General features: G+C 46.6%; 2 protein-coding genes across 8 annotated transcripts; both read right to left on the bottom strand.

Moving 5' to 3' along the window:
* Nucleotides 1-12,874: 12,874 nt before the first annotated feature.
* INTS15 (integrator complex subunit 15) lies at nucleotides 12,875-26,490 on the bottom strand. Of its 2 annotated transcripts, none has more exons than XM_079945202.1 (6): nucleotides 25,975-26,490; nucleotides 25,314-25,535; nucleotides 23,123-23,288; nucleotides 18,449-18,973; nucleotides 17,615-17,654; nucleotides 12,875-13,904 (listed from the first exon to the last, which is right to left on the bottom strand). In XM_079945202.1, exons 1-6 carry the CDS (start codon nucleotides 26,164-26,166, stop codon nucleotides 13,703-13,705), a joined length of 1,347 nt encoding a protein of 448 aa, XP_079801328.1. In that variant the 5' UTR covers nucleotides 26,167-26,490; the 3' UTR covers nucleotides 12,875-13,702. The 2 variants fall into 2 exon arrangements, with proteins under 2 accessions (XP_079801328.1, XP_079801327.1); XM_079945201.1 differs by having other exon boundaries at nucleotides 12,875-13,715; nucleotides 25,975-26,309.
* Nucleotides 26,491-27,897: 1,407 nt separating this feature from the next.
* ZDHHC4 (zDHHC palmitoyltransferase 4) lies at nucleotides 27,898-41,664 on the bottom strand. 6 transcript variants are annotated; one of them, XM_079946583.1, is made up of 8 exons: nucleotides 41,593-41,664; nucleotides 40,898-41,130; nucleotides 40,176-40,299; nucleotides 38,923-38,996; nucleotides 38,244-38,422; nucleotides 35,868-35,993; nucleotides 33,908-34,152; nucleotides 27,898-28,238 (listed from the first exon to the last, which is right to left on the bottom strand). In XM_079946583.1, exons 2-8 carry the CDS (start codon nucleotides 41,041-41,043, stop codon nucleotides 27,948-27,950), a joined length of 1,185 nt encoding a protein of 394 aa, XP_079802709.1. In that variant the 5' UTR covers nucleotides 41,044-41,130; nucleotides 41,593-41,664; the 3' UTR covers nucleotides 27,898-27,947. The 6 variants fall into 6 exon arrangements, with proteins under 6 accessions (XP_079802709.1, XP_079802712.1, XP_079802710.1 ...); XM_079946586.1 differs by having other exon boundaries at nucleotides 40,963-41,130; XM_079946584.1 differs by having other exon boundaries at nucleotides 41,622-41,644.
* Between the last annotated feature and the right edge of the window lie 22,022 nt (nucleotides 41,665-63,686).

Raw genomic sequence — 63,686 nt, 5'->3', positions numbered from 1 at the left:
CACATCCCCATTAGCCTGTCCCTCCTTCCCTCTCTGCAGCCTCGCCTCTGCCCCATCACTCCACCCAGATAGCTCCCTCATGTCACCAGGGACCTCCATGTCACTGGATCTCTCATCTCATTCCACCTCTAGGCAGCTGTGGACATCTCTCTGGTGGCTGCTGGGAGAACACCCTTGGTTCCCCCTTCCTCCCGATCTGCTGCCTTTTCAGGCTCTGCTTCCTACCACAGGCTCCTTGCTCACCTTTACATCCTGCAAACCTGCAGTAAGGTGTCTTCCCAGGTCAGCAGTTCTCTCCCTAAGAGCATCATTTCTCTGGTCCATACCTGAGCACTGGCTCAACCACAGCCACCCTTTCCCTTTCTTCCTCATTTTCCCTTTAATTTTTTTTTTTTTTTGGCCGCGCCTTAGGGCATGCAGGATCCCCAATCAGGGATCGAACCTGTGCCCCCTGCAGTGGAAGCATGGAGTCCTAATGGACTGCCAGGGAATTCCCTCCCTTTGATTTTTTTTTTTTATCAAGGTAACACACGTACCGAGCTGTGTAAGTCAAATAGTTCTACAAAATCTGTAGCAACAAGGAAAGTATCTCCTCACTTCTGAGTCCACTCCCATTGCTTCTAATATCTCTTGCCATATTTCTAAATAACATGCTTCTAATGCTATTACTTGATTTTTCCAGTTTAGATGGTATCTATTGACATCCCACTTTGGAAGGTGCAGATTTAACTCTTTAAACCACACAGACACATGCATACTTTCCCTCTCATCCTCCTGTTGTCCAATCATTTGTCTGGTGTTTATCCCGTTTTCCGGAAAACAGCTTCAAACCCTAGGCATTTCCTCCGGTGATAGGAATGCCTTTGTTATTCCTGCTGGACCCCCGGAGAGCTTCAGGGTGGGTGCTAGTCATACCCTGAAGACCAACTATGTGATTCTGTAATTGGGGCTTTGAGCCAGTGATATCAACCCAACCTCTGGGGAGAAGGTGGGGAGCTGGAGATTGAAGTCAGTCTCGTGGCCAATGATTCAGTCAATCATGCCTAAGTAATGAAACCCCAATAAAATCTCTGGACACCAAGCTCAGCTGAGCTTCCTGGTTGGTGATAATCAGAGGAGTGGGATGCATTCTGATTCCACAGAGAGAGGATACAGAGCGCTCCATATTCAAGACTCTCCCAGACCTTGGGTCCCTTCATGGCCCATGTCTGGTCCTGATTTGTATCCTTTATAATAAAACTGTAATCATAAGTATAGTGCTTTCCTGAATTCTGTGAGTTGACCTAGTGCATTATTGAACCCGAGTGGGTCATAGGAACCCCTGAATTTGCAGCCAGTTGGTCAGAAGTGTAGGTGGCCTGGGAAACTGCAAACTTGCAGTGGATATCTGAAGTCAGGGCAGTCTTGTTGGGGATCATGTCCTTAACTTGTGGAGTCTGTGCCAACTCTGGTGGTCAGTATCAGAATTGCAGTGCAGTACCACACCTCTCAACACAATTTTATCAGTTTTGGTAAATCCATGTTTACTGTTTCCATAATTATATCTATGCAAATGTTGTTCACTGCTCAGCCTAGTGAATTATTTTTCTTAGTTTCCTTCTTATACAACTCTTGGTTCTTCCTGGAATTAATCACTCCTTCTCTCTTTCTCTCTTAAATTTCTTTGATTCATTCTTAGAATCAACAGTTAGGTCTCCTCACATCTTCCTTCAGCTCTATACATGCCTCTCAACCCAACTTTCCACCAGGTGAAACTGGTCAGAAAATCTATTTGTTTCATTTTGTTTCCAGAGACATCCCTTCTGGAGCCTCCTTCCTTGGGATCCAAATTGGGCAGGTTGCCCTCAGGGCTGCTGCCATCAGCCTGGGACTCTCCACTGCCATCAATCTGGGACTTTCCTTTGCCTCTCTCTCTCTCTCTCTCTCTCTCTCTCTTGCATCATTCTGTTTCCTCATACCACGTCTTTCTCTTTCTCATTGTAGTAGAGACATTTTGTGCTCGACAAATATTCCAAGAGCTCCCCTATATTTCCAAGCATTCCATGCAGTTAAATTGGGGTTAAATGAATAACTTGGCCAAGGGACTATGAAAGGAAGTGACATATGCTACTTCTAAGACAAAGCTCTTATGAGCTGGTGTGCTTCCTCCAGCTCACTCCTCTGCTGCCGTGTGGCCTTGGTGGAGATGTGTTCCAGATGGTACAACTACAAGAGTGGAATCTCAGTCAGCCCAAGGCCTGGAAAATCCATTCAGGAAAACAGCAGAATTCTCAAGTAATTAAACATAACATTTAATACAGGAAAATGGTACAAACATGTTAAAAGGGCTTCAGTATTACAAAGAGGGAAGATGAGACCACCCAGAAATTAGTGCCCTCGGGGCTGGAGGAGCAAAGGGGAAAAACAATATTTCAGGGAGCAGTGTCATCAAGCCTGTTGTACCCACTGTTGGAACTGTGAGTCCAAAGCAATTTCATGAGCCCAGACCCACCAGCCACTGGTGAAGGCACCACCAGAAACAGGAAATGTCTTCTCTTCCATCTCTCATTAGTGCATCTCACTAGTATAATAGAATCTAGCCTGAGGTCAAGACAAGGGAGTCTGGGAAATGTAGTTTGAAGTCTTGCAGCAGAAAAAGTATATGGCAAGTAAATTTTGGGGAACCCTCATGTGCAAAAACCTTCATTCTCATGTGACTGAGTATGGATTACAGATTGGCAATTGTTTCTCAAAATTTGAAAGACACTGCTTCATTGCCTTTTGGCTTCCAGTATTGCTACTGGGGATGTCCAGGGCCATTTTGATACCTGATCCTTTGCATGTGACTGGTATTTTCTCTTTGGAACCTTGTAAATCTTTTTTTTTTTTATAACCTGTATCCTGAAATTCCATAATGGACACTCAAGCAGCTATTTCAATCTGGAAACTCATGTTTTTCTGTTCTGAGAAATGAATTTGAGTTATTTATTTGATAATGTCCCCCTTCTGCTTTCTTTTCTCCTTTTCCAGAATTTTGATTATTCAGATATTGGACCTTCTGGACTTCCCTGGTGGCGCAGTGGTTAAGAATCCGCCTACCAATGCAGGGGACATAGGTTCAAGCCCTGGTTGGGGAAGATCCCACATGCCGCGGAGCAACTAAGCTTGTGTGCCACAGCTACTGAGCCTGCGCTTTAGAGCCCGTGAGCCACAACTACTGAGCCCATGTGCCACAACTACTGAAGCCCACGCGCCTCGAGCCCGTGCTCCACAACCAGAGAAGCCACCGCAATGAGAAGCCCATGCACCGTAATGAAGAGTAGCCCCCGCTGGCCGCAACTAGAGAAAGCCTGGATGCAGCAACAAAGACCCAACACAGCCAAATAAATAAATAAAATAAATAAATTTATATATTAAAAAAGATATTGGACCTTCTGTTCTAATCCTCTCAAGTCATTTTAACTCCTCTTCCATTTTTCATCACTTAAACTCAGTGCACTTTCTAGAGCCCAGATCTAGAGGATGTTCTCTTCATTTTCTTCTAAGCTTTTTGTTGAATGTTTTTATTTCTGCTATCCTGTCTTCAATTTCCCAGCACTTTCTTATTCTCAAGCTGTTGCTTTTCTCATACTTGCTGTTCTTGTTTCATGATTACAATACTTGCTCTCATCTCTCTGAACAGTTAACTTTGTTCCTGCTCCCTCTGTCATCTTTGTTTGCTGCAGTTCCTTTTGTTGTTTGTTTTTTAATGTGTTTGTTTTGTCTCTCCTGTTGGAGGGTTTCCTAGCATGCCAGGTGACCCTGGGTTGTTCAGTCATATGCGTGGAGTGAGTCACTCTGCATACAAGAGAGGGAATTGAACAACTGGAGAACTTCACCGGGGGAGGGGTGTCCTCAAACACCTGTTAGTACTTTCTCTTAGGCCACTCAGTTTTTCTAGAAAGGACTCATTTAAGCTCTAGCCTGGAAAAGTAACTCGATCATGAGCATTCTAGGAGCCTAACAGGGAAAAGAGGATTCTCATATTACGCAAAGCAGATTTCATCAAATCCCCCTGCTTTCAAGATGAACTCTCCCTGCCTTGGCTCTGCCCGGTGTTCCCCAGATCAGAGCCTATTTGGTCTCAGGCTTCTGCCAGGGTGGAGGAGGAGGGGTCTCTTAGCTGGATACAAAGTGGGAGGTGAGGTCTGGGGGCCCACTGGCTCCTTTTAATACTTTGTACCCATCTTCCTGTTTCTAGGAAGCCTTGGATTCTGCAGGCTTTCTGGGGGTCTGCGGAGCTCAGGTGGCTGCTTCTCGGCTTCTGCCTCTGACAGCTTAGCTTTCAGCTTTCTCCACTCTGCTAAGTCAGGTCCACTAGGTCATCTGTGTTCCAGTTTCTAAAATCTGGTGGATGGGTGCTTTTGATTTTCTCTTTCCTGAGAGAGGCAGAGACTGTGTGCAAAAGAATCAGAGAGAAGGAAAGACAGAAAGGAAATTACACAGGCCTGGAGGGGGAGTGGAATGTGACAGACTTGCACCCAGATGGCAACTCTGGGGCTGCAGGAAGTTGCAGCTCCAGCTGGGGACGATGGAGAAGGTCCAGAATATGCTCTGGGGAAGAGTGACCGATGAGGGGGCAGCACCGACTGCCCAGGGCGTGTGTAAAGCGTGCATGGTGGTGACCAGCGGGCAAATGTCAGGCATCGCTTCCCCAGGTCCAACCCCCCACCCTCCCATCCCCCGATGTTCACTCTCAGAGAACTGGAACTGAGGTGCTTGCCTGGTTCTGAGTTTAAAATCGGATTGGGGCTGTAAGTCAGCTCTGCTCCCAGAGCAGGAGACCTGGGAGGCACATGTTCTTGGCCGCCACATCTAAACTCCTAGGAAAGACTCTGAATGGCTCAGCTCAGTTTGGCTATCCAGTCTACATTGCCCGAGGCACAGGGATCACGTGCCAGGGAGGCAGGGGGGAAAAGGGATCTAGTGGTGTGTTCAGCTACCACCTAATTTCGGCGGAAGGAGAAAATGGATTTGGCGGACAGCCAGCAATCTCAGCTCCACAAAGTTAGGAGGGAAACTGCACCTTAGGGCTTGGTGGTGGTAGCTCAAGCCCAGGGAACAAAGGGGCAGAAGTTCTCCTTTCAAACGCCTTAGTCAAGCTACACCTATGGAGGAAAGCGCGTTTCGCCCCATTTGGTGGCTGAAAACACCAGGGCTCAGAGGATTAAATGAACTCCTCCAAGGCCACAAAGGGCGAGCTGGGGTCAGATCCTGGTCTGTGGACTTCTAAAGCCCACGCTCTTGATCATTCCACCAACTAATTCCTAGTCCAGCAGGTGACGTAAAATCCCAGGGGCTGAGGTGCAACTGGGGTCACCACGCAAATATTAGCAACTGCGTTAAACATTTCTCAACTTTATTTTCTTGATCTGATCACACAGTTAATACTGCATGTTGCAAACACTTTAAACGTGATATCCATTCAGCAAAGGTTTACAGGTTGGCTTTCACGTGCTCTCTCTACCAGCCCTAATAGAAGCGCGATGCCAAATGCAAGCCGTAAAAGTCATTGGAAAAACATTTGTAGCCACGTTGAGAGGGGTAGAAAGAAACAGGTGAAATTAATGTTAGTAATAGTTAACCCAATCTATCCAAAATAGTATCATTTCAACGTGTAATTGATTTTTTAAATTATGAATGAGAACTTTTACGTTCTTTTTATATACGTCTTCTGCACGCACAGCGCATCTCCATTTGGGCACATTTCAAGGGCTCCTCAGCTGCCACATTGGCTACAGGTTTCCATGTGGGACAGCAAAGCCATCATGTAGAAAGTTTAGGGAATTCCCTGGCAGTCCAGTGGTTAGGACTCGGTGCTCTCACTATCAGGGCCTGGGTTGGATACCTGGTCCGGGAACTAGGATCCCACATGCCGCGTGGCGTGGCCAAAAAAAAAGTTTAACTCTCCTAAAATCCCAACCTCCAGAGACAACCCCTCTTAACAGCTAGGAACACAGTTTTCCAGATGTTTCTTATAAAAATCCACAGGTATATGTATTTGTGAATTCATCAGGAATCTCTCGGCTGCTGGTAAAAGAAAATCACCCCGAACTGGTTTGAGGAAAAAAGTTGGGAAGCATCTATTGACTCATAATTTAGAAGCCCAGGGTATAGATACCATGTTTAGGCATGTCAAGATCCAGGGCACAAGTGTCATCATAAGGACTTCGGGTCTCTTCATTTCTCAGCTCTGTGTTCCTCTGTGTGGTCACCCTCCATCCACGTGATTGCCCCCCCGCCTCTCCCACCCCAGCTGTGGACTTACACCCTCCTAGCTTCAAGTGAAAAGACAGATTCTCTTTCCAGTAGTTCTGGCTCAAGTCTTTTTTTAAAAAAATATATTTATTTATTTATTTTTGGCTGTGTTGGGTCTTCGTTGCTGCGTGTGGACTTTCTCTAGTTGCGGTGAGTGGGGGCTACTCTTCGTTGCGCTGCGCGGGCTTCTCATTGTGGTGGCTTCTCTGGTTGCGGAACACGGGATCTAGGCCCACGGGCTTCAGTAGTTGTGACACGTGGGCTCAGTAGTTGTGGCTCACAGGCTTAGTTGCTCTGTGGCATGTGGGATCTTCCCAAACCAGGGCTCGAACCTGCGTCCCCTGCATTGGCAGGCGATTCTTAACCACTGCGCCACCAGGGAAATCCCTGGCTCAAGTCTTAGAATTGGGTTTCATTAGGGTTCATTGGGTTCATGCGTTCATTTTCAGGCAATCACCACGGGGGCTGCAGAGCTCAGCTAGGCCAGGCCTGGGCCAGGGATGGAGCCAGGGACTCAGGGGTGAAGTGAGGATGCTATCAGTAGCAGGAAAAAAGGGGCAGAGTTTTGAATGGGCAGAAACAACAGAGATACATCATAACTAGAATATATTGTTATTTATTTATAGTGTGTTTACACAGCGGGGATCATAATATACATATTGACTTGCAACAACTTCTTTATTTTTGTGGCTTGCAGGATGTTAGTTCCCCGACCAGGTATTGAACCCCGGGCCACGACAGTGAAAGCGCCAAGTCCTAACCACTGGACCACCAGGGAACTCCCAACTTGCTCTTTAAACTAAATATATTTTGGACATCTTTCCATGTAGAACAAATACCTACCGAATTAGAAAAAATCCCTCTTAGAATCCAATTGCAAGGATATACCTTAATTTACTTAACCAGGCCCATACGGATGACTATCTAAGCTGTTTCTCATCTTTTGATACTGCAAACATGCTTGTACATGGAACTTAATTTAACTGTGAGAGTTCTTCTGTGAGATACAGCCCTACTTGTGGAATTGCTGGCCAAAGATATTTTATTTACTTTATTTTTTTTGGTCACACTGCACAGCACGAGGGATCTTAGTTCCCCGACCAGGGATCGAACCTGCACCTCCTGCAGTTGGAAGGATGGAGTCTTAACCACCGACGGCCAGGGAATTCCCGGAAACAGATATTTTAAATTTTGATAGATATTGCCCTGACAAAGTTGTACCAATTTAAACCATTACCAGCCAAGAATAAAAGTGCCTGTTTCCCAACCACTCTGCCACATCAAGGATACTTTCAGTTCCAAATTTCAGAAACAGTTAAAACTGGCTTAGAGAGGAAGACGCTATTATCTCATGTAACAAGAAGTGCAGTGGCGGGGGTTCTAGGGTTGGTCAATTTAGTGGCCCAAGGACACCTCAATGACCAAGAGGAGTCCCAAGAGGACTGCAAGATGCCTATGTCCTAAGAATAGAGGTGCCATATCCTCGACGACAGTGTCCAACCAACACCAAAACGGCTGTGTCCCCATTTCTGGTCCCTTTGGGCTAGAGAACTTTCCAGAAAGCCATTCTCTCAGACCTGCCCCCACCCCGGCCAGAAACACATCCCCTGCCCATGACAAAACCAAATTCCGAGCAGAGGTGTGGAAGGACATGCCGGTTTAGACCAACCACAATTCATTCCAAGGGGGGGGCCCAGCTTCCACGGAGCAGGTGCCTGTCAAGTATTTGCCCCAACTGAGGTCCTTTAGGAGACAGATGGCTGGTAGATGGCTAATAATTCTGCCACATACACTTGCTAACCACACATTTTTTTTTAACAGCTGGCGATGTGATGGGTAAAAATGACCTCGCTTTAATTTGCATTTTAAAAAATTCTCAGTGATGTTGAACAGGATTTCGTAAGTTGAAGAAGGCATAGGTATCATTAAAATACTGTATTTTAAAGAAACTGGAAATTTTCTTTTCTGTGTGGTTATGCTACCGATTCGGATACCAAGTTAATTTCACCTGCTTCAGTTTGCTTTGTGTTTCTGTCTGATTTAATGAAGTTAAACATTTACATGGTCCCAAAGTCAAAACTACAAAACAAGGTACATTCAGCAGCCTCGTTTCCATTCCTATCACTTCACTCTGCTGCTCCCCCTTCCCCTAAGCTACTATTTTATTAGTTTTTCCTTTATCCTTCCTTCATTTCAATTTATATTTCCCCACCTCCTTCCTTTTGCAAAAGGTAGCACACTAGACACACTTTTCTGGGCCTTGCTTTTTTCTTTTAACTTAATAAATCCTAGCAGTCACTCCCTGGCAGAATACCTTAAAAACAAAATCCAAAAAACAGTAGCATAATACTCTTCCATGTGGATAAAAAAACATGTTGATAGACTCACAGGAAGTTTTTGATCTTTTGCTATTACACGTAATGCTGCAATGAAACGACCTGTGTGTGTATTATTGCCTATTTTTGCCATTGGAACTAAAAGGAGGTTCCTGGGTCAAAGGGCAAACACATATATAATTCTGCTAAATATTGCCAGGTTTCTTTCCAAAGGGGTTACACCATTTTGCAGCCCCACCAGCTCCACTGAATTCAGTAGGTGATCCTACTTTTCATTTCTTGAAGTTCTAGCCAGCTTTTTTTTTTTAATCTGCTAGGTAATTCACAATTTCTTTTTCCCTGGAGATAGTGTCACATTCATCTTTTATTCCTTTAAACATGACTGTTTTAGTCCGACTCTGACAACTGTGACACTGGAAGACTTTCTGCTGCTTCCCACTCTTGGCACCGGGTTCACTTCTCATTGTTTATCAGCCGTTCTCCTTGGACAGTCATTTGTGGGCTGAGCCTAGGATGAATGACTTTCCTCCAGAGGATGTGTGTTTGCTCCTGCCAGGTACCCGGGAGGACTACAAGTCTAGGACCCCCACGGACTGAGGTCACAGTGGGATGTGCCCTGGGGTAACCAGTGCTGTCAACCAGGGTGAGGACCCACCCCTGTCCCTCACTTCTCAGGAACCAGACTTTCCTTTGGTTTTTCTCAGGCTCTGCTCAGCACCAGGGAAACCTTCCATGCTGTCTTCTGTTCTTACTGAAGGTACAGCCCTGGGGGTTCCAGCAAAATGGAGAGAGGGTCTCCTAGTAGACCGCCACTTTGAGCCCTTAACCCTTGAGGCCCTCAGGGCAAAAGTGTCTTAGCGCACCTTACCTGCTTTCCCTTGGCACCTGACCTGCACGTTCTTTGCAACCTGAGGGCTCATCAATAGACTTCTGTATTTTATCCAGCATTTTAATTTAAAGTAAAAGGGTTGGTCTGAAAAATCTAGCCCATCACTACCAGAAATCGAAGTCCTAAAATTCCTTTAAAAAATTATCTTTTAATTAGACAAGTAACATGTGAATACATCATCCTTATAAAAATATTAAACATGTGCAGTACTGGCTAGGACATATACCAGACGCTGGCTTCTCTTACTTATAGTAGTCAGGGGCTGATTCAAGTCTTGTCTTTCATTATGACTCAGAATATTTTGTTTGTTTGTTTATGGCTACGTTGGGTCTCCGTTGCTGCACGCGGGCTTTCTCTAGTTGCGGTGAGCGGGGGCTACTCTTCCTTGTGGTGCGCAGGCTTCTCATTGCGGTGACTTCTCTTGTTGTGGAGCATAGGCTGTAGGCGTGTGAGCTTCAGTAGTTTTGGCACGTGGCCTCAGTAGTTGTGGCTCGTGGGCTCTAGAGCGCAGGCTCAGTAGTTGTGGCGCACGGGCTTAGTTGCTCCGCGGCATGTGGGATCTTCCCAGACCAGGGCTGGAACCCGTGTCCCCTGCACTGGCAGGCAGATTCTTAACTACTGCGCCACCATGGAAGTCCCCAGACTATTTTTTTTAATTAAGAATTAAAAAATAAAATGAAACTTTAAAACTGTACAGAGAAGGAAAGGTCTCCTTTGGCCGTCACCCCATTTCTAGTACCCCCCCGAGGTTTCCGCTGTTGGTGTATACCATTTTTAAACACATGTACACACACATCCACGTATACCTGTGGGAAAGCTGCAGTGTCACCTTGTCTTTTAATTTGTCACATACATGGCTTTAGGCATTACACTCTTCATAATGCTATCCAAGCTTTCACTTGGCAAATATTTCTCGAGGAACTTTCCGTATCAGGAGCCCAAGGGGCAGAAACAGGAAACCTCTGGGTCCAATCTGGCTTAAGACTTTGTCATGGTCAGCCCACATGGTATTTGGGGTTTTGGGGGGAGGCACTTGTTATCAAAGGATAACGACATATGGAGAAGTGCACAAACCTGTGGAACCAGCCTCTACTAGTCACGACCCAGCCTCCCCCACCATCTTGACTTCTAACAGCAGAGACTGGTTTCCAAATGTGGTTTTTAAATTAAGAAAACGCAACATGAAAAGTCGTATTTCCATCTTCCGTGAAAACTCAGAAGTCCTGGCAACATTCCCTTGGCCCAAGCGACCAGGTCTGGCAACGACCAGCTCTAGGTGTTCTCTAGTTTAGCGCGGAACCCGGTCCCCGCTGGGGTCTAATTCTGGAAGCTTCATCCCTTGACATCACCTGCCTGGTCCCTAGAGACGCCCAAGTTTACAGCACCTAGTCGCACAGTCCTCTATTGATGCCTATTTGAGGTGTGTCTGGATCTTCCTTACTAAAGAAATACTGCACCCAGCATTTCCATATACATGTGTATGTGTATATATACGTATACCTTTCTCTCCAAAGGAATCAAAAACATGTTCACAGGAAACCTTGTACACAAATGTTCATAGCAGCAATATTCATAAGAGCCAAAGGGTTCAAATGTCCATCAACTAATAAATGGATAAACAAAATGTGGTCCATCCATACAATGGAATATTATTTGGCCACAGAAAGTAATCAAGAACTGACACTTTACAGTACGGATGAACTTTGAACACATTATGTTAACTGAAATATGCCAGTCACAAAAGAACGTATACCGTAGGATTCCATTTATATGAAACGTCCAGAAAAGGCAAATCTATGAAGACAGAAAGTAGACTAGTTGTTGCCAAGTGCTGGGACGAGGGGGTCAGTGACTGGTAATCGTTGCAGGGCTTCTTTTTCGGATGGTGAAATGTCCTAAGACAGATAGTGGTGACGGTTGCACAGCTCTGTAAATAAACTGAAAACCACTGAATTGTACCCTTTAAATTAGTGAACTGGGTATTATCTACCCATAAAACCGTTACTTAGAAAACAGACAATACAGCCCTGAACACCCTTGTACATCTCTTTCTAGTATTGCTGGACCACAGAATCATCTTATCTTCTAATTTCTCCAGAGCAGCTCAACTGATTCACTCTACCACAAACCGCAATCCTTCTCTCCCCACATCTTTAGCGACACTTTCTATGGCATTTCACTTTAATTTATATTTCCCTGGTTACCACTTTTAGAATCCTTTCTTATTTATTGGCCATTTGTATTTTCTCTTCTATGAATTTTCTGTTTATGTCCTTCACTCAGTTTTAAAATTGGAATGTCCTTGGATTAATGTGTAGTTTCTTTATACACTCTGGGTAGATACACTTTATTTCATATGTTGCCTAGTATTTTCTCACATGTCAGTTTTTAATGGATGTAAAACACTTAGCAAGCGCCCGCACATAACAGCCTAACAGGAGGGCCATCGTTTTTAATATGCTGACTTAACTGACCACATTCTGCTAAAAATACCACAAAGGAAGTCTGTGGCTCTAGTGGCTTTATTTCCTACATTTTACCCTTCTTTTTATTTTTATTTTGGCAAAAACCACCTCGGGTCTGAGAGGAGCTAAGACTATCTAGCCCTGGACACGGATGGTGACAACCACCTTCCGAGACAGAGCCAGGTTTAGAGACCCTCTCCAGCCAGGAAGCAGTGTGAGAGCTCCTTTTCCACCCTTTGCAGAAACACTTGGTACCAGAGTTGAACATGAAGAACCAGCAAGTGCTACTCTCCTTAGTTCCGTGGATGAGTCCCACCAAGAGAGATGGAAGCAGAGACTTGACTTTGGCTCCTGCCCTGACATCAGCAGATTTATACAGGCAACAGGAAACACAGGGACAATGAAATCAAACTCAAAGAAAAGGTAATTTCCTCTCTAGTTCACGGCTCTCAAAAGCAACCTAAAAGCAGGGTCCTGATAGGCGTCACTTGCAGGCTGGTTCCTACACACCGGCTGGGGCAGCGGTGAGCACTCCCGGGGCCCACGGAAGACCACGAGCTCGTGTCCCTGAGAAAGCACCCTGGTCACGGACCCTGGAGGCCAAGTATGGCGCTCTCTCTCTCTCTCTCTCTCTCTCTCTCTCTCTCTCTCTCTCTCTCTCGTCTGGTCTTCCAGGGCACGGACTTCAGCAGCAGCAGGGTAAACAACGGCAAGGTTACATTTTACCCCGAGTTAATCTTGGTCCTCCACGCTCACTGTTTGCTGTAGCCGCCTCTCGTTCCTCACGCTCAGCCTAGGGGAGCCCAGCCATGGGGTTACTGGTTATCTTTCCTTCCTCCCCAAACCAATAAGTGAGAACTCCGAGCAGATACCTTCCAACCGCGTGCTGGAGAAAACTCCTGAGGCCTGAGTTTTGTTCCTGAAGGAAGAAAGGAACCGTAACTGAAGCAGACAGACCCTGGGTGCCCTGCACAGGGTGCGGGGAGCGCCTGCAGCGTTTCTGCCAAAAGGAGCGCCTACAATTGTATCCAATCTTCTCACCAGGATCGCGGCGGACTGGGGAGGACATCTCCGAGGCTCACAGCTACTAAGTTTTTAAAATACAGGCCATAAAGTCTATAAAACTGTTTAGAAAAAATTTATTTGAACATATGGAAGGAAAACTTAGAGACCCCAATAAAACAGAGATGTTCCTTTCCCTACTGATGGGGGCCACGCTCACAGGTTCCCCCGACCCGTGGGGACCAAGTGCTGGGTGAGAGCTTGCCATGCCGGCGGTTCAGCCTTGCGCTCCCGGAGCCATGGGAGTGCCTTGTGCTCCTGGCGGGACACAGCCCGTCCACAAGGAGGGAGGCCAGACACGTGGACTCGCACACGCTGCTCCTCCACCAGTGCTCCGACGGCACAGGCTCAGGGCATGTGTCCGCAGTGACACCCCAGACCACAGGTTCACAGCCCTGGCAGCTTTTAAAGATGCCCGCATCGCTCCGCAGAGGGCTGGACGTTTCCTTACATCGATCCCATCTGGACTTTTACGAATGAGACGGGTAGGAGGTGCCTGGACGGCGACGTCGCAGAACTTCCGCACCGACCCGGTTCTGTGGTTCTGCAGCGAGGAGGGGCCGCCCGGCTGCCCCCCGAGCCCTCTCCTATGGATCGGTCGTCCTTTCCTGGGAAGGCTTCCTCCAACCAGGCATGGAAGGCACGGTGCCACTCAGCGGTTCGCGGGGGCCAGCCTAGCGGATGGGCCTGAACGGGAAGGTCATGCCTGAGATGAAGGTGTGCCCGGGGTGCGTGGGCAGGGCAGGGTGGGCGGCAGGGTGGGCCGGCACAGCCCCGTAGCCCAGCGGGGGTGTGTGGATGTGAGGGTAGAACCCGGGAGGGAGCGCCGCGTGCGGCGACTGCGGCACGGGGCCCGAGATCACCAGCTGGAGAAGGCTGCAAACACAAGGAGAAGGGTTAGGATGCCAACGGTGCCAATGGTGGCATCCGCCCAACCCGTGGCGCTATGGGTGGGGGGCAGGCTAGGCTGCCGTGGTGGTCCTTGCTCCTGTGCCGGAACAGACACCAAGTTTCCAGGGAGGCTGGAGGGTGGCTCACGGCTGGGTAGCAGGATGGGGGTGACCTGGAGGCAGCGGGATGTATTGACAGACTGGGGCCTGGAGAGGCGAGGGGCCGTGGTGGGCAAAGCCGGGATCCTGCCGGCAGCGATGGGGAGGGAGGGAGGGGGCCTGTAGTCCACAGAAGCTCCGACACAGCCTTGGCCTCTGTGGCTTGGGGACCATGCAGGTGTGCACTGGTGTCAGCCTCACCTGTCCACACCTTCGGGGGCTGTGACTGAGGCGCCACAGCAAACAGGACAGAGGACCACGCTTCTGCAAGTCACTCCTAGTGACCGAGTCCTAACTGAACTCCAAGCAAAGCCACACAGAAGGTGGCTTTTCACATGACCCTGACGTCCGGAGTCCTCAGGAATGGCCCCGGCCTGGACCAGCCCTCACCCACTCAGGGCCCCCTCCTGCCCCACTCCCCTCCCCAAGCCCCTCCCACCCTGGCCTGCGCTCCACTCTCTGTGGTTCAGCACTTCAACAGCCTCTGCCTCCAGGAAGTCCTCCCTGCTCCTGAATTCAATGTCGCCTCCTATGCTGGTCCCTTCTGAGACCCCCTGAAGAGCTTCCTCTCATTAGTCTCATCCTATCTAATGCCACCCTCCCCTCTCAGCACGATCAGCAGAGCGTCCTAACTTTCTCTCCACCTCCAGCTTGTCCGGACTCAGCCTGAAATAACCAACTCCCCCGGTTACGCCCCTTCAGGACAGAGGGCCCCTCCCCAGCCCTGCCCTCCCCCGGGATCCCCTGGCCTCTGTGCTTTGCTCTCCCAGCCTCACCCAGGGCCGTGGCTCCGGCTGGGTCCTGTCTCTCGAGTGTGTACACTGTCCCTCCACATCACCAAACCCCGCCTGCCAGGTCCCGTTCTTGCCCACCACTTGCCCCTCAGCTTCCCGGTCCCACGAGGCCACACCTTCCCTGCATGCTGTCCTGCTTGGCCCAGCGAAAGCCCACCCCGACGGGCCACTTCACCCTTGGGTGACTGACTACGGTTGGCTGCTTCCTGGAGCTCTGAGATGAAGCGGGGGGCGGGCCTAGGTCTTTGGCAGAGTGACCCTCACTCTCTCCCACCCACCAAGTACAAAGTCTGGTACCCTGGGCCCCCAGGAGGGGCTCAGGCAGTAAACCCAGGTGTGAAGAAATCTGGTGCCTTTTAGTGGCTTGAAGCTCTTCTGACTCTCTTCACTACGTTTTAATAACTACTACGGTTTAATAACTCTGGGTAAGAAATTCAAGGAAACTAAGCAAACAAATCAGTAAGTCTAAGGAGGGAATACACTGCGGAGGCAAAAGGTAGGTCACATGCTCGTTTGAACCTGCACACCCTGCCACAGAGAGAAGGGGTTTCAGGAAGTTTCTGGTCTAGTCCAGAAGACAATTAACACAAAAGGAACAATCAGAAATCAAAGAGGTAGTCCAAGCGACTGTGGGCCACTCTTTCCCCATGTCAGTGTCAGGCTGCCCCCGGGGGACTGGGGCCCAGGGCTGTATGTCGGAGCGACTGTGGGCCACTCTTTCCCCATGTCAGTGTCAGGCTGCCCCCGGGGGACTGGGGCCCAGGGCTGTATGTCGGAGCAGCAGCTACAGGCCCCTGGGGGGGGGGGGGGTCCCTCGGGGCTGTTAGAAGTTCCAGAGGATTCCCACGGGGACCCCTAGTTGTAACACTGAGATGATAAACGATTCATTCCCTATCACATTTTAATGCCCTGAAAACATTAAACATTACATAAAAGCTGTGCACAAAGAAGGAAAAGGTTGCAAAGGGATTAGTGCGAGGAGGTGAAGGGGTGCCGCGTGCACTGGCGATGTCCTCAGACGCAGGAGACTTTCTTGGAGGGAAGAAAGGAAAGAAGAAAGGGACGGAGGGAGGGAGACAAAGGAACAGTGTGGGCTCCCGAGGGCGAGGTGGCCTCTGGACAAGCTGTCCACCCTGCCGATGTCACTTCTCAAGGTGGACCGTTTTGTTGCTCCAGAAACCCCCGTTTAACCACCCAGATGCCTGCCTGGAGCTACCTGCCCCTTAGGGCCCAACGCCAAGCTCCCGGCCCTCTGGCCGCAGCTCCTCTCCTGTCAGCCCGGGAAGTAGCATCTGGCCCATCTTCTGGCCTCAAATTAAGCCTTTGCTCAGCCTGCCACACCTGCCCCACTGCCGGGCCCCGGCAGGGCTGGTGGGTCAGGCCCTGGGCGGCTGGGAGCACACACGGTGCCGAGGGGCCCAGTGCGCTTGCTCACCCTCTGTCCGCACTGCCTGCCAACGTCAGCCCTGGAGCCCCACTATCCACCTTAAAAACCAGTGCGACCCTCTGAAGAAAGAACTTGGCTGTTTTCATTCCTGTAAACCGTGCCCAGGTGCACACAGCAGGCAGCAGGGCAGTTCTGCCTTCAAGGATAAACATCTCCTCACACGGGTGGCCACAATTACTGTTTTTAGTGGACACATAATGTTCCATCCTTCTGATGTATCACTACCAACTTACTAAGTATCCCCAAGCTATGGGATGGTTAGCTTGTTTCTGACTTTTTGCTACTAGGACTGCCTTTGCATGAAACATTTTTGTGCACATAGCTTTTTGCTTCTTAGCTTCAGTGAAATTAATTCGATTAAGAGAAACTCCTGTTACACAAATAACAGTAAAAGTTACAGTAGCTAACACTTCTTAGGTTATTTACATGTCAAGTACCATTCTAAGTGCTTTCTATGTTTTTACTCAATTAATCCTCACAAAACTCCTATGAGGGGAGCAGGGCGGGGGAGGCAGGGGGACCTGAGGCAGGTACTATTGTTTTCTTGATTTTATAGAGAAAACAGGGGTAGTGGGAACTTGCCCAAGGTCTTACAGATAGGAAGTAGTAAGGGTGGAATTCTCACCAGAAGCTGTTAGGACCACACAGTTCCTGCTTTTCACCACTATTACCACTGCTTCCCCCCACATTAGGACAATAACGACCACTTACGGAGAGACTCCCGTGTGCCGTGGACAAACAACTTTGCAAACACCACCTCATTTACACCTCACTACAACCCTGGGAGGCAGGTGAATTACGGTCCCCATTTTACAAGGGGGGAAACCAAGGCAAAAGAGTCAGCCCCGGCGTCACAGCAAACCACAGACAGAACCACGCTCAGAACCCGGTCTGTGCCACCCGAGACCAAGGCGCTGGCCTAACCGACACAGTACTTCCGTGAGGGCTGTGCGATCAATGTCGCCACAGCACATGCCATCACCACGACCCACACGCACGCTTAGTGAGCAGTAAAGGCCCCCGAGCTCGCTCCGGCTTCTCCCTTGACGCCCAGAACGACGGCCACTTTTCTTACCTCGCTGATGGACTCCCTGCTTGGGCCTCCTCTCCTGTGTCATGCTATCACAACCATTCCCCCACTTACTGTCAGGTTCTGGGGGGCCCCTTATTCTAGACGCTCTAGACCCTGCAAACCAGCTCTCCCCAAGAAGCCAGGACAAGGGGTCCGCCCTGCCTTGCACCCCACCACTCCCTCACCCACCCCCGCCCAGCTAGAAGTCTTGGGAGGATACTTACTTATTATGGGGCAGCCGGGAGCACAAGGTTCTCAGGTCATCTGAAATGAAGGAGACACAGAATTAAGGAACGGCCTGGAGATGACGAGGTGAGAGGTTTGCTGATGTTCAAGGATGCGAGCGAGACAGTAACAGTGCCTCATGCCCACCTTCCTAGCACCATTTAGAAGCGGGGCTCTCTTTTTCTTCCATTTTTGCTTTAACACACGCCCTCAACAGAAGACATCACTTAGGAAAGGGGGCAGCTCTACTGGTAATTTGTCAGATGGCTGGGAAAAGGCCCAGAGACAACAGATCAGACGCCCAAGGCTAAGAGCGAGATAAGAGGGAAACCCATCTCCAGGGACGACTGCATGGGCCTCAGGCAACGTCTATGAGCCAGCAGTCAAAGAGCAAACAGAAGTGTGTCATTAGCATCAGATCATTCTTCTGGGCGAGTTCAAGCACTGAAATGCAGAATTAAGGAGCCCTCTGAACAGGTGATGGGAATGGTTCCTGCACTTAAACAGGTGCATTTCATTGTACGTAAATTATGCTGCAATGCAAAAGAACTGCAGAAAAAGAAAAGATTCCCTAAGAGGAAGGAGATTAAGCCATTATTATCTGTGCTCTGGAGGCATCCCCAGGCCTGGGCAAAACAGCCAGGAGACACCCAGATGCCAGGGCCACAGGATTCTACCTGGGCACGTCCTGCAACTTCCGCCCACCCACCCTGCGTTCACTGAGAGGAAAGAAGTCCTAAAAGCGGAAAACAGCCCTTGTCCAGGAGCCCCGATTTTCCTTCCGGCGGGTGGTGGTGACCCACCCCCGGGAGGCCTGGGCAGGCGTCACCCACCTCTCGTGCACAGCAGGGCTCCAGAGGCCATGGCCACCTGCAGAGCCTGTGCCAGCCGGTCCAGGGAGAGCTCGATCTCCTGGGAGGCGTTGAGGGGGTTCAGTTCATCCGCCAATCTGTTGATCTCCTCCACCAGCGGGACCATGTGGTCAAACAGGATGAGCCCCAGGCGGCCGTACAGGTTCTTCTCAGTCAAGTGCACCTGGAGCATCATGAGGACCTGCAGGACGCTGAGGTGGAGCTTTGAGTACAAGAGGTGGGAATCTCTGTCCGTCCCCCCCGAGTCCTTGGTGACTTTGGCAGTGACGGGGCCATTGGCTAAGGGGGGCTTCTTCTTCCTTTTATAAGCCAGAGGGGCCTTCACACACCAGCGGATCAATCCAGTGAGCGGGGTGAGCTCTAAAAATCCTATTGGGAGATTGGCTGCGATTGGAGTATTTAAAAAAGTGATGAGAATCAACCTCGGGTCCTCAAAAATCCAGTTGACAATCATCTCAAGCAAGTCCAACGGTGGGATGAGATCGTCTGCAAAACAAAGTCAGAAGGGTCTTCAGCCCCACGGACAGGAGACAGGGACAGACAGACCTTCAAGCTCACAGTACTCATCACCCGACATCCGGACGACGTACCTCTGTCCTCACCTACCCTCTGTCTCCTTTCCTGGAACGTCCCCTCCGAGAGGGCTGGGCTCTCATCCGACTTAGGAAGGCCTGGCCATGGTTGGGCTCAACACATTAAACCAACAATTCCCTAGAACTCCATGATGCCTTGTGATCCTGTGATCAATTTAAATAGAAGTCCACTATCTATGTCCAGAACTACCGCCACCACACTTCATCCCTTCCCTTGTGAGTAGGTTTCATCCCTGTGTTTGGTGTCCCCTCAGTGGTACGATGACAGCTACGGGGGCCGTCAGGGAGCAGCTCAAAGTCCAGACAACGATCTGTCCGCTGCCAGGAGCCATCCCAGCCCCAAACCTGGAACCTCTAAGCAAGGCCTGGCCTCCTGTGAGTCCTGAGATCTAGTACATTCTATGGCAAGACAGAGAACAGTAACTTTAAAGACAAAAGTTGATATTTATTCTGAGTTTATGACGTGCCAGGCACCGGGCTAAGTCCTACCACAGATGAACTCACTTAATCCTCAAACAAACCATCTATTATATAGAGGATGAGGAAACTGAGGCACAGAGATGTTAAATCATTTTCTCCAGACTCATTAAAACTACGTGGTGGGCCCAGACCCGACCCCAGGTGGCCCAGCTCTTACCACTAGGCTACACCGCCCATCCTGGGGTCAGCGGACACTGCCGTTAGGCTGTGTGTGCGTGGGAGCGGGTCCCCAGCCTCCTGCCTCTGGGGCTGTGCACACCTCAGCTCATGAAGCTGGGGATGACGGAGCCCCTTCCGGGCTGCTGAGGTCCAGAGCCAAGCATGAGAAGAGAGACTGAGGGGCAGAGCGAGCCCCGTGTTGGTGTGAAGTCTCCAACTGCTCTTCCTCAGGAGACACCGGCCTTTCCCCTGGGACTATCTACTGCTTGGGGGCTGACCCACGCCCTTCCCTTCTGCTACAAAATGACGGTGACAAGAGGGAGTTGTCGTCTATGACCTTTACTTGGCAAAATAAACAGTGGTGACCCTGTGTCCGGCCCCTTGACTCCCCGAAACGTTTCTGTCTGGGACACGCCAGTCTCAGGCCCGCTCCTCCAGCAACCCAGCCCCTCCCCCGTCCCACACACGTCTAGCTGGGGCATCTCCGGAGCCTGAAGGTGGCATATGCACACATGCTGTGTACACGTGTGCTCGGTGAGTACACGTGAGCGTGTGTACTTGCGTGAATAATCTCCACAACCTTCGTATGCAGAGACCCAGGTTCCCTGTGACAATGGGGCAAGAGGGTGTTCTGTTCGGTTAGGTAAGCCCCTTCCGTTTCACAGCTTCGGAGGCACAGACGCCCGTCAGCCACAGTACCAAGAGCAGCGGCAAGCACCTGCTGCCAGCGGACTCAGGCCCACCCTCTGGGCCACCACCATGGAGCCAGGGATGTCCGTATCTCCAACCTCATCCAATTGTACATATAAATACATGGCTCTCTCTCTGTCAATCCTACCTCGACAGAGTGGTTTAAAAAAAAGACTTGACATGTCAGACTGGCAAACTGGCTTAAGAGAAAAATACCACGTCTCATGTCCATCCGAGAACGTTAGTGGTATTTTCTGAACATTATTTCCTTCTCCATATGTTAATGAATCCATTCCCAATGTTAAGGCCAATTTCTGTCCTTGTCGCCCTGGAATAACCGATGACTTGAAAGAGCAACTACGATGCTGCAAATCCTTCCTATGGGAACACAAAAGGCCTAAGCACCGTGCCTAGCTATCAAGAGCTCTCGAGAAGCCTCTTAGGAGAGCGCCAGGGAAGACTCCACCCCAGCAGCGGGGCGCCCACAAGCCCTGCCACCCATCCCAGCGAGCGGCACGCAGCGACGAAAGCCAAGTATGCAATTACACGCGGGTGTGATACGCACTTAAACGTTCACGGTAGGTCCGTGCGAACTTTCTCAAGAGAACTCAAAAGTCTAACGGCAAGGAAGAGAGTTACAAATAAAAGGAGAATCAAATACAATCAGGGTGCTGGCAGGAGACCAATGCTGGACTGAACAAAAGTGGAGAATACTGCTAAGGCTTTCCAGCAGCTGGGTTAGCTATTAGACCAGGAGAAGAAAGAGGCTACCTGCCAGCCCTCTGAGCGGCCAGAGCTGAGGGCAGAGGAGGAACCTGAACTAGAACAGCGGGCTTCGGGTCTGCCTCTGCAGAGAAAGTTGTTCACGAGGGCGAGGCCTGTACCTTCCCCAGATGCAAAGCGAGGGCAGCAGCCCTAGCCAGGGGCCGCGAGGGCTGTGGGGGTCATTCAAGGACACAGATGTAGAAGGACTCAGTGTTTGTCAATCCATGTTCCTTGGAACCCACTCCTGGGGGAGGAAGGTGGGCAGCAGGGCCCAGTGGGTGGGGTCTGAGACCCCTGCCACAATTCAACCAGAGCTGGTCAACTTCTCTTGGTTTTCTTTATGGGGGGGTCCAGAGGGCTCTGCTGCTGGACAGGGACAACGGCCGTGGGCTTCTCCCAGCTGAAGTCAAATGCCATCTAATGGCCTCCCTGAGGCCCTCTCCTGGTACCTTGCTAAGGAAGTCTCAGAACATCACCCACAGGCCAACAGACACGCTTGCCTCCCGGCGCAAGAAGGACACATCACGGCCTGGGTAATATTGTTGCCACAAATGTTTAACTTGAACCTTTCATAAGGAAACAGACAAAACTAAATTGAGGGACATTTTGCAAAACAACAGGCCTGAGCTCTCAAAAAATGTCAATATCATAGAGATTTTTTTAAAGGCTGGGAACTGTTTTATTTTTGTTTTTAACATCTTTATTGGAGTATAATTGCTTTACAATGGTGTGTTAGTTTCTGCTGTATAACAAAGTGAATCAGCTGTATGTATACACATATCCCCATATCTCCTCCCTCTTGCATCTCCCTCCCACCCTCCCTGTCCCACCCCTCTAGGTGGTCACAAAGCACGGAGCTGATATCCCTGTGCTATGCGGCTGCTTCCCACTGGCTATCTGTTTTACATTTGGTAGTGCATATACGTCCATGCCACTCTCTCACTTCGTCCCAGCTTCCCCTTCCCCCTCCCCGTGTCCTCAATTCCATTCTCTATGTCTGTGTGGGAACTATTTTAAAAGGACCAAAGTGACGTAACAACCATGTATGAGCCTTGACTGGATCCCGAATTCTCCTGGTCCCTCAAAAGGGGGGAAAAAGGCTATAAAAGACATTATTGAGACGATCAAGGAAATCTGAACAACGGCTAAATATATGCGATAAAAGTATTCTGTCAGTATTTAATTTCTTACATGTGATAATGGTATCATGTTTGTGTAAGGGAATGTTCTTGTTCTTAGATACACATTTAAGTACTTGGTACCTGACACTGGCAACAAGCTCAAGGGTTCAGGAAAAAAATACTTGTGAGTGTGTATGTGGAGAGAAGGGGAAAGAAAGAGAGAGCAAAAGGAAAAGAGAAAAAAAAGAATATATGGCAAATGTTAATAACTGGTGAACCTCGGTAAGAGATACACAAACCTTTGTTGTAACATTCTTGCAGCTTTCCTGAAGTTTTGCAATTTTTCAAAATAAAAAGTCGGGAATAAAAAAGCAAGGCATGGGGACTTGCCCGGTGGCCCACTGGTTAGGATGCTGTGCTTCCAATGCAGGGACCACAGGTTCAGTCCCTGCTTGGGGAACTAAGACCACACATGCTGAGTGGTGTGTTCGACAAAAAAAAAACAAAAACAAAAAAACAAAAAAAAAACAGGTCATGTCTGGGGAGAAGGCCACATCTGTCCCAGACACCAGACCCTTCCTTATTAGCTGTCTGCCACCCGGACCATTCTGAGTCAGGCAAATGGGACTCACTAAGGAAAGTTCCCTGTTAGCAAATTCCAGAGGTGCAGGTGGCCCATCCCTTTAGCTTTCAGCCTGAAATAAAATACACATTTCAGAGAGAGAGGAAAAAAAAAAAAAGGCCATCCGCTGGCTGGGTGTTCAGTGCAAATACAACTAGCAATCGGCCGAAGCCTCCTTAAGGGTAACAATCTGCTTAAAGTTTACCTGACGACAGGTCATACAGCGCAGTGACTGAGGTTATGAACTGGCAGCAGAAGCGAGGGCTGGCACTGAATATCTGCTTCAGCGTCTGAACGGATCCCGGCACCAGACAGCAGTAGTCATCCACGAGGGCCCTGGCTAACCGCACGCAGTAGACCACAGGCGTCCGCTGGAAAGAAGCCACAGTCCACGTAACTACAGGTGTCGTGAGCCAGGAGACTAGCAACTATGTACACGTGGTGAAGATCAGAACTGGCAGAACCCCTTCCAAGAGGGGAAGAAGACGTTAACAGCTTACTTTGAAGCAGAGATTGGCAAATGAAAGCCCACAGACCAAATCCACCCTGCCACCTCTTTCTGTAAATAGTTTTATTTAAACACAGCCCTGCTCATGTGTTTGCTATTGTCTCAGGCTGCTCCTGCACTACAAGGGCACAGCTGAGTAGGGGTGACAGAGGTCATATGACCCGAGGGACTTCCCTGGTGGTCCAGTGGCTAAGACTCCACGCTCCCAATACAGGGGGCCCGGGTTCGATCCCTGGTCAGGGAACCAGATCCTGCATGCCGCAACTAAAGATCCCGCACGTGGCAACAAAGATCCCGCATGCAGCAACTAAGACCCGGAGCAGCCAAATATTTTTTTTAAAAAAGAGAGAGATTATATGACCCGAAAAGCCTAAAATGTTTACTATCTTGCTCTTTACATGAAAGGCCTGCCGACCTTTGAAGTTTACTTCAGAAAACATCATTCCTGACTTCAAGTGAGGAAACGACAAGTTTTGTAACCCTACAGGTGAGACTCCAAAGGTAAAAATTACCAGTTGGTACCACTTTGATGTGACTTAGGAGAGTCTGTGAACTATCACATGATTTAGAGCAGTACTTTCTCAAATTTTCCTACAATCCTTTCCTATTACGGATTCCGTTAATATGTTTGAACCCTACATCACCACCCTCCCGTCTTTTTCCTTCCCACTCAGATGCCCATCTGTAGCCACATTTAACCATTGTTCAAGATGCTACAGTTTCAGGGCTACAACACAGCCTGCAGGGCAAACTGCAAGGAGGCATCAGGCCAGATTGTTCATTCACGCACCAAACCAGCCATCTCCACCCTTTTCTCTGGAGGAAGCTGCAGCCCTACACCCCAGTGTGGCAAACCCTGACCCAAGCCACAAGACCCTTTCCTGTTGTTAACATCTGCTTTCACTTTGCCAAAATGCCAGCGCAACAGCACCAGGAGAGATAAATGGAAAATTATATGATGAATTTCAAGATGCTAAACTTGACTTCATCAGGTTGTCAAGGGATAGAGGTAATCTTGACATTAAATACAACACACAAGATTTATTCAGGTGTCCCAGAAATCAGAATGGTGGCCATTAAGGTACAGATTCCCTTGAGATTTACCTGTGTATTACAAAGAACACAATATATTTTTACTAGCCAAATTTTAAAGATAAATAAGATCACAGGAAAAACTTTTAAATAAATTGAAAAAAACCCAAATGATGTCAAGTCCTTGGGAATGAAGCAGGTTTGAAAAACTGAATGTAGTAAATTTTGCTAGCTTAGCTGAGGATGTTAATCAAAAATTTGAGTTAATAATTACTCTAAGAGGATTATGAATTTTTCAACAACTCTGAGTAACGAAAAAGCAAAACAGAATAGATCTTCCAAAAAACTATCTAACACGAAGTCTACTATGAAAACACTTTTTTTTTTTTTTTAGATATTTAAAAACACTATAGAAGGCTCCTATGTCCATATCCATTAGAAGAGCCATCAGCTTTGAAATGGCACCCCGGAACAACTCCCATGTTTACTGATCTAACTGTATAAAAAACAAGCAAACATTGCCACAGTTTGACACAGTGACCTTAAAAAAAAAAAGAATCCAATCTTTGAGACTGCATGCATAGCTGTTTTCAAAATCCTACCTTATTGTTTTCAACTAAGAAAAATTAGTTTTCACTTATTCTGAAGATGGAGCCTTCATTTACCGTTACAAACTACTGTTTTCTCAAGAATGGTGATCACCTGTATATACAGGTGTGGGGTATCAGCATACAGGGCAGGAACATCAAGGAGATAACATATGGAAAAGACCTCTCTAGAAATCCAATTAAATTAAACTTCCTGACACGAAACACCTCTTCAGAGACTCTCAGAGATGCTATCTCTAGAGACGTACCTGGAGCCAGGAGGCTGCACATTCCAACACTGGGATTCGACACACAGCCACTGCCATGGAGACCAGCTTTCCCAACAAGCTCATTCGGCTGTCATCGGCTTTGTTCCCTTGGGGGCTGAAAAGGGATGAGAAAATAATCTGCCGGACAGAGTCCTTGGTTTGCTCCTGGAAATAACTGCACATGATTTCAAGAAGTTGGAGCTCCTGAAGTGAATTCAATCTCTGTAAAACAAATCCAGGAGAAGCGATGAGAAATTCGGCCTATTAATTTCACACAGTGAGAAAACAGAAAACACTGGTTTCACCAGGGAACTTTTCACCTCCCTAAAGCCCGGGTCCCACGGAGAACTCTCTACTGTTAATCTCGAGAAATACCATTCTACGTCATTATGCATCACCCTAGGGGGCTCAGGATGACCTACAGCGGTTTGAGATTCTCGGTAACAGGCCTTTAAAGTCTCTTCCTTTAACACCATTGAGACATGGTTGTCACAAGCCCCGCAAAACGGGCATTTTGGCTGCTGCTGAAGGAGCAAGGCCAAGGGTGAGGACGGAGCCCCCGATCCGAAGAGCGTTTGTGGTCTGGCCGACGCTTGTCACCGAGAAGGAAAAAGGAGCCGGAGTTTACTTATCGGGGACGCGGCAGCCGGACCCGGCGCACCTTGGGCTGCGCGCCGCGCTCCTTGGGCACCTGGAACACGAACTCCTCGAGCAGCTCCACAGGGCCCTTGTCCACGATGGGCAGCGGCGCGCTCTGCAGCTGGCTGCTGAAGTAGATGTCCAGGTGGTACAGCACCTCCTTGGCGGCGCTGAGCGCGTCGCGGCGCAGGAGCGAGTGGCGGATGTCGCTCATGGTGCCACCTCTGCGGCCGGGGCGCCGGGAGCGCGGCGGGACTTCCGCCCCGGGCCCCGCGGACGCGCCCGCCGCTGCCGAGACAAAGAGGCCGCGAGTCGGCCTCCGCCCGCCGACCCTGGGCCTGGGCCGTGGCGCCCGCCCGCTCCCCGCTCCCCGTTCGGGCCCGCTCAGGGGGCCACCGCCGCCGCCGGCGGCCAGCGGGCGCCCCGGGTGTGCGACTCCGGCGCCACCAAGAGCCCTGGGAACCCGATGCCGCGGAGTCGAAAGGCGGCAGATGCCGACCGCGGCAACGGCGGCCCGCAAGGGCCAAGCGCAGGCGGTGGCGAGGGCCCGCCCCCTGAGGGCGCCCCCTGGCGGCTCGGCCCGCGGGCGCGGAAGGGCCCCGCCCCTGAACCCCGCCCCTGGGCCCCGCGACCGCCGAGCGGGTCCCGAGCTGCCGAGCTGGGGGCCACATCCACCAGAGAACGCAATCTAGGTCTTGTGCGCGCCCCCCAGCCCCGCAAGGCCCCGCCCGGAGCTCCCCTTGCTTTCTCTGCGCGGCGTTCAAAGCCTACACATGTGATTTCATGGAGCTTTTCCAAGGATGGGGTGGTGGTGCAGGGCCGTGGCTCAGGCCCCAGCCGTTCATCTTTAACGCTATATCTAGTCTGAACTCGGGGCTGCGACGACAAATGATGCCTGCCTGCCTGCGAGTCCCTATTCCCCAGCCCCCTCCAGATGGGCCCCGCCTAGCCTGGGAGGGCCATAGGAATCATGTCTCCTGCGCCTGACCACTACGACCTCAAAACCCTCAGCACTTTCTGTGAATCTCTTTTCCTGCATTCATCTCTCTGCAATGAATGAACAGCGGGGCTAGCCTGGGATTTTAAAAACAGCAGAAATGACTTGAATGTGGCCACAAGAGGCCAGTGGAGGGCAGGCCAGAGGCCACAGGAATGAGCCTTCTGTAAAAGGTCCATTCTGGCCTGAGGGTGGGCCTAGGAGAGGATGCTGGGTGTGGTCAAGGAGATGAAAAAAGCCAAGGCCTTTCCCAGGGAAAGATGGAAAGGACATTAAAGAGGGTGCAGCTGAGACAACTTCGAGTCACAGAGACCCTCCTGCATATCAGGGGACACAGCCATAAGGCCCCTCCTGTCCAGGAGCCCAGTGGGAGACCAAGGTCAACTGGAACCTCTGGGAATTCACCTTTGAGCCCCTTGGCACCAGGACTTTAGAGATGCTCCACTCCAGCCGTCTGAATGAACAGAGGATGAGCAAGGGGTATTTCTGCCCCAGGGTTTATTAGCATGGCACCTGGCAAAGCTTAGGCACTCAGTAAACACTAGTTTTCCCTTCCCTTCCTTAGCTACTGAGAGCCAATTCATAAACACAGTGGAAACCGGGAAAAAAGAAATAAACCAATGCTTAGAAAGTAAGTATCCAGGACTTTCCTGGTGGTGCAGTGGTTAAGAATCCGCCTGCCAGTGCAGGGGACATGGGTTCGAGCCCTGGTCTGGGAAGATCCCACATGCCGCGGAGCAACTAAGCCCGTGTGCCACAAGTACTGAGCCTGCGCTCTAGAGCCCATGAGCTACAACTACTGAAGCCCGCGCGCCTAGAGCCCGTGCTCCGCAATAAGAGAAGCCACCGCTCGACACAACTAGAGAAAGCCCACGTGCAGTAACGAAGACCCAACGCAACCAAATAAATAAATAAAAATTTTTTAAAAAAGAAGAAAGTATCCATATGTATAAATAAACATATACTATATTTAAAAGGCAGTAACACTCTTCCCATTCTTATTTCTTCTTTCTCTCATAATGTGCAACAGCAGGTAGAAAGATCTCGCGAAGGTTGCTCCAAAGCCCACGGGAGTGAATGTTCCGGTAAACCTGGGGCTCTGCTGACGGGGGCCAGGCCACGTGGGGGCAATGCTGGCACCAGGCTCGGGCACCTCTGTACCACTCGTTAGTGGTCTGGTTGGTAGCGGCCAGGTACAGACAGAAGCACAGGTAGCTCCCCAGGAGGAAGCTCAGCACCACGACAAAGCCCAACAGGAAGACAATCCTCGGGAAGGTCAGGAACAGGTACTGGGGGCAAAGAAGAAGCAGCACGTTAGGCAGCTAGGCTGTGACACGAGTCGGGGTCAGGAACCACCGGCCATGGTCACGTCCATATACACTTCAGAACTGCCTTCCCAGCTCCCCCACCTCCATACACATCTGACCCACTGAACACAAAATCAGAACCAAAAACAGCACTGACAAACCTCCCAGGAAGAATTTCATATGGGATAAATTAAGTGTGTGCATTGAAGGAAAAGGGGAAGGACACTCAGGAGATGATGCCAGTTAGCTATTCAGAAAATAAACAGAGAAATGAATGTAGATCTTAGTTCATGCATCAACATAAAGTCCAGACGGACAGAAGAGATCAATCTCTCTCTGAAAACAATACGACCACAGAAATACACGTACAAGGGTATTCACTGTAGCACTGATTTTAATAGCCCCTCTTCCCAAAAGAAACAAGTTAAATGTCCATCCAGGAGGAAGAGTAAAACTCTGGGATAGTCATACTATGGAACAACAAGGAGCCTTTAAATTAGGTCAGTGTCTATGTACTAATATGGAAAAGATGTTGGTAATATATTGCCCAACAAGAAAGACAAAATGCAAAAATCACAATGGAATCCTATTTGTGTAAAAACAAAACTAACTCCATGAAAGTGTATGGCCATATAAATAAACAGAGAGAAAAAGCCTGAATGTACACCAAACTATAAAAGTGGTTGTCTCTGGAGAATGAAACTGTTGGGAGGGGAGGGGAATAATTCCCAGTTTATATTTTATTTTTGTCCAAGATGTTTTAAATTTTCTTCTCCCCCCCCCGGCTTTGTAGAGATATAATTGGCATGTAACATTATGAAAGTTTAAGGTGCATATAATATACAACATAATGATTATATATATTATATAATGAAATGATTACAATAACGTTAGTTAACACATCTGTCACCTCACAGTTACAATTTGTGTGTGTGTGTTGAGAACCTTTATGAGCTACTCTCCTGGCAACTTTCAAATGTACAATACAGTATTGTTAATTACAGTCACCATGCTGTACGTTACATTCCCAGGACTTATTCATCTTTCAACTGGAATAACTACCTTCACTTATTTCTCCCACCTCCCCCGACCCCTAAAAGTTCTGGTCTACTTGAATTTGTATAAGTTCGTTTTTATGGTAGACAAATAATTCTGAAAGAGTTCAATATTTTTGAAAGTTAGCAGAAAAGAAGTAGATACTTATCAAAACTCCCGATGGGCGAGACTTGCTAACTGAAGTTACAAAGAAAAGAGACAGATTCGATGAGGAAGAATGTCTAAAGCTTTTTAAACAACAAAAAATGAGACACACAAACAGAAAACAAATATAACAAGAATGAACTACCATTATTATCCAAAGACCTCAAACCAAAAGTTATTCTAATATCAAATAGGTAAACAATTAAAGGGCAGAATTCACAAAAAAAGATATACCAATGACTGACAGACAAGGAAAGTAATCAAAAGTAATGAAAGAAATGTAATTTGTAAAAAAGGGTAAACCGTATTCTGTCAAACTAGAAGCACTTCCCATCCCAGGCATCATCAATGCCTGCTCTTATGCAGTGAAAGGAACACTTACACACTGCTCTAACCACAGGTTTTAAAAAGCAATTTGACAACATATATAAATATCGGAAGACTTATAAATGTTGTCAGTCTTTGACCCAGTATTTATGTTGTTGGAAATCTATCCTAAAGAAAGTCCTAAATACAAAAACAAAACCATATACACAAGATTACCCACTGCAAAGGGGAAAATGCACTTCACGAGTGGAGGGAACTGGTGGTCACCTCCGTAAACCAATGAATCAACCTGGGCTTCACTGCTCCTATGTCACCTGATGGGATGCACTATGAAATACACATCCCTACCTAGGAAGCATTTTTGCCAAAAACATTTAACTTGAATCTAATCAAGGCTCTAGAACTAACTTCCAGTTTACACTAATATAAAGAAAGAGAAAAATTAGATGACAATTAGGAAAAGAAAAATCTAGAACATGGGACATTTTAAAAGATAACTAGACTACTAAACGTCAATTTAATGAAAAAAAGCAGGGGCATTATTTTAGAATAAAAGGACGTAATATTCAAATGTAATGCTTAACTATAAAATGGAATCTGGTTCAAGGAGGTAGAAGAGCTATAAAAGACATATTTGAAACAACGGGGAAACCTGAATATGGACTAGAGAGTATATAGATTTATTATTACTTTTCTTACATGGGATAATAGAATTGTAGATACGTATGAGAATGTTGACATTCTGAAAAAATGCATGCTCAGGTATTTAGGGGTGAAGCAACATCGTCTCCAACTTATTTCTAATAATACGGAGAAATATATACACACGTATAGAAAGAAAACAGATTAAAATGTTAACAATTTTAAAATCTAGGTGGAAGGTATATGGGTAGTCACTCTGTTATTCTTTTAACTTTTCAGTATGATTACAAATTTACATAATTGGGAAAAAACTTGAGAATAAAAACTACTCAAGGTTAAAACAACAAGGAGGTATCATGACATACCTATGAGAACAGCTGAAGTGAAAATCAGTGATAATGATAAACCTGGCAAAGATGCAGAGAAACCACTTACTCCCCCATCCCTGGGGAGGAGAATGTAGAAAGGTACAAGCACTCTGCAAAACAGTGTGGTTCTCCTTTCCAAAACTTAAAATGGACTTACCATACAACCCAACAATCACACTGAAGACTTCTTTTCACACAGCAGCTTCTAAACCAATGTTCATAGCAGTCTCGTTAGTGATAGCCAAACACTGGAAATCACCCAAATGTCATTCAAAGGCTAACTCATTAAACAAACTGCGATCCATTCTCACCACGGAAAACTATACGGCAGTAAGAAGGAATGAACTACTGATACATGCAAACACTAGGATGAATCTCAAGGAAACTGTGCTGAGTGAAAAAAACCAATCACAAAATGCTACTGTAGGATTCCATGTATGTAACAATAAATAACATAATAACAAAGACAGAAAACAGATGAATGGTGGCCAGGCATTAGGGAGGTAGGGAGGAGGATGTGGGTATCAGGGATAACACAGGGAGTCTGTGGTGATAGACAGAAGAGCACCTTAGTTGTGGTGGCAATTACGCAAAGCTACACATGTGACAAACTGCACAGAGCTACACACACAACACAAACGAACACATATATAACTGACACTGTGGACTGTGCCAATGTCAATTTCTTGCTTTTGTGCTGTGGTTGCACAGGGATTCTGGCATGGGGAGAGGAGCTTAGGGGTGCACAGGATTCCTGTAACCTCCTGTAAATCTATCATTATTTTAAAATAAGAGTTAAGGGCTTCCCTGGTGGCGCAGTGGTTGAGAGTCCGCCTGCCGATGCAGGGGACACGGGTTCGTGCTCCGGTCCGGGAAGATCCCACATGCCGCGGAGCGGCCGGGCCCGTGAACCATGGCCGCTGAGCCTGCACGTCCGGAGCCTGTGCTCCGCAACGGGAGAGACCACAACAGTGAGAGGCCCGCGTACCGCAAAAAAAAAAAAAAAAAAAAAAAATAAGAGTTAAAAAGAAAGATGCAGGCTTTAGGACTATGTGTGTATTTTATCATATTAAGACAATATCCTTCAATTCCTATTTTCTAAGTGCTTTTATTATAATGGGTATTGAATTTTTTGACAGGCTTTTCAGCATCTAGAGAAATAATATCATTGTTCCTAATACTTAATAATGCTGTATAAGATACTAATCAATTTCCCAATATTGAACCAACCTTGCATTCATTTAATACGTCCCACTTGCTCATTTTATTTTCTTTGAAACAAAAGGAAAAAAACACTCAAGGAGAATTAGGCAGTTACCTAAAAAAAGACTGCTCGTAAGCCATTTCCCATAAATGAAATAGAAATCTTTTAGCAATCAAATGAGTTTTTAAAGAATGGCTTTGACTTTCACATTATGGTAAATTAATGGCAAAGAATAGTCTTTTCAATAAATGATGCTGGGGGACTACCCTGGTGGCACAGTGGTTAAGAGTCCGCCTGCCAACGCAGGGGACACGGGTTCGAGCCCTGGTCTGGGAAGATCCCACATGCCATGGAGCAACTAAGCTCGTGCACCTAGAGCCCATGCTCTGCAACGAGAAGCCAGCGCAATGAGAAGCCTGTGCACCACAACAAAGAGTAGCCCTCACTTGCTGCAAATAGAGAAAGCCCATGTGCAGCAATGAAGGCCCAACGCAGCCAAAAATATAAATAAATAAATAAATGATGCTGGAACAACTGGATATCCACAAACTAAAGAATAAAGTTGGGGCTTCCCTGGTGGCGCAGTGGTTGAGAGTCCACCTGCTGATGCAGGGGACACGGGTTCGTGTCCCGGTCCGGGAGGATCCCAGATGCCGTGGAGCGGCTGGGCCCGTGAGCCATGGCCGCTCAGCCTGCGTGTCCGGAGCCTGTGCTCCGCAACGGGAGAGGCCACAACAGTGAGAGGCCCGCGTACCGCAAAAAAAATAATAATAATAATTAACTCAAAATGATTAAAGACCTAAATGTAAGAGCTAAAATTATAAAATACTTTAAAGAATATTTAAGTGTAAATCTTCATGATCTTGGATTAAGCAATGATTTCTTAGCTATGACACTACAGCAAAAGCAACAAAAGAAAAAATAAGTTGAACATCAAAATTTAAAACTTCTAAAAAAAAAAAATTTAAAACTTCTGTGCCTCAAAGAAAACTATCAAAAAAGTGAAAAGACAACCAACAGAATGGGAGAAAATATTTGCACATCCTGTATCTGATAAGAGTCAAGTGTCCAGAATACAAAAAAGAACTCTTGCAACACAAGAATAAAAGACAACCCAAATAAAAATGAGCTGCTTCTCCCTTAAACTTTCTTCTCCAAAGAAGATATACTAATGGCCAATAAGCACATGAAAAGATGCTCAATATCATTAGTCATTAGGGTAAATGCAAATCAAACCACAGTAAGGTATCACTTCATACCCACTATATGGCTATAATTAAAAAAAAGATAATAACAAGTATTGTTAAGAATGTGGAGAAATTGGAACCTTCATAGATTGCTGGTGGGAATGTAAATGATGCAAATGTTTTGGAAATCAGTGTGGTGGTTCCTCAAATGATTACCACAGAATGTTATTTAGCCATAAAAAGGAATGAAGCACTGATTCATGCTACAAAATGAATGAGCTTTGAACATATTATGCTAAGTGAAAGAAACCAGCTCAAAAGGCTACATATTGTATGATTCCATTTATGTGAAATGACCAGAAAGGGCAAACCCATAAAGACAGAAAGTAAACTGGTGGCTGCCTGGGTCTGGGGAAAAAGGGAATGGGGAGTCACTGCTAATAGATAAGAGTTTCTTTTGCAGATGATGAGATGTTCTGAAATTAGATTGTGGTGATGGTTATGTGGTTCTGTGAATATACTAAAACCACTGAACTGTACACTTTAAAAGGGTGAATTTTATGGTGTGTGAATTATATATTGATTTTTTAAAATTATATATCAATTTTTTAAAAAAGGAATGCCTTCACGTTTTGACTTAGAAAACAAATGCCCTTTTTCCAATTTTTAAACCTTAAGTCAGAAACATACAGCCCACAACATAATTACCTGAATATTAATTACCTGAACAACAAAGACAGTGTCAACCACCTGCAAGTGTCCAAAGTCATTGATGTAAGTCTCCAGGTACAAGTCCGACACCATCACCAGCTGGACTAGAAACACAGTGCTCACCACAGCCATGGTGGCAGCCGAGGCCGTCAATGTCAAGAGGTAGAAGAGGAAGTACCTGATGTTCCAGGCCCCGATGCAGTTGTTCACCCACACACAGTGATGGTCAAAGCGGTGCACACACCGGTTGCACACACCTGCACAGAAATGGGGGGGCCACAACCCTGCGTTGATCCTTGATAATGACACCGTGCACTCCTACCGAGAGTTTCACACACTGACACTAGCAGGATGAGCTGGTACTGTCAATGGCAGCTGCTGTCACCAAGCTTTCAGAACCGAAGGGGACAATACAGTAGCCACATGTGAGTAATGAGCACTTGAAATGTGGCCACAAGAGAAACTTGAAAGAATACTTTGTTGATATTGATAAATTCGCAGTTGTTTTTCAATTATGCATTGCTCCTTTGAGATCAATGTGAATAATGCTGAACTTATTAACTTGGTCAGACATAATTTTAGTGAACTTATAGTGATAATTAGTGAACTTATTAACTTGGACAGACATAATTTTAAAACTGATGCTTTTGCTTTAAAGTCAAATCAATTCTTCTGATAAAGACGAACCATTATGTCAATATAGATATGGATATTAAACAAAAAATGCTGGTTTATTTATTTGTTTATTTATTTTGGCTGCGTTGGGTCTTCGTTGCTGTGCACGGGCTTTCTCTAGCAGCGGTGAGTGGGGGCTACTCTTCGTTGCGGTGCGCGGGCTTCTCATTGCTATGGCTTCTCTTGTTGCAGAGCATGGGCTCTAGGTGTGTGGGCTTCAGTAGTTGTGGCACACGGGCTTAGCTGCTCTGCGGTGTGTGGGATCTTTCTGGACCAGGGCTCAAACCCGTATCCCCTGCATTGGCAGGCGGATTCTTAACCACTGTGCCACCAGGGAAGTCCCAAGAAAAATGATGTTTTGGTACTGATTCAGTCATTGAAAAACTTTTAAGAATGTCTAGAATAGCTTCAGTATGTGAATCAGCTCTTTCAACTGTAAGTTTTATGAAATCTAAATACAGATCAAGAATTTCCAATAAAAATTTAGTGTCAGGCTTCCCTGGTGGCGCAGTGGTTGAGAATCCGCCTGCTGAGGCAGGGGACACGGGTTCGTGCCCCGGTCCGGGAAGATCCCACATGCCGTGGAGCAGCTGGGCCCGTGAGCCATGGCTGCTGAGTCTGCACGTCTGGAGCCTGTGCTCCACAGCGGGAAAGACCACAACAGTGAGAGGCTCGCGTACCACAAAAAAAAAAAAAAAAAAATTTAGTGTCTATTGAGATGTACTGTAAATGTAAAAAACACGGAATTGCAAGGAATTAGTATGAAAACAGAATATAAAAAAATCCACGAATGATATTTTCATACTGATTACATGTTAAAATGGTATTTTAGATATCTTAAGTGACATATAATTAAAATAAATTTTTCCCATTTATTTTTACTTTTGCAACATGGCTACTAGAAAATTTTAAATCACATCGGTGGCTCACATTATATTTTTGTTGGACAGCACTAACCTAGAATCTTGGCCACTGCCCAGAAGAGTAGCTCTGCCAGGACTGAAGTCTGCAAACACAACATCCTACAGAAACATCTCTTGAGCAGTAAGCACTGCCATGTGGCAAAGGAAGGGCTGTTTTGCCTAGAGCTGAAGGTTACCCACTACAGGAGAACACAAGACCTCACCTCTAGGCATCTCAAAGAAACCACTATCTAACTATCCCCTACCAACAGAGGCCGCCTCATGTCTGGAGGTCAAATGGCCCTGCTTCTAGATTTATGTAACATTCCCTTACAGATGAAGCCCACTTGTCTGCTGTGCGAGGGCAGAGCTGGAGGGGCCAGAACCAGACTTACTGCAGTGCTTGGATCGCGCTGGTTTCCTTAAATCACAAGTAGAACACCTCACGTTCTTTGGGAACATCCCTTCATCAAATTCATAAACTTGAAGAAAGAGTAATTCATTTGCTTTTGTTATGGTACCTGAAAAAGGAAGGACAAGTGTCAGTTTCGAGCAATACAGTGGACCAGATGTTCACACAATCTGTCCTGGCAAAGCACAACTAAAACTGCTGTATTTAATATTCCAAATAATTTATTTTTTAAATTAACAGCTTTGAGATATAGTTCATAAACCCAATTCACCCATTTAAAGTGTACCATCCAATGTTGTTTTTTTAAAATTAATTAACTTATTTATTATTTATTTTTGGCTGCATTGGGTCTTCATTGCTGCGCACGGGCTTTCTCCAGTTGTCGTGAGCAGGGGCTACTCTTTGTTGAGGTGCACGGGCTTCTCATTGTGGTGGCTTCTCTTGTAGCAGAGCACGGGCTCTAGGTACGTGGGCTTCAGTAATTGTGGCGCACGGGCTCAGTAGTTGTGGCACGCGGGCTCAGTAGTTGCGGCATGCGGGCTCAGTAGTTGTGGTGCGCAGGCTCAGTAGTTGTGGGGCGTGGGCTCAGTAGTTGTGGCAGGTGGGCTCAGTAGATGTGGCGCTGAGGCTCAATAGTTGTGGCGCACGGGCTCAGTAGTTGTGGCACACGGGCTCAGTAGTTGCAGCCTGCGGGCTCAGTAGTTGTGGCACAGGGCTCAGTAGTTGTGGCATGCAGGCTCAGATGTGGCGCAGAGGCTCAGCAGTTGTGGCATGCAGGCTCAGGAGTTATGGCACACAGGCTTAGCTTCTCCGCGGCATGTGGGGTCTTCCCAGACCACGGCTCAAACCCGTGTCCCCTGCATTGGCAGGCGGGTTCTTAACCACTGCGCCCACAGGGAAGCCCCCATTCAGTGGTTTTTATAGTCACAGAGTTGTACGACCACCACTACAATCAACTTTAGAACATTTTCATCACCCCAAAAAGAAATCCTTTCAGCAGTCATTCTCCATTTCTCTAATCCCACAACCCATGGCAACCACTAATCTACTTTCTGTCTCTATGGATTTGCCTTTTTTGGATACTTCATATAAATGGAATCATACAATATGTGGTCTTTTGTATCTGGCTTCTTTCATTGAGCATAACGCTTCCAAGATTCACCCATGTTATAGGATGTATAAGTACTTCATTCCTCCTTATGGTTGAATAACATTCCATCCAACAGGTATATCGCATTTTATTTATCTGTTCATTAATTAATGGACATTTGGTCCTTCAAGGATAGAAAAGATTAAAATAAGGGAATGGGGACTTCCCTGGTGGTGCGGTGGTTAAGAATCCACCTGCCAACGCAGGAGACACAGGTTCGAGCCCTGGTGGGGGAAGGTCCCACATGCTGCGGAGTAACTAAGCCCGTGCACCACAACTACTGAGCCTGCACAGCTAGAGCCTGTGCTCTGCAACAAGAGAAGCCACCACAATGAGAAGCCCGTGCACCACAGCGAAGAGTAGGCCCTGCTCACTGTAACTAGAGAAAGCCCGCACACAGCAATGAAGACCCAACGCAGCCAAAAATTTAAAATAAATAAATAAATAAATTTAATTTATTAAAATAAGTGGATGGAAAAAAAAATACCTAGCAAGTATATATCTAAAAACAGTGTAATAGTAAATATGAGTATCAGACAAAGGAGACTTGAGAGCAAAGAGTATTACTAGTAACAAAGAGGCTCACTGTATTTTGAAAAAAGATTCAAGAGATGATACTAATTCTAAACTTGAATACATCTAATATGAGTATATATAACTATTATACACACACACACACATACACACACATATAATAGCTTCAAAATATGTGAAGGAAAAAATCTGTCAAATCTACCAACAGAATGAGACCACATACCTCTCTCAGTAATCAAACAAAAATATTAGTATGAATATAAAAATCTGAACATAATTAACATCTTGATCTAATGGACTTATGTCATTGCCTGTGCCCAAGGACTAGAAAATATAATACTCTTTTCAAGAACACATGGATCACTTACAGAAACTGACCACATGCCTGGGCATAATGCAAATATCAGTAACAACTTTAAAAGAAACAGTTTCATATAGACGGCAAGCTCTGTATATAACACAGTTAAGTGATAATGTTTAAATAGTTCTAAATAATCTGTGGGACAAAGAAGAAAAAAATAAAGCTAGAAAACATTCAGAACTGAAAGATCATGCAAACCCTACATACCAAATTTTTTGCAAAGCCCTTGGAGGGATCACTACTTGTTTGTAGCACTGTCAGCGAGACAGACAGTTGATCTGTCACCATTTTCTATACTAAGAGCCTCAACTTACCAGGGTTTGTTTCACAACTTAGGGCAAAAAAAAACAGGTTTACAATCAGCAGCAGATAAGGCAGAAAAAGGTAATTCAAGGAGAACTCCAGCTCTTGACAGAGGCCAAATATTTCCCAGGTGTATTCAGTATAAACCATTCCTTGCAAGATGAGATGCAGGATAACAAAGGTGTGGTTTCTGAAAGGACACAGGTACAAGACTTGTTCACAGGGGCTTCTCTGTGAAAAAATCACACCACACTACAGGAGGTGAACCAACGGACAACCACTTCCTTTGGGTTTGAGACAACAGTAAGAATTACATTAGAAATCATGTGAAACATTTCACCTAGTGCCTACCACATAGTAAGTGCTCAATAAATGTTATCTATTATCATCATCATCTTTGTTGGGAACTGAGGTCTCAGTATCAGTATATATTTCTTTTTACAGAAACGCACGTCAATACTTTCCCATTCTTTAAGTATCGATACTTAAAATTTGATATGTCAAAACCCCAGAGATAAAAGGCAGATTATCTGTCAGTAGAGGTTCTGAACCCAGGACTCTTGATCCCTGCAGCATCCCTCCCTGTATCATGCTGGAAACAAACAAGGAACCTCCTAGAGCTAGAGGACAGCAACAGTTAATAATCGAAACAGAAAAGAAGATAATACTTAAACTCTGAAATATAAATACCGTGTATGGAAGAGGTAATGAAGCAATCTTAGCATGGCTCTCCGAAGGCATTCTGGAATTATATACGAAATTATCTGAAACAAAAGAAAAGAGAAAGGTTCAGTTTCATTTCTCTTTCTCCCCACACCTAAACAAATTAGATGCTTCCCTTTCAGCCAGCAATGTTGGTGATATTAAGGCATGTTTCTGCATGTGAGCAGAGAAGAGATTTAAGTGAGAATAAAGAGGAGGGCTTCCCTCAGCTGGCCTTCCTATGATGTCAACTCCTCCATTTCCATCCTGACCCCAAACAAGGCACTAAGTTGGGGTCTTCAGGCAAAGAGAGGTGAGCAGAGGGGCTGGATCAGGTAATGCTGATGTGATCTGTTAATGTAGCCTTTCCCTGCCTTGGGTTCAATCCTAGGTTCCAGAGTCGACCTCCAGATCACGGAGCATTAGCCCAGGTCCCCCCACCAGGCCAACCCCTTCCCAAGGCTGCTCACCCCAATTCTGCTCACTTTGATCCCTGGAGGAGTGTGGGCGGCCCGATGTTCAGCTTTCTACTCACACTACCCCCAGTTTCACCCATCAGGCCCCTCCAGGCAGACACTGCTCACATCCATGCCCAACTACAGGCATCAACTCTAGAGAAAAACAGCCAACCTTAAGAATGCTATCTTCTCTTAAAGCATCATCAAAAGATTACTTTTGGGACTTCCCTGGTGGTCCAGTGGTAAAGAATCCACCTTCCAATGCAGGGGATGCGGGTTCATTACCTGATCTGGGAACTAACATTCCACATGCCCACGTGCCACAACTACTGAGCACACGAGCCTCAACGAGAGAGCCTGCGTGCTGCAAACTACAGAGCCCACATGCTCTGGAGCTCACGTGCCACAACTAGAGAGAGAAAACCCGCGCACCACAACTAGAGAGAAGTCTGAGCGCCGCAACTAGAGAGAGAAACCCAAGCACCGGAACGAAGAGATCCCGCATACCTCAACAAAGATCCTGTGTGCTGCAACTAAGACCCGACACAGCCCAAAAAAAGGGAAAATAAATAAATTAAATAAATTTTTTAAAAAAAGATTACTTTCAACAGTAACAAAAACAGAAAGAGAGAGACTTTCGAATATACCGCAAGTGCCATAAATGAAAGGACAAGTGAACGAACGAATAAAAAATGACATCTCTTTTTTGTTCTGACAGAAAACTGGTGAGCCTTTTAGACTGGTGGTATCCAAAATCCCGTGGTCTCCAACCATCACTGTTACCTGTGCTCCTCTTCTGACCAGGCCTTTAAAGCAATGGGTTTTCGAGCAGATGCAGATCGTAACAACACCAATCAGCATAAAAGCCAAGTAGAACAAGAAGAGAACCAGAAAGTCCATCCTGGGGCTACAAAGGAACAGAAAGAGTGTGACTATTACTGAGGGATATAGTCCAACACATATTCTCAGACATCAATTCCCTAAGTGACTCCAATTCCCTAAGGGACTCCAAGCAGAATTCTTCATCCTTCAAGCACAAATTGTCTCTCAGTGGGGCTTCCCACCTGGTCACCCTTCAAAAGTTTCCTAATCAAACCACTGTGGTCTGCCTTGTGGCATCTCCTGCCTGCAAATCCCAAAATAAGTGGGGAAGAATATGCAAAATGCATCCCCCTTCCCTCCCACAACGATAAATCAGTCTTTTACTCCCCTGAATATAAATATTCACAATGACACTGATATGAAGGTAACCAAAAGAATCTGCTGACATTGCTCTTGGAACAAGCATCCACCAGAGGCAGTCAGGGGGCCCCAGCCAGGATCAGGCATGCTGTCCTATGAAGATCCCTCCAGGACAGTGACCACAACAATCAGGGATCACCCAGGGGGACCAGAGTCAACACACAGGCCTGTATTAAGAAACTGGAAATGGTTACTATTGGCCTTGGCAGATATGGTTCTGGGCAGAACTTCCAATTAAGATAACCAAACTAGAAAATCCTCACGAGATAAGACAGAGGAAACAAAGAGCAGCAATTCTCTCACGAAGTGATTCAGGTCCCCAGCCTACATATTTCTTTTGTTTGGATAGTTTTCGGCCGGCAGCTCTGGCATTCCTCCTCCGAACATTCACGGAGAATCCAAAAGGCATCTCCTCTTGTTCAGCGGCGTGCGCCCGGCACAACAGGTGGCACCCAAAGCTGCAGGAGACATGGCTCCTCTAGGAAGCTGGATCTGGCTGCGGAGACATCAATTCAACCCTCACATAATATGACAGGCTAGGAGTCAGGGGCGGAATACATTGTGTAAAAGAATTTGGAAGTCAAGGGATGTTGAGACCCCGCAGGATGTACGGGGCTGTAAGATTTCTAGACAAAAAGCTCATTGGGAAGAAATAACCCGGGAGCCTTGGATCTCGGTGTTTATCCCTATACCTGAGGAGCCCACGCTGGGGACCCAACAGAAAAGCATTCCCGATGCTACTCTCCGTCCGAAGATCCCAGCGGGTGGGCCTGGCCGGCGCTTTCCCCGGGAGCCGAAACCGGGGTTGGGGGGATGGGAGGTGCAGAAGATCTGTGCGCCAGGAGGGGTGGAGGTGGGGCTGCAGCTCCATACACAAAGGGGAAGGGCGAGTCAAACAGGGAGACGAAGGGCCCTGTGCCAGCCCGGGTATCTAACAGCCCAGTGGAGGCGGACTTACCGCCGAGACCAGTCTAACGCCAGCCGCACCTGGTCCGCGCCTCTAGAGCGCGTCCCCAGACTTCCGGTGGATCCGTGACGTCATCACGCGACGCCATCGGCCAGGCCGACTTCCGGCGGAGGTGCGTGCGGACAGACGGTGGGGCGGGGCTGCGGCTCGTGTTCTGCACCCTCGGAGTAGTCTTTCGCTTCCCGCCTTGACTCCTCCAGAATGTGGTCAAGTCTGACGGCTGGGAGGTCCAACTTTATAGAGCCTTTGCCAGAAATCTTACAAAGAGACTGTCCCAGGCCTGGTGCGGGCGAGGACGCCGCTGTTCTGAAGCGGACCGAGCCGCCCACCGGCCTGGGTAGAGCCCAGTCATGGCTCGGCTCCCAGCCGAGCAGGGACCCCGGGCGGCCCAGGGCAGGCACACCTAGGGGCTCACACCCTGTGTCTTAGTGGTGGACAGAGTTAGCTTTGCTTTCTGCCAATCACACCGTTGGGACCTGTCTGAACCGTCCCAGTGTCTTTGCTCCTGCTGTCTCAGAACACCTCTGAACATCCTGCCCCTGGGAGCATGACGATTGATTTGACTCCAAACCTAGAGGATAAGAAGGAAGGCTGTTTAATGATAGTTGAACCTGGAGTGAGAAAAGCTGCTTCCAAACATAGCATTGACAAGTCCCCTGTGGGGTGTCCCTTTTACCCTGAACGCCTCTGAATCAGCTGAGACCAGTCTATTCTCGATGCCTCTGAAAACTTGTCTGTAACTGAGCCAGGCCTATCCTTCTTTTGAGGGGAAATGTCTGTGATCTCCAAACGCTGGCATTAAAGCGCTTCTCTTCTGCGGTCTTTGCTACCTACCCAGCTTACAGCTTCTTAATTTTTTTTTTTTCCTTCTTAAAAAACTTACCAAGCTGGGCACTTTCTGATACATTGTGTGAAAGGCCTTCACGAACTTGTGGACACAGAGTTGAAAAACAAAACCCCAAAATCAGAAAATGTGATACCACCAGGGAGGACTGTGGTTATGGATGGAGCCTCATCACGTATGCAGAGTGGCTGGACTTCATCAGTATCTCCAGCTGACTCCTCACCCTGCTGGTTAATTCTGAGCCGGTGGTTAAGTATTTTAATTAGCTTTCCTCACTCATAAATGCCGAATTTTAGTTTTAACCCCATTCATTTTTTTCTCTGGATGGTTTCATTTGAGCCTAACTTTGATCTTCGTTTGATTACCTGTGGTATTTTGCGCTGGACTGCTTTTCGTTCGTTTCTTAAAATTTATGCAAGTGATACAATGTTGTGTTCTCCTTGTAAAAGAGTCAAACTATACAAAACAAAACCAGAGACCTCCCTTGACCATCACCCCTCCCAAATCTCAGTCCCTCGGCAGGATTAATCACTTATTTAGTGTGTATCTTCCACAACTCTTTTATACATTTATACATATGTACTTATTAAACAAATATGTATTGAGTACACAGTATATGCCAGGCACTATTTTAGTCACTGGGAACATAGCAATAAAACAGAAAAATCCCTGAACTTCATAGTTTACATTCTAGATTGTACGTACACATTTATAATTTTTTGTTTACCGAAATAGCATTATCTTATACATAATGGCTCTACATCTTGCTTTCTTTTTACTTCCCCCAAAATATGTCTTGGTGATCCTTCCACACCAATACGTGTATATTTGCCATATCGTATTTACCTCATTATGTGCAATTCATTGTTTAGCTGAGCCATAGCTCATCTGCCAGGGTCCCAAACTCTAGTGCCTACAGGGGATATGCAGGTAACAAATCAGTAAAGTGACAAAGTGGAGCAGGTGTGTTTTGTTCTAAGCAGAAGTAGCTATTTATTTACACAGACCAAAGGATTGTTAACTTGAATTCCAGTGTTTTAAGAGTATTTGAAAACCTGGCTTTTTATGACGTAAATCAAATTTTTTAATGTTGGCAACTAATTCAAGATTTTAAAACACTATTCAGGCTAAGCACAACATACCTTCAGGACAAATCTAGCCTAAGGGCCACCAGTTTGCGACCTTTAATATAATGGTCCTATTACTAAACATTTAGGTTAATTTCACATTTTGCTATTACAAACTGTGCTGAAGTGAAAATACCTTCATGAACTTCATTACACACAAGTAGGTGTATTTCTCTAGGACAGCTACAGGAAGTAGAATTTCTGGGCCACAGAATAAATAGGCATTTTTAATTTTAATAAATACTAAATTGCTGTTGCACTACAAATGTCTGAGAGAGCCTGTTTCTCCAAACCCTTGCCAACATTTGATAGATCGGCTTCTGCTTTTTTTTTTTTTTTTTTTGACCCTGCCATGAGACTTGTGGGATCTTAGTTCCCTGACCAGGGATTGAACCCCAGGCCACAGCACTCTGGACCGCCAGGGAATTCCCAGATCAGCTCCTTTAATATGTATATTCTGATGGGTTAAATGGCATTTTATTTATTTATTTGCTCACCACACACTTAGGTAGCACCTACTGGGTACCAGGTACCATTCTGTTAAAAATTTTAAAATATTTATCATTTAATCTTTATACTAACTCTATGAGATAAGTACTATTATTAATATAATACCACTTTTATAGATGAGGAAATGGAGGCATAGAAAAGTTAAATAATTTTCCTTCAGGCCGTAGAGTTAAAAAGTATTAGAGCCATGATTCAAACTCAGGCCGTTGGGCTAAAGAATCAGTGTGCTTAATTGCTGTGCTGGGCTGTCTTCACTACAGCTGGCTGGTTTCTAGTGATGTTGAACATCTTGTGTGTTTATTGGCCGATTGTCTATCCTCTATTGTGAACTGCTTACAATTATCCTTTGCCACTTTTATTTGTTTACCATTTTCTTGTTGCATTGTGGTAATTATTTACATATTTTATGTATTTGTTAGGGAACAGGCTAAGGTGCTTCTCTTAGTTCAGGCTCCCTAAGAGCAAACCCCAAGACAAGGATTTGGTATAAGTAGTTTGTTTGGGGAGAGGTTCCCAAGAAACATGGTGAGGGATTGGGGGAGAGAAAGGAGAGGAAAGCCGGGAAAGCAGATGTTGATGAGTAGAGGGGGGCATGTGGGGCTCAGTCCCACTGGGGATCATCTGAGAGGCTCCACAGAACACGCCTCAGGAGTGTCCCATGGAGGAGCAGCTACTCCTGGGACAGTAACTCCCGAGTCCTTCGGGCCTGCCCACACATAGGCCAGCCCAGCCCCACGTACAGAGGACACCTCAGGCAGACACTCAGGAAGCCATCCATCTCCACGGAGGGCTGTGGGGATACAGGCAGGGCACCTACAGTGTCTGCTCTGCTGTTATAACAGAGAGACCCCCAAAACACAATGGTTTTATTAGGAAAGAAGTTTATTTCTTTCGCATGCGATAGTCCAGAGGTAGGTGGACAGTCCAGGCGTGGTAGGCAGTTCCGCTCCAGGAGATCCATGCGATCACACAAAGACCCAGATCCTTCCTATCTTGTTGCTCCACCGCTTGGTAAAAATTTCCAAACCTTCTCTGATTACATCACCCCTCAGGGACTTAGAATTTTTTTCACAGAGCACCTCAGCCAAAAGAAATATCTAATAATCCCGTCTATTAAATAATTATCTCTGAACAACTTCATAAGTATTTGCGTCCAAACAACTTAGTGCCCCTTGCACACTGCACAGTTTATCAAACTTTAAAAACAGGTTGAAAACCACCATTCTCATTCCTGCTCCACATTCCAGCAGCACTTGCTTTCTAAATCCATCTTCACAAAGATGAGATGTCAGGAATTTCTCCATCTAACGGCTGAAAATGTGAACTAACTCAAGCTAGCATTTCACGTACAACACAGATGTTACTTTGTTTTCTCAAATTTTTAAGATATCCCATAGCATCCCCATGAGTTTCTGCGGCACGCCCCCCCCCGCCCCCCCGCCGCCCCGCCGCCCCCGGCACTTTGGGCACAGTATGGAGCCACAGCACTAGGGTGTTGCCCTTACGCCAAGGTCACTACCTTCCAGCCCCTGAGTAGGAGAAAGAAGGAAATGAAAGGCTGTTCACTTTCAAGAATGGAACTTTCCAGTTGCACTTAGCCTTTCCTGCTCAGATCCAATTGGCCAGAACTTAGTCACATGGCCATACCTGGCTGCAAGGGGAGCTGGGAAATGTAGTCTCTGGCTGTACTGCTGTGTGTCTAGCTAACACTTGGAAGGTTGTACTGCTGTGTGTCTAGCTAACACTTGGAAGGTTGTTACTTCTAAAAGGAAGAAATAGAGAGAAATTATTCTCAATCTTATTCTGGATATTAATCCTTTGTCTATGATATCAATTCCAAATATTTTCTCCTACAGATCACATCTGTTAACTTTGTTTATGGTGTCTTTGTCATACAGAGATTTTAAATTCTGAAGTACTCACATTTATCAGCCTTTTGTTTTGTGGCTTTTGGGTTTTGTTTTGTTTTATTTTGTTTTGTTTTGGCCGCGCCCTGCAGTGGAAGCGTGGAGTCTTAACCACTGGGCCGCCAGGGAAGTACCAAGGGGCTTTTGTTTTTATATCATATTCAGCAAGGTATTCTTTATTTCTTTTTTCACTTTTAGGTGTACAGCAAAGCGATTCAGTTATACGTATACATGTATCTATTCTTTTTCAAATTCTTTTCCCATTTAGGTTGTTACATAATATTGAGCAGAGTTCCCTGTGCTATACAGTAGGTCCCTGTTGGTTATCCATTTTAAATATAGCAGTGTGTACATGTCAATCCCAAACTCCCAAAGCAAGGTATTCTCCAATATTACATATACCAAAAATAAAAAGCACACACACTCATACACACAAATATATTCTGCAGTGTTTTCTTCTAGTTGATTTAAACCTTTATCTCGAATTCATCTGGAGTTTCTTCCCCTGATGGCTGAGATCATTTCAGAAGGGAAAGGAAACGTTTAAAGTGGTAGCCAAGGCATTATGTATCTATATATCTTTCTCCATTTACAATGGAGTTACCTTCCAATAAACCCATTGTAAGTTGAAAATATTGTTAAGTTGAAAATGCATTTAGTACACCTAACGTACCAAACATCATAGCTTAGACTATCCTACCTTAAACGTGCTCAGAACACTTAACATTAACCTACAGTTGAGCAAAATCATCTAACACAAAGGCTATTTTATAATAGTATTGAATATCTCATGTAGTTCATTTAATACTGTAGTGAAAGTGAAAAACAGAATGGTTGTATGGGCACAATATGGTTGTAAGCATATCTGTTGTTTACCCTCATGACTGTGTGACTGATTGGGAGCTGCAGCACACTGCCACTGTCCAGCATCACAAGAGAGTGTTGTACCACATATCGCTAGCCCAGGAAAAGATCAAAATTCGAAGTCTGATTTCTCTTGCACCATCATAAGTCGAACCCTTTTAAGTCAGGACTGTATTAAGTTCTCAACTGCCTTACAACTCACCTTCCTGCTTTTCATGGCAATCTTCTGCACACGTTCCACATGGAACAGTGAACACTGGTGTTTCCTACCCAACACACCTCCATGCGTGTTCTTTGGGTATGACTGAACTACCCCCACCTCTAGGAGTGGGTCTTAATTGGTCTCAGCCAATCAGGATAATCCTATCCTCCTTATCACAGTAATTTTTCAAAACAAAAGCCAATGTCTGGAATGCATGACCAGCCTCTGGGATGCAAGTGAACCAATTAGAATGAAGGTAGGATTCCTTTCCAATGGTGTCTCCTCTCCCTTAGATTGACTAAAGATATTAAGGAGGAAGCCTGTAGCTTCACTTCCCTTAACTTGTAACTATGAGGAAAGACAGCCTGAGGATAAAGCCTACATACTGGAGAGGGCAGACCCAAGAGAGGCGCAGAGAAATGAAGTCAGAGCCCTGATCAAACTGTGCCTGAAGCCCACACCACAGCTGGACCTCCTAGTTAGATGTCCCCTTTATTTTTTTAAACTATGTTGAGTTACATTTTCTGTAACTTGCAGTTGAAGACATCCTAATCCTAAAAGAAACAGGTAGTCACTCAGCTCTTTTTCCCCTACCTCATATTTTTCTCTTTAAACTCATTTAAAATTTTATAGAAATGTAGAAATAAACGGCAAAGAAAAAGACTGTATTTTACTATCATAACTGCTACTTTATTATTGTGTGTTTCTATAAACATGAAAATGTGAACTTTATATGCGTTTAAAAGGTTTACATAGCTGTAACTGTAGTGTCTAGACAATTTTTAAATTTTGCTTTTTAAATTTAGTTTATCATAAATTCTTTTACTCTATCTAGATAATTTTAATTATTACTCAGGGATACAACATAATGAACTTAATCTTATCATTGGACATTTGTATTATTTCCTACTTTTCAGTATTATAGTTTTGCAAGTATTCATATTCATAGCTTTTATTTTTATTCAGTTGAATTACTTTCTCAGGACACATATCTCAGCGGTCAGTCAGTTCCTGAAACTCATGTATTTCTGGCATTTTATTTTTTCCCTCTGTTCTTCAAAACCTCCAAGCATGAACCTTGACACTTGTACTTTTATAAATAGCAGAGGAGAATACATGCTACTTAAGCCTAAATCCAAAATTTTAATTCAAGTGTGATAGGAAGGATTGTATCACCCATGAAACATGTAGCAAAGAATCCCTCTTTGGAGCATTCCTAGGCCCTCCTGTCAACCCCTGAAACTGGACCTGTGGTATCAGTTTTTTACCTGCTACAAGATCGGTTGACAGGATCAACCACATTTTATACCGCCATCTCTTGTCCCCAAGGGAATGACTGAAGCAATACTTTGGAAAGGGGATACGGGACTTCATAGCTACCCTTGCAGAGACAAATATAGCACATGATGCTTGCTTACAAACAGTGATTTATTGGTCAGGAGGAATTTTACAGTGGAGAAAAAATATATAAAGGAACATGACCAAAGTATTTTTTTTGGATGACAAGCATTGGGTCTGTATTTGCTTACTATTGTATCCATATCAGCTATTTTAGTGCCTCGTTCATAGTAGATGCTCAGTAAAAATGTGTTGAATGAATGAAAGAAAAAGGATGAATTCTACCCAAAGGAAAATCTATATCCTGGATAGCAACCAAAACAAAAATTCTTCTGGCCAGTAGGTGGGGCCACAGAGTGTCACCATTAACCAGCTTGAAGCATTACATAGGTGTGGCCAACTTAATACTTTCCAATGGGCCTTTGCTTCCTTGACTGCTGCCCCTTAAGGTAACTGTGTTCAGCTCTCAGTTCAAAGGGGTTGTCCGAGCAGAATCTCTATTTCCTGATCACTCTGGTCTTGTCTTAAGCCTGTGCCCTGTTCAGCTCTCCTCACCCCACATGCTCTGTCATTCCGGACACCAATACTGCAGTCCACTGTCAACTGTGGTATCTCTCAAAAGAGGGAATAAGAATAGCTATACTAAAAAATTACCCTTTGTTTATCTGAAATTCAAATTAACTGGGAGTCTCGTATTTTTATTTCCTAAATCTGGAGAGCCTATCTCTAGCTACCTACCTTAATGCCTCTCAACAGAAATTCTCGTTTTCTACCCCAGTTGAGACCAAGAATTAGTTTTGCAGTTGGAATCTGGTCATCCCCTGGTTAGCAGTGTTGAGCAAAAGGAGAGTCCAGCCCTGGACATTGAGCTGGGGCTGAGCTGTCTCTGGCTGACCCTGAGACATTTTCAGAAAAGAGAAGCCACCTGACAGCCCAAAGAAAAGGCAGACAAGCAAGAGATTACAGGCTGACTGATGGAGCATGGCCCCTCCCTTCACATAAAGTATACAGTTTGTTCTTCACTTGTTTGGTTTGTATGTTACACAGAAAGAGGCTGGAGAAAGACAAGGGATGATGTTGTGAATACTGTCTCAGAGCAGTGGGGAAGAAATGAGGAGCACTTCTTGGTCAGGGTCCCAGAGTCATGACTTCCTTGTTAATGCTCTCGACACCAAGCAAATCAGGACTGACACTGGGCCCTGTGAAGGGCAGACATGAGTGTCATCCCAGGAGGAAATTCAGAATGAAAATATTCGGTGGGAAGTCATGTAGGGGTTAAGCAGATGAGTGCAAGGGCTTCCCTGGTGGCGCAGTGGTTAAGAATCCGCCTGCCAATGCAGGGGACACGGGTTCGAGCCCTGGTCTGGGAAGATCCCACATGCCGCGGAGCAACTAAGCCTGTAAGCCACAACTACTGAGCCTGCGTGTCTGGAGCCTGTGCTCCACAACGGGAGAGGCCGTGACAGTGAGAGGCCCGCGCACCGCGATGAAGAGTGGCCCCCACTCGCCGCAACTGGAGAAAGTCCTCGCACAGAAAAGAAGACCCAGCATAGCCAAAAATAAATACGTAAATTTATTTAAAAAAAAAAAAGAAGAAGATGAGCTCAGGAGTCAGGCTTCCTGGGCTCCAGTCCAAGATCCACCTCGTCTAGCTGTATGGTTTTTACTTAACCACTGTGAGTCTGTTTCCTCATCAGTCAAGTAAGGATAAGAGACTCTACCTCAAAGCGTTGTTGGGAGGCTTAAATGAGATAATGCACGTAAAGCACATTCAATCAACACTGGCCACTGCTACGGATGTTAACAAATGTGATCAATACAGGAGAACAAAGTGGGAAGTACTTCTGACCTCTGAAGAGGTTTGGGGTATCAGCGTTCTTTATGTTGCAAGCAACAGTAAGCCCAACTCAGATGGGAATAAACAACAAAGGAGATTCCTTGGCCTCTGTCACTGGAATATCAAGAGATGGTGCAGGCTTCAGGAATGGTTTGAATCAGCAGCTCAGTGACATCATCAAGGAGAGAGGTTCTTTTTGTCCCTCACTCTGTCACCCGAGTATCAGCTTCATCCTCAGACCAGCTTTCCTTCTGGTGGTGGCATAGCTGCCAGCCACAGCTGGGGTTTCGCGCTTCCCCATTCACTTCCAGATGTTTACCCTGGTGTTCCAAGTAGGAGTGCTGAGATTCACCCTGGCTGGCTTGAAGCAGAGGCTCACTCCTGCACCTTGAAGGGCTGGGAAAATGGACTGTGCCTTTTGGTGAGTTAAACAAGGCCCCCTGCTGAAGCTGCAGGGGAGATCAATTTCTTGCAAATCACGTGAGCTGCTCAGGGGAGAGGAAAATTCCAGACAGAGACCTGGGTAATACTAGAAAGGGCATGGATGCTGGGTAGACACTCAATAAGTGGGTATCTAATAAGTTGTATCTGGGATGATGGGCACAATAAGTAAAAAACGTTCCCCCAGTTAAGAGTGAGCCCAGGATGAAATAAGTTGCCACAGTGAAAACGTGGGATGAGTGGGGCGTAGCAGGAGCTCGTGGTGGACGCCCTTCGTCTCCCAGACTCAAAGGCAAATATATTAATAAAATTCCTTCCTGGCTAGCCGTCCCCTGGTGTAAGTTCGAGAAAATGTGTATTCAAAGGAAGAGGGAGGAAATTCTAGCCACAAAGCTGCAATCTCACAGTTCTGCAAGGTCACCCAGAACGGATGCAATTCCTTAGGAAGAGCAAGAGGCATAAAGAGAGAAGAGGCAGAGGCTCTCCAGCATCACGGGGTGGCAGGAAAAGAGGAGCTGGCAAAGACATCCAAGTTAGGGGGGTCCACCAAGAGGGCCGCCATGGAAGCCAAAGGAGGAAGTGTTCTCTAATCTCTCCAGGGGCGCTCCAACAGGGGAGGCAAATGGGAGGCCCTGGAATGAGCGTTGCCACAGACATGAAGAAATGTCCCTGGGGAAGCGAGGTGCTCCCTATCCTGGCACAGGCTCTGGCGGCCCCTCCGGTCCCCTGAGCTACCACAGCAACTCCTCTTGCTACAGATGGCACGTTGCGGGCTAGGAGCTCCAGAATCCGCAGGATTAACAGCTTACAAACTGCAGCCTGGAGAAGGCCGATCCGGATCCTGCCATGTTGGGAAGGAGTCCTGAACATTAGCCCGAAGCCAGGGGACCGGAGGGAGAGGCTCCTGGGATACACAGAGTGTGTAGTTTGTCACACACACAACACAGTGAGGTTGTGCATCACCCTGACCGTCCCACTCTGATGGCGCTCCCAGGAGTGGAGCGGGGCGCCGAGGGAGTGTGTGCAGCTGAGATGAGCTCAAACTGCCCCCAAAGTCAGCTGTGCCAAACGCAACCTCCTTCGTTTCCCCATAACTGGACCGAGCTTGGCTCCCATGACCTGGATTCTAGTGGGGCGGTGAGTCTGCTCCTCCAAGCCTTCTCCTGAGCCTCCCTCCTTGCCCACTGCTCCAATTCTTACTTCTTTTGGGTGTGAAGGAGGCTTAGTCCCAGTGAAAGCAGTCTCACTCTGTGCTTTATGGTGTAAACCATAGGTTTTTGCAATAATTTTTTTCCCCTTCCAAAATCCCCAACTTGACACCAAAAAAAAGAAAACAGTTTGTATTTCAGAACTTGATCTTTCACCAGACACACTAAAGTCCACTAAAGAGGGTGAAAGACCAAAAGGTGCCCTTTTAAGGCTAAATCTCCCCATCACACACACACCCCAAGTTCCCATCTAAAGCTACCTTGACGACTGGGGGAAGAGCAACAGGTATAAGGGATAGGCAGGGCGACTTCTCCAAATCTCAAACTATTCTCCACCACATTTATTCAAGGACAGGTGCTGTCTTATTCCTGGCAGGACTGGAGATGGTTTACATAGACATACAAAACAAGATAAAATAACTTTCAAGTGAGTAGAGGGGAAACAAGACAAAGGGGAAATGAGCATAAGAAAGACAAGGTGCACCAGGGGGGGATCTCACTTCCGTCGTGGAAGCAGGGGCGCCAGGAGAGGCTCCTACCGGCACTTGGCTCACAGACCAGCTCTACATGCAGCTCAGGCCAAGGTTTGTGCCAGGGGCTGAGCAGAGAGTCAATCCTGCCTGGACCCGGACGTGACAGCTACTTTGTTCTTCACTGTTGCTTTGCTAACGCTTCCTGTGACATGGTGGTGGGATTTACAGTCCCAAATGCTGCTCATCACACCACACTCCTCTCCAAAGAGCACCCCCAACAACTCCCATCCTTAATTCACACCAGATCCGTGGTCAAGTAAGCCCCCAACTTTTACCCTGTTTACCGCTAAGCCAACTCTCCTACTATCTTGTTGCATTGAAACGATTGTGGCAACCAGCATCCCTGACTCTGGAGGCTGAGTCCCCACCCATCATCTTCCCCAGCATCCCAACATTTGCAGGCTGGGTGGGAAGATGAGTGTCTTTATCTGTGGTAGGGACAATGCCAGGTGCTTACCACCCGGCTTCCTCTTCCTGGGCACAAGGGAAGGTGACATCTCCCAGGCTCCTTTGAAGTTTGTTCTGGGCATTGAAAAGCAGGCAGAAGAAATGTAGGTCACTTCTAGACCATGCCCTTAAAACATTCCTGCACAACCCTCTGGCAATCTCTTCCCCTTCTATAATGACTTCTACAGAAGTGACCACATGTTTACAATGTCGGCATCACAAGATAGAAGGATCTAGAACACTGCGTCTTTTCCTGGAGGTAGCCCCCACCCCCGACCCAGGAAAGCCACCCAACCCATGCCAGACTGTGATGTAGGCAATAAATAAAACTTTATTATGTTAAGCCACTGAGACTGCAGGTCGTTGGGTACCACAGCCAGCATGCATCACCATGACTAATACACTAGCCAAGTTGATGTCAGTCATCAAAATTCTATTATGACACTGGTCAACTTCAGCTCTCATGTCACAGGGATGGACAATCATCTGGACCAACCCCTCCATCCCCTCAGTAAGCTGTTGCCTATTCCCCTGCATTTGTTACCCAAGGTCCTAAGGATACAGTGCAGATATACTCAGAGGCTTTGGGTAGGAGTACATGACGTGACTGCAAGATATCAGTGCCCAGTCCTCAGTCCTGAGTGGCTGGGTGTGTCAGGGTAGACTTGGCATGGAGAGAGGAAGACACGAGCCAATTTTAAACTGATGTCTGGGTCTTCCCACTCAATCCCTGTTTGCCCACATTTGCTCTCCTTGGCCAAGGCCACTTACCTAGCTCTTAACACATCCTGAGTGAAGAGCCTTTTAACCATATTCTGATGAAACTTCACTACAGCAATGCATAAGTTTGCTAGGGCTGCCTTAAAAATACCACAGACTGGATGGCTCAAACAATAGAGATTAATTTTCACACAGATTTCAAGATCTGAGATCAAGGTGTTGGTAGGGTTGGTTTCTCCTGAAGCCTCTGTCCTTGGTGCTGTGTCCTCACATGGTCTTTCCTCTGTGCACATGAATCCCTCGTTGTCTCTTTGTGTCCAAATGTCCACTTCTCATAGGGACACCAGTCAGATTGGGTTAGGGGCCACCCTAACAGTCAAATTTTAATTTAATCACTTCTTTAAAGATTTATCTCCAAATGCAGTCGCATTTGGAGGTACAGGGGTTAGGAATTCGACATATGAACTTGAGGGGACACAATTCAGCCATAACAAACAAGATCCATTTTGTGGTGTTCGCGGTCATATTCCTGTGGATTATTTAAGGAGAAAAAAGCATCTTCTTATGGGGGGAGTCAGATCAACTACAATATACTCTTAACAGGGCGCCAGGGCTGGGCTGGATGTTTCAAAGTTTGCTGGAAGAAAAAACTTAGGAGAAAATCTGCACAACCTCGGGTTTGGTGATGGGTTTCTAGGTACAGCACCAAAAGCGTAATCTTCCCCCTGCAAATTTAATAAACTGGACTTTATTCAAATTTAAAATTTGGCTCTGTGAATAACACTGTTAAGAGAATTAAAATACAAATTACCCACTGGAGAAAATATTTGTAAATCACATAACAGGTGAAGGACTTGTATCCAAAATACACACCAAAAAACTCTTAAAACTCAATAAAAATTTTAAACAGACAAAATATCTGAACAGACACCTCACCACAGAAGATACATAGATGGCAGATAAGCACATGAAAAGATGTTCAACATCATCTGACATTAGGAAGAAGCAAATTAAAATATCAATGAGATACCACTATATACCTACTAGGGCTAAAACCCAAAATAACCTTTACAATACCCATTGCCTATAAGGATGTGAAACAACAGGAACTTTCATTCACTGATGGTGGAATGCAACATGATACAGTCACTTTGGAGACAGTTTGACAAAGTTAAAGTCTGTCTTACCATATGATACAGCAATCGTTTGTATTTATGTACAACTCCTAGATATTTACCCAACTGATTTATGTCTACACAAAAGCCTGTATGTGAATGTTTATAGTAGATTTACTAATAATAGCCCCAAACTGGAAGCAACCAAGATGCCCTTCATAGGTGAATGGGTGGTGACCCATGCAAACAATGAAATGATGTACAAAAGTAAAGACACAAAAACAGGGATGAATCTTAAATGCATATTACTAAATGAAAAAAGCCAGTCTAAAAAGGCTGTTTGATTCCATTTATATGACAATCTGAAAAAGGCAGAACTAAAGAGACAGTAAAGAGATCAGTGGTTGCCAGTGGACTGAGGGAGCAGGATTGATCAAGCACAGGGGGTATTTTAGGGCATTGAAGCTCCTATAGGCTATAGTAATGGTGGACACATGACATTAATCATGTGTCAAAATCCGTGGAAAGTTATAGCACAAAGAGTGAACCTTAATGTATGCAAATTTAAAAAATCGTTTGGGAAGTTAGGGCATCCCAAGATGAAATACAGAATGCGACCCCCCCAAATCAAACTGTATTACAAATGTATGAAATAAACTCAATGAAGGGAATGAGGGGAAAAGATGCTGACTTAACTTGGGAACTGAGTGGAGACTATATGACTAAAGGTGCAGAAGCAAGGACACCCCAGTAGGAATGAGCCCATCCAGTGCCAGATCTTAGTTTCTAATACGATTCTTCGAGAAAAGAAACCAGAGCTCCTCGGAGAAATGGCTGATTCTAGGGGTGGGATGAGCCTGGCCTGCGTTGTAGCAGCAGAAAATAAGACAGTGTAAAACATACATGATTTGAGCAACAAAATAAATAATGTAGGACTGGATTATGAAACAGTATAAAATAAAATATCCATGAGTCTATACAGATACAAATGATTGAATAAATCAATAGAGGAGAAGAGACATGTCTCCTATGCAGAAGGATCCCAAATAATTTATGTAGAGCATAACTCCCCAACTTTAAGTGACTTCCAAAGAAGGCAGTACGCAGGGGTGGGGGAGGGAGAGCTGTACAGGGGAGAAACCTGACAAACGGGACCTCAGTCAGGTGATCAAGGTTAACAGCATGTAAATCACGTTGATAGCATGTTCCCTTGATACGACGTGATGAGAATCGCAGTTTGCTTCTCTGGTCTTCCTCCCCAAAACGCACAACCAGTCTAACTATGAGAAAATATCAGGCATACCCAAGACAGGAACATTCTGTGGAACAGCTGACCAATCCTCTTCAAAACTGTCAAGGTTAAAAAAAAAAAAAAAAGTACTAAAGAACATATTTAATGAATCTCTTGTAAGCTATTTCCAAAAACAAACAAACAAAAACCTGTCAAGGTCATCAAAACCAAGGAAACTGCCACAGATTGGAGGGACCCAAAGAGACATGACGACTAAATGCGGCATCTTGGATGGGATCCTGGGACGGATAAAGCACCTTAGGTGAAAACTAAGGAAATCTGAATTAGCCGATAATAGTGGATCAATTTTAGTTCATCGGTTTTGACAAATGTAACATGTAACTAATGTAAGATGTCAGCGATAGGGGACATTGAATATGGGGTATATGGGCACTGTACTATTTTTGAAATTTGTCTGTGAATCTAAAACTACTCTAAATAAAACTACTCTAAAATATAAAGTTTCTATTTTAAGTGGTTTGTGACTTTGGGGAACACAACTGAATTGTCAGAAGAACCTAATAATACTGGATATAATAATGATCACAATACTTACCATGTGCGATACTGGGGCCCATCCTGGAGATTCTCTTAAGGTTACTAAGGGCAGGGGCTTCCCTGGTGGCGCAGTGGTTGAGAATCCGCTTGCCAAAGCAGAGGACATGGGTTTGATCCCTGGTCCAGGAAGATCCAACAATTCCCCAGAGCAACTAAGCCCGTGTGCCACAGCTACTGAAGCCCGTGTGCCTAGAGGCCGTGCTCCACAACAGGAGAAGCCACCGCATAGAGAAGCCCATGCGCCGCAACGAAAAGTAGCCCCCGCCCACCGCAACCAGACAAAGACAACGCGCAGCAATGAAGACCCAACAGAGCAAAAAATAAATAAATAAGATAAATTTATTTTTTTTAAAAAAGATTACTAACGGCAGCCTTGGGGAGAGAATGCACTGCCTTCTGTTTGAGGCATACAGCGTGGCTTTATTTATTTATTTATTTATTTATTTTTGGCTGCATTGGGTCTTCATTGCTGCACACGGGCTTTGTCTAGTTGCCGCAGGTGGGGGCTACTCTTTGTTGCGGTGTGCGGGCTTCTCATTGCGGTGGCTTCTCTTGTTGCGGAGCACAGGCTCTAGGCGCGCAGGGTTCAATACTTGTGGCACGCGGGCTCAGTAGTTGTGGCTCGCGGGCTCTAGAGCGCAGGCTCAGTAGTTGTGGCGCAGGGGATTAGCTGCTCCGCGGTATGTGGGATCCTCCCGGACCAGGGCTCGAACCCATGTCCCCGGCACTGGCAGGCAGATTCTTACCCCCTGTGCCACCAGGGAAGCCCAAGGTTTTATTCATGTATTCATTCATTTTACAAATATTTATTGAGCGCCTGCTACGCAGCCGAGCACTGTTTTAGGTACTACAGGTACAGCAATGAACAAAAGTGATGGAAATCCCTGCTCTCCTGGGGCTTGCACGTTAATGGGGAGAAACAGACAATAAAAAAGTTAAATCAATAGGCCACACGGCAGGTCAAGTGGTGAGAGTGCTGTGGGGGAGGGAAAACAGAAAGCAGCGGACAGAAGGAGTGCTGGGGAACCACTCACAGAACAGGAGACACCGGAACAGATTCTAAGGGGGAGGGGGAGGGGCACGTGCAGATATATGAAGGAAAACAATCTAGGCAGAGGGAAGAGCTAGTGCAAAGGCCCTGAGGTGGGAACACGCCTGGCCCTTGCACAGAGGGAGAAAGCAAAGCGCAGTGTAGCAGCGGGAAAGCCAGGGATTTGCGAGGGGCCTGACTGGGTGGGGTCCTACAGGCCACTGTGAGGAATTAGTGCTGGGCTGGGTTTTGAGCAGAAGAGTGACGCGATCTAACTTCAATTCAACAGATCATTCTGGCTGTTACATTGACCATAGAGTGCCGGGGGCAAGGGAAGCCCAGTGAGGAGGCTGAGGAACCAGTCCAGGAGAGGGATGATGGCGGCTTGGACCAGGATGGCAGCAGGGGAAGTGGAGAGAAGCAGGTAGGTTCTGGTTATCATTTTAAAGTCCAAGATAGAGTCCGGAGGGTTCGATGATGTTTGAATTTGGGATGTAAAATAAAGAGAGGAGTCGAGGGTGCCTGCTCTTTCCAGCAGCGCCCGCCAAGGGTCTCCAGAGGTTCCTTCCTCCACACCTACAGACATCCCCCTCCCTGACTCCCACGAAACCCTGGAAACCTGGGTCTGGCCTCCCCCCCACCGCACCTGCTGGCATGCCCACAGCTTGGCTGGACCTTCTGAGATTGGGGTGGGAAATGCCCAGGACACATCGTGAGCCTACTGGGACATGCTGGGCAAAAGAAGGTGGAACCCGGAGGAGCATGGAGAAAGTATCTAGGCTTGGGGGGCAGAGATGTGCATTCATCTGCGGTCAGTTCTACAGGACCATGAGTCTCCCTGAGGGCTCAGGTGGAGGAGGGCAGAGATGGTCAAACACCATCTCAGCCACTCATGAGCTTGTGTGGCCCTGGACAAGTCACTTAACTCTCTGAAGCTCTGTTTTCTCCTCTCTGAACTGGGGCTAACAATTCTGACTTCGTTGGGAGAGTCGTGACCATCACATGAGGTAACAAATATATGACAACTGCTGGCGCATGATGGGGTCTGGCTCAGTGTGTGTTACTTTCCCAGCCTACATAAGTTACAGGGTTTAGGAGCGTACCCCTCAAGTAATTCAAGTTTCTAAACATCACCTTTATCGAGGTATAATTTATATATAAGAAATTGCATACATTTAAAGCATACAGTTCAGTGAGTTTTGACAGGCACATCCCTGCCAAATTACCACCGCAATCAAAATACAGAACATTTCCATCTTCTCCAGAAGTTTTCTCACACCCCTTTGCGGTTCATCCTTGCCTCTACCTCGGCCCCAGAAATCACTCATCTGCTTTCCAATGTTATAGGTCAGCTTGTATGTTATAGATTTTAATATAAATGGAATCATAGAGCCTTTCATTACCAGCTTCTTTCACCATGGAGCTTTTGAGGTTCATCCTTGTTGTTGATTGTATCAGTAGTTCATTTCTTTTTATTACTGAGTAGCATTCCATGGTAGAGATAGACCACAATCTGTGTCTCTACTCGCCAGTACATAGGTATTAAGATTGTTTCCAGTTTTTGGCTGTGTGAATAGTGCTGCTATAAACATTCATGTACAAGTCTTTTTTAAAAAATTTATTTTATTGAAGTAGAGTTGATTTACAATGTTGTGTTAATTTCTGCTGTACAGCAAAGTGATTCAGTTTACTGTATAGCAGAATATATATATAAACATATATATATATATATATATATATATATATATACACACACATACATACACACACTCTTTTTCATATTCTTTTCCATTATGGTTTATCACAGGATATTGAATACAGTTCCCTGTGCTATACAGTAGGACCTTGTTGTTTATTCATTCTATATGTAATAGTTTGCATCTGCTCATCCCAAACTCCCACTCCATCCCCCCCACACACACTCCCCCTTGACAACTACCAATTTGCTATGTCTGTCTGTTTCTGTCTCTTAGACAAGTTCATTTGTGTCATATTTTAGATTCATATTTTGATTACTTAGATCACATAGAAGTGATATCATAGGTATTTGTCTTTCTGTTTCTGACTTCCTTCACTTAGTATGATAATCCCTAGGTCCATCCATGTTGCTGCAAATGGCATTATTTCATTCTTTTTTATGGCCGAGTAGTATTCCATTGCATATATGTACCACATCTTCCTTATCCATTCATCTGTCGATGGATTCATGTCCAAGTCTTTGCGTGGGCATATGCTTTCATTTCCCTTGGATAAATCCATACCCAGGAGTGGGATGGGTGGGTCATTTGAAAAATGTTTAGTTATGTTTAGCTTTTTAAGAAACAGTATTCCATAATGGTTGTACCATTTTACATTCCCATCAGTGCTGTTAGGTAACTTAATTTTGTACCATATAGACTTTGTTAGTCAGGAGGACAAAAGAGCAACCCAAGTGAATCAGCCATGTGACTGCCCTGGTTTGTGTCCAATTACCATGCAGCACAACAGTTCTGCAGCCTAACAGGCCCTCAGAGTTGTGCTTGAAGACGTACTCAATTACAGCATCAGTCACTCTTCCACCAGGCTCTGGGGACACTCTTGTTCACTCACAGTTTTTTTTTTTTTTTCCAATGAGCATATACTGTAAGCTTCCTAGCAGAGTTTATAACGTACATGAGACTAGAGCACACATATATACACTTCTCTCTCTCTCTCTCTCTCTCTGTCTCTCTCTCTCTCTCTCTCTCTCTCACACACACACACACACACACACACAGAGTAACTTGGAGCACCTATGGTTAAAGCAAACTCTGGAAAGCATCCAATTCAATCATGGTGACCTATTAAGAGTACCTTCTGATCTGTCTGATCCCCATTCCCCACATCCTGAGAAAAGGATTTAAAAATAAACTTTTAATTTTAGAACAGTTTTAGGTTTGCAGAAAGTTGGGAAGACAGTACAGAGTTCCATCTTACCCCGTACCCAATGTCCCCTATTGCTGTCATCTTACATTACTATGGTCGATTTGTCACCCCTAATGAACTGATACTGACCCATTATTATTAGCTAATTCAGATTTCCTTAACTTTTCACCTAACGTGCTTTCTCCGTCCCAGGATCCCATGTTGCATCTAGTCATCAGGTCTCCTTAGCCTCCTCCAGTCTGTGACAGTTTCTCATATTTTTCTCGTTTTTGATGACCTTGACCATTTTGAAGAGCTACGTATTTTCAGAATGTCTCCCAATTTGGGTTTGCCTGAAGTTTTTCTCGTAGTCAGACTGATTACGGGTTTTGCAGAGAAGTCCACAGAGGCAAAGTGCCATTCCCATCACAGCAGATAAAGGGTCCGTGCTACCAACCTGATTTTTCCCTGCTGGTGGTGACCTTGATCACCTGACTGAGGTCATGTTCGTCGGGTTTCTCCACTGCAAAATACTCTCTCCCCACCCTCGCATCTGTCCTCTTTGGAAAGAAGTCACTACGCTAAGCCCACATTTAGGGGTGGGGAGTTCCGTCCCACCTCCATAAGGAGAAATAGCCGTCTAAATTATCTGGAATTCTTCTGCACAGGAGATATGTCTCTTTCCCTCATTTATTTAATCAATTGTTTACATCAGTGTAAACTTGCAGATATTTATACTTTGGGTTGTAACCCAACACTATGTTATTTACTTTTTTGCTCAAATCGTTCCAGTTTTGGCCACAGGGAACCCTTTCCTTCAGCTCCTGTGTCCCTTTGACAAACCCCATCGTGTGTGTGTGTGTGTGTGTGTGTGTGTGTGTGTGTGTGTGTGTGTGTGTGTGTGTGTGTTTAGCACTTCCTTACTCTCCAGCACTAGAAGATGCTCCAGGCTCACCTTGTATATTTCCTGCCCCAGCCCTCGAATCGGTCATTTCTCCAGGGAGCCCGGGCTCCTTTTACTGGGCAACGATATTAGAAATCAAGATCTGGCACTGGATGTGCTCATTGCTGCTGGGATGTCCTTGCTTCTAAGCCTTCTCAGCTGACAGAGCAAGCAAACTGATGTGCAGGTACTAACCTATGCATATGCGCGTATCTGTAAAGATTTCTCTGTATATCTATCTGCTGCAATAGTAGGTTAAGCATGAGTTCCTACTGCTGTTCCTGACTAATCCAGTGCCTCGCGGGTCATTCCAGCTTTTCCCCTTTGCTCATCTGTAATCTCCCACTCCAACAGGGAGAATCCTGGCTCCCACGATCCACTGACTTAACTGTTCAGTGCCAGTGTGCACGTACAGTGTGATTTCAGAATTGTCAACCTGCACCCCTGTAGGGAACAACTTTCCCGACTAGAGCACAGTGTTATGCACAGTTCCTTTTGCCTTTCGTTTTACAGACCCTGCTCGTTTCCAAAATTACTTAGGTCAGCATCTTTTCTCCCATCCAAACATCTTTTTCTGGACTGGGTCTCCCCTTCTCCTGCCAATAAACCTGGCCTGTGGGGCTCCGGAGGTGGTGTCCTCTGTGGGGACTGGATCTCCATGCCCCAGTGAGTCTCATCAGTCCCCTGTGCCGTCACCCCCACCCCCAAACAGCCCAGTTGAATCCTCTTGACCCACCTGCCAAGTTCTGTGACCTCAGGGGTGGACCTGGCCCCAGGCCCAGCTCCAGTCAGTCTTCACTCCTGCCTGAGGACCACTGCGCATCCCCCAGGACCCTACAGCAGGGGCCGGCCACTCTGGGCCCTGGCCAAGCTGTCCAACCATCCTGCTGGTCCACCTGGTAACCGGGGCCTTCTCGGGTTACTGAGAGGATCACTTTGCCTTAGAAACTCCAGCTGTCACCTCGGACGCATCAGTAACCGATGCTAAGGCCCTGAGCAGCGGAGGGCCGGCAACAAGCAAGTGTCCCCAGGTGTCCCGCGAGCGCTGTGCTCTGTCACTGCAGCCACTGCCGTCACCAGGGAGGAAGGTGAGCAAACCTGGAGGGAGGTGAGGGACCCAATATTCTGGGATGGGCAGCCCTGGGATGCCTGCCTCTCGTAAGCCCTGTTGGGAGCCTGGAGTCCTGTTTCCAGGGGAAGATGAGAGAGGAGAGTGACCCAGACGGGGAGCTCTGCATGGGTGAGAGAGGGCTTTGGTCAACCTGCAGCTCTGCGGACGCACTGGAGGGCTGGACACAGCTCAAATGCCCAGCAGGGTTCGCTTGCTGGCAGCCTCTTTGGTTGTGCAGGCTCCCCAGGTTGGGTGTAGATGTGTTAGGAGTTGCCTGCTCTGGCCTCTAATAGGCAGCCCTGCCAGAGGTCGCTGGTCAGAATAGGTGTGCACAGTTTCCAGCCAGCCCCTCTTTGATCGTGGAGGAGCTGACTGCTTCTCTCGTGGTACAAGAACTGAGCTCAGGCCCCTCCAAGACACGGGGATGCCCCCACCCCGCCTGGGCCCGGTGGACCCAGTAGTCCAGTGAGACCACCGTGTGACAGTGTAAGTGTCCCTGAGGCCCCATGGTAGCACCACTGCCTGGCGGAAGAGGACCAGGTCCCCTGGGGTGGGCTCGGGAGTGAGCCTGCCGGCCTCGGGGAATGGCAGCTTCCACCCCACCAAGTGTGAGGAGTTCTCACACCGTGCACTCTGGTGGCAGGTGACACAGGTTCTCACTGAATGTCACTCAGGGACATTTCCTCCCAGAGTCCCTGATGCTCTTGGAAGCCTGGACCTCCTCCCTGCCCCCCAACGGTTCTAAGAAGTGTTCCCCAGGTGTCCTGGGAGAGGCCAGCTCCTGGGAGAGGGAGCCAGTGGGAGGATGACACCCATAGTGTGGGTGGAGGGCTCTCCAAACACCTTCGGAGGGCCGAGGGGTACCGAGACCAGGGCCTTCAAAATCCAGCCCTCAGAGGTTCTTCTAAGCCAGCATCAAGAAGATCTCAGAACTATGGACTCTTACCCAGAAAACTAAGCCTCACCTATGACGTGTCACCCTCACCTCCCCATGATGTGTTTGCGTCTCCAGCCCACACAATCATCTGCTTTTGGAGGACAGAGTCACCTCCCCTACCCCGAGCCTGTCGTAAGGCCAGGAGCCCAGAGCCCACACAATCATCTGCTTTTGGAGGACAGAGTCACCTCCCCTACCCCGAGCCTGTCGTAAGGCCAGGAGCCCAGAGCCCCCAAATC

Source organism: Stenella coeruleoalba (assembly GCF_951394435.1).
Source record: "Stenella coeruleoalba genome assembly, chromosome: 15".
NCBI classification, from domain to species: domain Eukaryota; kingdom Metazoa; phylum Chordata; class Mammalia; order Artiodactyla; family Delphinidae; genus Stenella; species Stenella coeruleoalba.
Note: the sequence above shows the minus strand (reverse complement) of the source record. Positions and strands in the feature narration are given on the sequence as shown.

What these genes read in the sequence shown, in the direction of transcription:
- INTS15 (XM_079945202.1), bottom strand. Translation starts at nt 26,166, where the DNA reads ATGAGCGACATCCGCCACTCGCTCCTGCGCCGCGACGCGCTCAGCGCC. An exon ending in GCTGTATGACCTGTCGTCAG is followed by an intron (nt 18,974 to 23,122) that starts GTAAACTTTAAG and finishes TTTGTTTTGCAG; the next exon opens with ACGATCTCATCCCACCGTTG. An exon ending in AGCCCTGCTGTGCACGAGAG is followed by an intron (nt 17,655 to 18,448) that starts GTGGGTGACGCC and finishes CCTTCATTTCAG; the next exon opens with ATGACCTGAGAACCTTGTGC.
- ZDHHC4 (XM_079946583.1), bottom strand. Translation starts at nt 41,043, where the DNA reads ATGCCTTTTGGATTCTCCGTGAATGTTCGGAGGAGGAATGCCAGAGCT. An exon ending in TGGTCAGAAGAGGAGCACAG is followed by an intron (nt 38,997 to 40,175) that starts GTAACAGTGATG and finishes CTTTTGTTTCAG; the next exon opens with ATAATTTCGTATATAATTCC. An exon ending in AGCGCGATCCAAGCACTGCA is followed by an intron (nt 34,153 to 35,867) that starts GTAAGTCTGGTT and finishes ATTTCTGTGCAG; the next exon opens with GTGTGTGCAACCGGTGTGTG.